The sequence below is a fragment of the Astatotilapia calliptera genome, chromosome 19, assembly GCF_900246225.1.
Source record: "Astatotilapia calliptera chromosome 19, fAstCal1.2, whole genome shotgun sequence".
Classification (NCBI taxonomy): domain Eukaryota; kingdom Metazoa; phylum Chordata; class Actinopteri; order Cichliformes; family Cichlidae; genus Astatotilapia; species Astatotilapia calliptera.
This window is the reverse complement of record NC_039320.1, coordinates 30,552,292-30,621,553: the sequence shown is the minus strand read 5'-3', so window position 1 is coordinate 30,621,553 and position 69,262 is coordinate 30,552,292. Positions and strand designations below refer to the sequence as shown.

At 40.4% G+C, this 69,262-nt stretch overlaps 1 protein-coding gene across 7 annotated transcripts; it reads right to left on the bottom strand.

The window, feature by feature from the left end:
• Positions 1-37,440: 37,440 nt before the first annotated feature.
• Positions 37,441-68,739, bottom strand: dicer1 (dicer 1, ribonuclease type III). 7 transcript variants are annotated; one of them, XM_026151933.1, is made up of 30 exons: positions 68,411-68,627; positions 68,205-68,338; positions 65,850-65,954; positions 65,502-65,703; positions 64,078-64,240; positions 63,833-63,963; positions 62,925-63,059; positions 62,660-62,820; positions 57,557-57,725; positions 55,579-56,051; positions 54,892-55,024; positions 54,165-54,407; positions 53,926-54,080; positions 53,298-53,430; positions 53,119-53,194; positions 52,898-53,037; positions 51,865-52,044; positions 51,542-51,755; positions 51,299-51,452; positions 51,005-51,187; positions 50,448-50,553; positions 49,685-49,860; positions 48,480-49,239; positions 48,009-48,161; positions 45,788-46,423; positions 44,623-44,881; positions 44,262-44,530; positions 43,060-43,222; positions 42,783-42,858; positions 37,441-41,913 (listed from the first exon to the last, which is right to left on the bottom strand). In XM_026151933.1, exons 4-30 carry the CDS (start codon positions 65,613-65,615, stop codon positions 41,748-41,750), a joined length of 5,721 nt encoding a protein of 1,906 aa, XP_026007718.1. In that variant the 5' UTR covers positions 65,616-65,703; positions 65,850-65,954; positions 68,205-68,338; positions 68,411-68,627; the 3' UTR covers positions 37,441-41,747. The 7 variants fall into 7 exon arrangements, with proteins under 7 accessions (XP_026007718.1, XP_026007719.1, XP_026007717.1 ...); XM_026151934.1 differs by having other exon boundaries at positions 68,205-68,335; XM_026151932.1 differs by having other exon boundaries at positions 68,431-68,627.
• Between the last annotated feature and the right edge of the window lie 523 nt (positions 68,740-69,262).

Genomic DNA, 69,262 nt, shown 5'->3' with positions numbered 1-69,262 from the left:
ATCAAATCCCTCCAAAAGCATATAATTTGTAGTGATTGCTCACACTTGCGGCCTACTTACATTCACAATGACAACCAAGCAGTGGCGTGACTCCAGAGAACACACTCTGTCTCTCTAGTGTTTCCTTATGTTGCCAGCTTATTTATTCTGCACAGTTTAAGTGGTGGCTGTGGAAAAGGCAGGAAACAAAGAGTCATTCTCAGAGCATGTATAAAGTTAATATAGAACTTTTTTCTCACTGTTCTGCTGCTTAGGGGAAAAATCTAGCCTGTTTTTAGTCTTTTTTCAGCTCACACAGCTCAAAGTTAGAGTAGAGAAACTGCAGAGCATTTACATCATCTTTTTAAATGACGAATAACATAAAAAGTGTAAGTGTGTTTCGGATGTACCGATGGATGACAAATTAAAGGAAAAACGTGAGCCCTCTCCCCAGACAAAGCAAAGTGGCTCTTTTACAGTCAAAAGTTTTTTTAATTCTAAAATATCTTTGCCATAATAGTTATTTGCGTTTCAAAAAAGATGAAAAACCTGTTCAGTCTATTCATTCAAAACATGCTATCTGTAACGAAAATGACTAAAATGACTCGAGAGACATCATCGTTAATAATTAAAGCTTCAGTATCATTACCCATGTTTTTATATCAGTGTTACAATTATTAAGATTAATTTTTAAGCAAAATTGATCATGTGTACAAGTAATGTACGAGGGCTCTGTTGTGCCCCAAATGATCAAATGCAAGTGTGCATTGTTGTTCTCTATGTTTAACATTTTGTTGTTTTGAATGGCTGTGAATTGTTACTTGTGTATTAAAATTTTGTGTAGCAGTACTCTGTTTAGATAAAAAAAAAAAAAAAAGCTTAAACATTTAGAGATTTTATTGAGCATCAGTAGTGCAAGATTGTGGTAGCCTTTACTACAACTGATGCTAAGAAACAGAAAGCTAAATTGGTCTCTCAGAGCTGGAGGGTTTGGGTTCCCCCACAAATCGTGGAGTGGCCATGTTTGTTTCTATGTCCTCTGTGAAAAAAACCACACATAGTAAGAACTTGCTTTTCTTTCCCACTATGAGTCCTGATGACCGCCCAGTGACCAAAAAAAGGTAACCTGATCTGTTTCTATTTGAACATCCCTCAGTGTAGCATGCAATTTTCGAGAGAAAGGGTTTGAACATGTGCACCAGCATGAGTCCAGTAGCTGTTATCTAAAAAGTCCGTGCAAGAGGTCACAACAGTCCCTGACCACATCTTCTGGGATACTTTTAAAGTGAAGACATCCAAAGTCACAGCCACAACAGCCCATAATGATCACAGCACATCAGGGCACAGTATCTGTGTGTGTAGCTGAGACGTCTGAATGAAAACCACTGATTTATGTTTCTTGCCACTGTATTTGTGTGATTTGGCAGCTTCAACTTTTCCCAGACTTGGAAAGTCAATTAATTCTCATTTGCAGCCTGGACAGAAGCTAGGGAATATTTAGATCAATCAGAATGATTTGTCTGGCATCGATATGTTGAAGGAAATGGAAAAGGTCTTCTTGCACAGATTAAACAATAGCATAATTGGTGAAATTTGGCTTTATTGTGCTAATATGAAACAGGTCCATTCTTTGAAGTCTGTTAAAGGACTTAAATAAATAACGAATGTATATTCGTTGTAAAAGAAAAAATGAGCATTTTCCCCCAAAACACACATGTTTTGAAGAAGTATTTATTTATTATTTATTTATTTAAGTATTTATTTATTTATTTTATTTATTAGAAGTATTTATTTCAAACTTTTTATGGGTGCATTATTTAACCGGCTTAGGTGACATCAGATTCATAGCCATCAGGTGACATGAACAGGTAACATCAGATTTATGGCCTGAATTATTCAGAAGGCATATAAAGGTACAACTTTGGTTGAAGTATGTAGTAGAAATATTCACAATATGTAATTCACTTCACAGACTGTATTGCTTTGACAACAGACAATCAAACAGGCTTCCTCATGATATCAGTTTTATTTCAGACAGATGAAGGACAGAAGCTGCTGACTCGATCTAACTTTTGTATTTTATAAGAGACTAAGCAGATCACTCAGCTCTCTGCCGTAACCATGTCTATTTACTCATCATTATGTTCAGTAGCCATTAAGCAGAGAACTTGTCATGCCGTCACAATAGTTTTTTCCTGTGTCTAATAATCTCATTTAAAGGCTTGTTTCTGTGCACTGATTAACGTATGATTAATTAAAGTACGTCTCCCCGAGCCCTGCCATGGCTGAATGTATGACTGCCTTATGAGGAGGGGGGTGGGGGCTAGAATGACTTCAGGGTTAGAGAAGTCAATGGCAGGCGAACTGCTTCAGCTCCCATTACATCATTCTCCCCACATGCTGAGCTGGGACTCAGTGATGTCACTCAGTTTATTCAGCTTCCAAGCCATTTGTTTTCCTATGAGTAGCTCTTTTGTTTATTTTCATAATTCTGAAGATCACTCTATGCCAGTTTTACATAGACTCTAAAACTCAATTAACCTAATGTGTCTTGCGTTCTGCGGGTGCTGCTGCAAGTCTCAGAAAAGTGCCCATTAAAACACATTTCTGACACTTTGTTTGCTTTGCAGAGCTCAATTATCAATGCACCAGCACCTTTTACAGGACCCTTGGCTGCAAGGTTTTAAGAGCTCCACGAGAGGTTAGATCTGTGATTTTTGTAGGACTTTCCAGAAGGAACCTTTGGGGGCGCTAAACACCTTTACTGCTGCCAATGTCTCCAATTACATAAAAAGCTAGAAAGAACCCAGAGATATAAGATATGTTCACAGAACAACAAGTTTGCTCTTGTTGGTACCAGTTAGCCGCTAGATGATCTATACTGAAATAGTGCAAGTTAAATATATGCCAAGTGCATGAAATGAAAGTATAGATATGGTATCATGACCTGCCTTCAGGGATACTCCAATAGCAGATGGATTGGACTCAAATTTTCTGGCTGTCTTGGCGGCTTAGGATGTCAAACTGATAAGACACTGTGACTGTATCCATACATACACAATAATACAACATAATCATGCAAAGAAGAGGGAAAAAAAGTGCACTTCCTCATACCGGGCCTTTACTTATTACCTCACCCCGAGGTAATTGTTAAACTCTGCAGGGATATATTTTGAGTGAAGGCATCAGCATCATGCTATAAATTCTACCTATGAGCTGTGGAGGGAAGAAAAGAGACTGAAAGTCCAAGTTCAGTGAAAGTGCAGGCTGAAGAAGGGCCCTGGAGCCAGTTCTGGGTTTCATCTGATTTGTGGTGGCAACAGTGGGCCACATGCCGGTCATCTCAGATGTGTTTTGGATTGAAAATAGGATTAATGTGCTAAGGTGTGATTAGACTGGTTAAACACAATTAATTGGAACAGACTCCAGTCGCCAGGGGAGCTGGGGTGGGGGTAGGAGTGTGAGGTGTATATGTGTTTGTCAATGGATGTCAGGGTGTTTCTGGATAGATTCCAGCTGAACCTACTGAACAAAGTGCGCTAACTGTCCAGGATTTTCCATGTCACTCCTTCTGTATGTGTATGCGCTTTGTGTAGGTGTGTGTCCACGAGCGCACAAGTGCCTTTTCCTTTTGCATTTTCTCATAGCCAACTTGTCTCAGCGCAGATTGAACACAGCTGAGAATGTTGGTCTAGGCCTGCAGTGCACCATCCTGGGGGAATAGGCAGGAACCGCAAGGCTGGACTTGGCTAGCTCTGCGACGGCTGAAAACTGCCATGCACCCAGGGCAGGGGTCCAGGTGGATCGGCTGGGGAGAGGGGAGTAATTTGGGGGTTATTTAAAATGATCTATTAAACCCCTGAACTTTAATCAGGGTTGCTACTATACTGACAGCCATGATTTACCTACAAATCAGTAGGACGGGGATGGGAGGGGATGGATAGGCTCAAAATGGGACCACTTCATCTGAATTATTTTCTAGGTCACTGGGGTTGGGGCATTAACATTGATGAGGCCCGAGGAAAGAGACCAATAGGTCTTAACAAATCTGCATTCCTTTCCAAATCCAACAGCTCAACATCATCCACGTCTGGCTGTTGACAAAGAAATTGCTTTATTATCCTTTTCCATCAACATATCCTTCTGGTATTAAAATGTCTTAGCTGGGAGAGGGCTCAGCATGGTGAATAGGAAACCTTGGTCTTGTCAGCGAAAGGCAGAATACCTCACACGGGGAGCAGACCTCACTTGTTTGAGTTATGTATAAATACAAGCCAGTTCTGACAGACACCTAAAGTCAAACTGGTTTACGGAGGCCCAGTGAAGCCAGAAAACAGAATCGAACTCTCACAGGTCATTACCACTGCCTGGTCTGTCACTGGGGTAATTGGAAAACCACGGGGGTGTGATGTAATCCACCGCTAGATTACAGACAAGTACACACATAAATATCCAATCATCACAGTACAAGGACTGAGACAAACCAATGAATGCATAATTGTGAGGATAGTGAACCTGTGGGCAACCCGTTTCATAAAAAGGTCTTGTCGGGTTAATATCTTCTCTGATCAAACGAACCTCAGCTTTGGAAGACGTCCACTTTACAGTCATGACCACCAAGAACCACCACGACCGCTGTTTACTGTTGAAATATTTGTTTTTTCCGTGACTTGCTTCCCAGGCAAACAATTTTTTAAAAACCCATGTAAACATTCAGTAATACTAAAATCCAGACTGTGTATGAAGCAGCCCATATGTTCTACCTACACTTGTTGAAATAGCTGCATATTCAAAATTTTTGTGTATTATTTCAGCCCTGCTTTTATCATCTCTTGAAGGTTTGTATAAACAAGATTTTACATTTAGCATCAACCATGTCTACCAACTACCTAACTGGTGTGCTAGAAGAGGAGCTTGAAGAAGCCTCATTTCTCTCAAAGAGTCCAAATGATGAAAAACAGTCTTTCCCAGTTCAATTCAATTTTATTTATATAGCACCAAAACACCACAACAGTCACCTCTAGGTGTTTTACATTGTAATGATAAAATTGTTTTTCTCATTTTATATGAAGAAAATAAAGAAAAGTCCCAAACTGACTTAGCTTCACTTCTTTATGCCTTTTTCCTTCCCTGTAATTTAAACCACCACTACTCTCCAAACTTCTTAGGCAGGATTTATGGTCCTACATTGGTGTCTGCTTACTAGGACTTTGGATACACAGAAAGAGATATGTATGCAGCAGCTATGGAGATGCACTTGTGCACAGTTTTTCAAAAATGGACTAGTCCTTCAGCGCTGCTATAAATAGTAGGGGTGCAACGATACACAAAATTCACAGTTCGGTTCGGTTCGATACTTTGGTGTAACGGTTCGATATTTTTTCGACACAAAAAAATGTTCATGCTTTTTTAATTTGTCATTTATTAAAATTATAAATATATATTTTAACTCAAAAGCACAGTTTTTAAATTTAATATTGCTGAAACAGCAAGTAATAAAAAAATAAATCTATCTGATCGAGAAATCACTCAGCTTTGGAAAAGAGAGTTTATTACAGAGAAATGTCTCTTTCCAAAATAAAAGCTATACTATACGCTTCTTCTGGGCTATATTCTCAGCAGCATATTAAACATATCAGGTCCCCATATGGAGAATCATGTGCTAACAGCTGTCTAAATGACTCGGGTAAAGTTTGCAGCATGCGTGCTTGTTGTTTTTGTCTGCTTCCACTTGTCTTTGCACTAGGATGATGTCAGAGTAAATGTGCAGTCATATTCATTTTGTTCCCACTAGTGCTGTCAGCGTTAATCTGAAATGACGTTAACACCACAACACGGCAAATCTCCGTTACTGAGCTACCGCGGATCGTTCCGTACGTGGGGCTGGACGGCGTCAACACGTTAACAAGCAAACTGCGCTAATGCAGTAGTTCCCACCCATGTAATTGAGCATTGCATGGCAGATCCGACATACTGTTTTACTTTTGTCCATGACGCGCTTACCTTCAGGGTCATACGTCACATGAAGACCAAAATAGTTCCAAAGGCCAGATCTGAATGAGGGTGGGGGAGGTTCAATTTGCCATGTTGCAACGAGCTTAGCTTCTGTCTTGCTAGCTTGCGCTGCGCTCAGTGGATCTGCGCTTGACAGTGCAGCCTAGGCGGAGTAGTCGAACGCAGATCCACTGAGCTCTCAACAGACAGCATCGTCAGAAGAAAAGTTGATAAAATAAATAAAAAATTTTGTATTGTTCGATACATATGCGTACCGAACCGAAAGCACTGTATCGAACGGTTCAATATCAATACGGGTATCGTTGCACCCCTAATAAATAGTTACCAAAGCGGTTTTACTACAAGCCTTAGTCACACACATTCATACAAGCTCTTTTTTCTATACATAAATGTCTAACACTCATATGGATGCCTCAGGGGCAACTCAGGAGTCAGTATCTTGCCCAAGGATACATCCATATGTAGACTGGAGGAGCCAGGGTTTAAACCACCAGCCTTCCAATTGGTATAGGACCTGCTCTACCTCCCAAGCTAATGGAAAAAGAATGATTCTTTTCTTTGTTCTGTGATCACAAAGAGTTGGTAGAGCAATTTACTAAAAGAAAAGAAAATCATATCTTCTATTAGCATGAACAGGAGCAACAGTAAAGTTCAATAATAAGAAGGAAAGAAAAAGAGAAAGAAGAAGAAGGATGGGGAAGAAAAACAAAGAAAAGCAGAAGCAAACAAACAAATGAGGAGCACAAACAGAGGATGTAGTGAAAAGCTTTTTAACAGTGAGTTTTGTGTATTATGACTAACCTAACGTCTTAGCTAGATACAGCTTTGAAAATATAAAATCAAAACAGTTACTTCAATCACATATGATTTTATCATTTTTATTACTTTTTTATTAACTTATAATTATTTTTAATTAATGTAGGATTTATATCTTACAATATAAAGCACCTTGGGGCAATTGCTGTGATTTAGTGCTATATAAATAAAAATGAATTAAATGATTTCCCTTTAGCCACCTGTTCTGGTTGTGAAATGTCGATTTGTATCCACTTTGATTAAGGGCACACATGCGACACACGTTTGTCCTTTTTGCCACTAATAATGTTATATCTTAGCTGTGTTGTGTTTCTGTCCAGTCTTGAAATGTTGAATTGAAAACAGCGAATTTATTAAACCATCTGTCAAATTTGTTTAAAAAAATTAATCAAATTTTAATTTTTGACTTTAAATTTAAATCATATTTGCTATATTTGGCATTTAAGAAAAAAAGCTAAACAATTTGTTGTGCAATTTATTTATGTTTTTCTTTAGGAAAATAATCACGCAAAAACTCTTTTTCAGATATGATACACTCGGCATCAAGGGGTTAAAGTTGTATATCTCTCACAAATGGACATCTATGACTGCCCCATTTTTAGGTGCCCTTTTTATTTGACACAATTCAATTGGATTCTACTACAAAACAAACATAGCATTACATAACCAAGTTCAATTCTTCAGCACTGCCGCTATAACAAGGTAAGTTGATGATGATGATGCTGTCTCATAAAACTATACAGAGTCAGGCAGCTGGATCTAATAATCAGCTGCAGAACCCCGTAAAACCTTTATAGGTCCCTGCACAAGGGTGAAGGGAAGACTTTGGAGTAAAAATCGGGATGAAGACAGGGAAGGCACCAATAAATCTTCAAGGATTAGGATTGAAAACAGGGATCATACGTCTACTGTCAGAAAGAGTCAGATGTGTCTTCTGTCATAGTTGCTGGGTGGTTGGACAGGGATTGTGCAAAATGTACAGGCTGCCCAGTCTGATATGTTCAGCCACATATGAATGTTGTAGAAAAGTACTTCTCTTGGGCTAAAAACACCCATCACAAAAAATGAGATGTAATGACAAAAAGACAAAACAGTAACCAGTACCTCAGTTCAAACAGCCTTTTTGTACTTGGAACAAGCTTTCACCGTGAAAGAGCCGTACTTTATGAGAGCGTTAGCTGAATTAACAAATTGCAATGCAAACGAAAAACATGTCTACAAGTAAAAACAATCTGATATGTCTGTCAAACTTCCAGTACACCCTACCACCCCTTCAATCTTATTGGAATTTTAGATCCGATTCGGTAACTTGAACTGAGGTGTTTTTCCCTATTAGATTTATAACGTCCTGCTGTTTCTGAGGGAGCCGAACACTAGCAAACTGCAAGGTTTTTGTAATGGCTGTGCCCTGACAGCAGAGTAATATCCACTGTCAGGAGAATTCAGGTGCAACAGGACTTAAAGGGAGGCTTCGCTGATGCCTGTCTGTAATTGGCCCAGGTCATGGCTGTCGTTTCACTGCAGATGACCCAGGTATTATATATTATTACAAAACAATGACTTCAAACCACTCATAAAATGAAGTATCAAGGGTATTTCTCCCAACCTTTACTTCTGCGGGCCTGGATTTTGTAAAAATCAAGATCCCCTCCCTCTTCTGTGTGTATACTTTTTTTCCCCACTGCCTGTCTTTTTTGAACATTAATTCCCAACAATGGTCATTTTCATGTGAGTGATAGCAGAGCAAGTCAAGACTCTCAGCATATGGCTGAGAGTCGGAGACCAGAGCTTTGAGATCGACTTAGCTTTAACTATTATTTCTGAGCAGAATCCAAAGATGACCTGACTAATGGATGTTCACTGGTATGGCCCATAATACAGCCCAAGGCTCTTTCTCTCCTTGCTCACTTAGATGACTATCAAAATAATATCCCAGACTTGGCATGTGGTATCCTGAGTTGCTGCACTGATGTCCTATGAGCCTGAAAGTGTTTGCTTTTTCATGGAGAGCATTAGCACTTGCCAACTGTTTGCTTATTCCAAGATAATCCACCTAAAAAAAAAACCCTGGTTGAAGAGAAAACGAACCTTACAAATCTTATGGAAGCTAATTCATAAAACATATGTTAACATGTCAAAATGTCTTAAAGACTGAGGAATCTTAATGAGGTATTTGGAAATGGCCATCAGGACCAAGTCAACTTTCATTTGATTAATGCTGTCTTTAAATGACCTTCTCCTACCATGGTCACAATCCAGCTGTGTATGAGTATGATATGTGGACTATTCCTGATAACTCTGCTTGTTGAAAAGCTTTGGTTAAGTGGATAGAAAAATCCCAGAGAAAGCTATCGTATATCTTTTGGAAACTGGACCTTTGTTTTTTTTATACAACACTTAATCCCTTTTTCCATTATGAGGCTAAGGCATACACTTAGTTTTCTTCCTTGAGCAATACATTTCTTTTTCTATACATTTCTATAGGAATGTCTGGGATTCATGACAAAAAAATTTAATGGATAACAACATTTAAAACAATATTTATTTAACAGTGCGTTTTCTCCTTTACAGGTCCAGGTGGAATTATCAACATAGCAAGGCGGGTGCAGGTAAGGCGAGCAAATTTGATGTCATGGGACAGCAGTTATAGCATAATGCATAATGAAGCAAAAATGGTGTCCAAATGCAAATTAATTAATTAATTATCCCCATTATGTTACCCATTCACCTAATGAGCAAATGATCCCCAGTTCACTCTCGAAAGGAGACAGAAATCAGGGGAGGCGTCCTGCAGAAAGAAACATGCCTGCATTCAATTTTTTAAAAATAATATTCAGAGTATTATCTTAGATTTTACAGAACTGTCATAGTTAAACTGCTTCCAGTAGGAAATCAGTTTATATATTTGCACTTTAACATAGTCCTCTATTTGGTTTTACATTAGATAAAAGATTGGATAAATACTGGAAATTCTAATAAATCACACTTTGTTTTTCATTCCATCATAAAATACTCTGTAAAGTAGCATATTTATCATGGAGTAGATTATATCATGTATTATGTTTCATGTTATGCCGCCATTAGAATCTTGCAGTTGGAATCCACTGTATTAGGTTCAAACTTCAGTTTAACAGAACGATTGTGAAGAAGAATCTTTATATTTTGTGTGTTTTATATGTATATGTAGTGGCCACTGGGATCAGAAAAAAACAGTTTATATACTAATTAATTTTGTTCATATGTATCCTTACAGAAATATCAGATTGCCAGCTGTTGATCTCTGCTGAGCTTAAAGAGGGAGGTCCGTCTTTAAGATGGTATTTGTCTGTTTGTAATTATCAGTTGGATCTAAAAATTTAAACTTAATTTAAACTCATACCAAAGCGATGCATTTATGAAATGCAGTAACTATACGAACATTTTGCAAATTGTTAACAAATAGGGCTGTTGCATTTTAGCAGAGCAAACAGAGCAGAAAGCCTTGCAAAGAACAGTTGCATTTGTGGTGTGTTATTCAACAAAGGTAAACACACACATCGCATCTGGCATTATGACATTCAGAATGCATAAGCTTTAGATAAACAGTCCTATACTGTAATGCATTCAGTGCTCGGCTGCCTTAATATTTCACTGCTCCTTTGAAGCTTTCCTGAGCTGTAAGGCCCTTATCTGCCCTAATGCATAGGTAATCACATGTGTCAGTTCTCACCACTTCCCCTACTGACAGGCCAATCGGCCAGCCACTCCAAACATGAAATACATCCTTTTTAAAAAATAACCCCCCTTTTGGCTTTTTTTCTCCTCCAAAGCCTGTGATGGACACACAGGGAGACTGTGTGACACTGATGGCTGGGTGAGGGCATCATTTCCATGAGTAAAATATCAAGCCCCTGTCAGACCTGTCAAGTGTTCCCCACACAATCATCCAAACACGCTCACACATAAACTCAAAGCATGCTAGGGAGCTTGTGCAGCACCCGTGTCAACAGATATTTTTTTTTATTCTTGGATTTTTCTTTTAAGTGCTAAATGGATGTGGCTCATTTGAGGAAAGAAAGCATTCATATTCGCATGTGTGACAGTTGAGGGGCTCATGGGATGCTCCTCTTTGCTCTGTGCCAGGCACTGTACTGTCAGGCTGGCCGGGGGCAAGAGTGGACAAAAAAGAAATGGAAGCACTTAGTACCGGGGCGAGTCTTTTTCACTGGGCACCACTTACAGGCACTCCATGAGTTAAAGAGGTTTGTAGAAGAAAACTCATCTGTCTCTTCTGTTTATGTTTCATTCATTCTGGCAGAATTTTTTGAATTATTTGGGGTTTTTTATATGCTCTACACTGTATGTCTTTGCGGTCTTTGCTGTATGTCTGTGCAGTATCTAGCGCAGTCAAAAAAGCATTTGCCCCGATCTTGGTTTCTCTGCTGTTTTTGCAGATTTTCCACAATAACATGCTTCAGATCATCAAAATTATAATAATAATAATAATAATAATAATAATAATGATGTTGAAAAATTAACCACTTTATTTTTCTTCAAAAGCTGAGTTCAGCCATTGTAAAGAAACATAAAAACCTTGGACTTCCTAGGAGTGACTGACCTACCAACATTACTCCAAGAGCCCATCAACAACTCATCCAAGGGGTCAAAAATGGTGGTGGTAGTGTGATGGTCCTGAGAAAATCTTGAATGAGAACGTCCAACATCAGTTTAGTATTATTTATATAGCACCAAATCAGTTGCCTCAAGGGGCTTTATAATGTAGGTTAAAGACCCTGCAGTAATACAAAGCAAAGCCGATGACCCCCTATGAGCAAGGACCTTTGGCATGCAGACTGGAGCAGAAAGACAACCATTTACCTTCCAGGTAGTAGGTTACCTGCTCTGTCACCTGAGCTACAGCCACCCCAATGGTGACAGTGGGAAGGAAAAATACTCCTAGGTTCAGGGAGGGGTGGCCATCTGCTGCAACCGGTTGGGGGCTTCATTCCCTTTATTTCCACGCAGTCGTGTTATGTAGTAGCAGGATAACGATCCAAAACATACCAACATGCACACCTCTGAATGTCCAAAAATGAATATTGTGGGGTGGCCTAATCAAAGTCTGGATTTAAATCTGATAACAATGATTTGGCATTATTGGCATCACACTTAAAAACCCTTCAAAGTGGATGAATTTAAAAAATTCTGCAAAGAAAAGTGGGCAAGGGTACCACAACCAGTTCTTTGGTTTAAGGGGCAATTACTTTTTTAAAATTGTTTGAATAACCCTTTTTCTTTAATAAAAGTATATTTTGATTTTTTTTTCAGGTTATCTATTGTCTAACATTATAATTAGTTTTCTGTTTCAACATCTTTGCACTTTGCAACAAATATTCCGGACATGTTGCTAATGTCAGTATTGTCTTTTGTCGATTATGTTATGCAAAGAAATAGCCAATGTGAACACAAAACTGATTCTGACTGATGAGCTATAACATTTAAGTGGGAGAAATATGCAAAACAACATGAAATAAGGAAGGGGACAATTTTACTTATTTTTGCATTTTATTTTTCAAGTTTTTGAAAAATCAGGAATTTAATAAGATAAGATAACCTTTATTAGTCCCACACGTGGGAAATTTGTTTTGTCACAGCAGGAAGTGGACAGTGCAAAAGTTATGAGGCAAAAATTAGAATACAATAAGAATAAATACAGTACACAACTGTACAGAATAGAATAAAATAAAATACTATGTACAGTAGAATAAAATAAAATAAATATACAATAAGATAAAAATAGAATACAAATACAAATACTATATACAACTGAGTAAAAATACAACGATGACAGAAAGGATTATTGCACTTAGTATTATTATTGTTATTGTTGTTGTTGTTGTTGTTGTTATTATCATTATTATTTGCATTGCAATTGTGTGCAAGTTTTGTTCTGGCACAGAGTAGAAAAGCACTATATAAGAAAGAGTTCATTTACCATTTAACATCTGGGTTTTAAGTACAGTCCACAAATTTTCAATAGGGTTTCAAGGAGTTTAATATTAGCCTGCTTTAGCCATTCCAAAACTAGTTGTGATGTGTGTTTGGTAACATTTAGTTGTGTTTAAGTTTCAACCATTTAGCTGCTGATTTGACATGAAAATCTGGAGATAGTCCTCTTTATTTATTATTCCATCCACTTTCCACTTTGAGCATTATTTTGCTGCCAGTGATATCGCTACGATATCACTGGCAGCAAAATAATGCTACCACCATTTTCACAGCAGCTATAACTATCTTGAATCTGAAAGCCTCACCTTTATTCATCCAAACATACCACCTGTCATTGCAGCCAAAGAGCTCCGTCTTTGTCTCATCTGACCATAGGCTTTTCTCTAGAAGGCATTTGGCTTGTTCTTATGGGCAGCTGCACACGGCATTCATGCCCATGAAGAGTATATGCAAAGTGGAAAAATGTACTTTAACCTGTTAGTAAGACATTTGGCTAATTCATAACATCAAATTAGAATAAAATTCTAACAACTGTCTAGTCTCCTGAAAACTTGACAGTAAGAACAGTGTTGAGTCAGAATACTAACCCAGAACACAGAATACACTGTGAGCAATATTGAGGCGTTTTCTTATTTCTCCCAAAACAGAGGCTTATGCTTCATTTGTCTGCTTCACGTAGGTTTGACTTGAATATTAATCCAGCAATTACAATGGAGAAACAGATATCTATTTTGTGCACCTCTGCTTTGTCCCTTTCCCTCCCTCGGCTCCTCTGTCCATCCATCCACTGCTACACCCCACCCTCCTACCGTGCTGTATGCTTATGGGAATCCACTGTAAAGAGTGTGATTAATTTAGATTATCAGTTGGTTGGGGCTCCTCAGCTGCCTACTTTTGATAAATTTGCCCTGCATCCTGAAGGCTAATAAGGAAAAGAAATGTGGATATTTCTCCTCCTTATTTGAGGATGATAGTTGCTGATGAGTTTGAGGGATAAGGAGAGGAGGATGTGGAAGAAATTGGGCTCTGGGGTTCTTTCTCCAGCCCAGCAGGAGGCAGCAAGGCAAAGCTCAAATAACAAATGAGTTTTGCTGAGGATTTGGCTAATCATCTCAGGCTGCCTCCCCAAGACAACTGGACTTATCAGAGAGAGGGAGAGAGAGGAAAACCCAGCACTTGAACTGTAGACCCTGGGCCCTAATTAACAACGACCACAAATGAAAAGCAGCTGTCTGTAATTACATAATTAAAGTGCCTTTGGGGGGAAGAAAAGCATAATTTCTGCAGCCATCGCCATAAATCTTGTGCTGTCCAAGTCCATACATTTAACATGAACTTTTCCCGAGCAGGTTAATGCATTACTCATATAAAAAACACACGATTCCTTTGTGTTTTGCTTGGACCTGCTTAATAACAAAGAGTATACCATCTCAGAGAACTCATTGAGCTTAAACAACTGACACCTCCACTTACCTCCATGTGTAAAACTTTCACTCCTTTTTTTTGTCTTTTCTCCAACACTAACTGGAGTGAAGCTATTACCTACTGTTCCAAAACTGACTGTTGCTGGGATAAAGCATGTTGAGGAAATCAATCTTGTGAGTTGCATGACTGACAGAGAGAGGAATTACAAGCCAGCTGCTACAAAGCAGGAAATTTAACTAAGGATTTCTTTTCTTTCATGTATTATTCTGTTAGTATGAGAATTTAATTTGACAATAGCCACCTTGGTAAATGGCCTGTATTTGTATAGCGCTCTATGAGCTTGAGCTTGAATGATACCCTGTGTGCGCTGGAGGGGGGGGGGGGGGGGGGCAATCCTACAAACACATTCTCATTTGAAATTAGCAATGAAAACCTCAAAGCGAACATTTGGTTTTACTTAGGATAATTCCCGTGAAACTCAAGTCAGACGGTAACTTTTACCCCCAAAACACCACAGCCACCAGCAGACGAGCAATTAAGCAATTACACCCATTTCACAAAGTAAGCCATAAACACCTCTAAGTGTATTATGAATAGACTCAGCACGTTCCGCTGGAACCTCACCGTGATCTTTTGTCAGACACTCTAGGGAATGATTAATAGTTTAATTTTTGAAAATTATTGAGACACACAAATAATTTGATAGAAAGAGGGGCTATTACCACATATTGTAATAGAGATGTTACAATGATGAAAGCTTTAATTTGTTTTTAGAGCACTTACAGGGGTTAGAAAAGCCACCTCGCTCCCCATCATCAATCATGTGTCACTTAACAGAAGTGTTATGTTATAGGGGAAATGCAAATATGCTGTCTTAAATGCATGCTGTCGAACAGCTGGCTTTTTCAGGCTCGCTGAATCTCTGCTTACAGTTTTCGCTATAAAGAAAATTACAAGTAGTCATCTGGCAGAGGATTTGTCCGTGCTGAATAAAGACCGGGATTGGCAGGAGGCACGACACTACTCTCAGGCAGTATGTAATTAAAACAGACAGATTTGTCCAGCTCTGCAAATCAGATACTTAAAGATTTCCAAATGCTAGGAAATATTGGAAATATTGATACTGAAGATTGGCCTATTCAAATTCATCAATGAATATGCTGTCTCTGTGTTAATGTTGAAAGTAAGCATATGCGGGATCACAGAAAACGAAACCAAATTCAAACCTTGCATGTGCAGCACAGTGCATGGCAGAAGTACTTCAACAGGATTACAACAGTGCTGCAGTTCAACGTCGAGGAGTGGCCTCAGCTGGGCAGCGTAGTCTCCTCTGCTCCCTCTGTTAGTCAGACCTCTGTCTGTTTTCTTTTCTACAAACTGATGTTTCATTGTTTGCTAGAAAAGTTCAAAAGGTATCACGAGGTATGAAGCTGAAACGGTTCCTGCGTTAAACATAAACACTGGCAGAGCCAAAATCTAAAGCAGATTTAGCAGTTTTATTTCTCATTGGTCTGTGGTGGTTCAAAAACTGCATGTATCCAACTGTACTGTAAATGAGGTTTCTGCGCCTGTTTTTCTAACTGGCCTTGTTGACACATCAGTGTGCTGCTACAGAAATGCAGACCTGATTGGGACCATGAGTGTTCCAGTGCATTTCAAGCGTCTTGACAGACTTCAGGGTTAAGATGTTCTGAATTAGATTTGAATTACAACCACTAAATGCCCCTGTCAAAGCTAATTACAGCTGACACTGGCCATGTGTGCTTGCTTCACCCACTCTTATAATGGAGGCACAGAGCTTAAACAAAGAAATATTACAAAGGAATCGCCCCAGAAATTGTCACAATGTAAAAGGGTAATAGGGAGGTATTTCTCAGCTCAAAATGCTAATCCACAGTCAGTCTCTGGCAGTGGCTTGGCAAATAAAAGGCCTGCAGAAAACTCCAGTGTAGGCAAGATTTTCTTTTTTTTAAGTTAGTGTTGAGAACAACAATGGCTTTTTTTGTTTGCATTTCATCAGTTTAAGTAACCACAAATCACATCGCTTCCACTATGAGAGGTTTGCGTAAAGATTTATACATAAGCCTCAGATGGAGGACTTTTCTCGATACAGCAAAGTGTCGTTCAGTGACTGCAGATGTTTAAGCTCAGTCTTCCTGACACAGTAATTGCCTGAGGAGGCAAGGTAACCTTAAACAACAGTCAGCATCGCTGAGAAAAATGAAAGGACGATGAAATAAATTAAAATTCTTGAGTGAAATGGTGAAAATAAACAGAATGCCTGAAATAGCACCATGAGTCCACAGAGAGGGACTCTGTCATTCCTCAAGGGCCTGGCCTATCAGAGCTAACTGCGTGTGCAGGCCAGCACTCCGTCATCCACACTTTCTCACTTAACTGACAGCTCAGGTGTAAAAGTTTTACATTTAGAGGACCAAAGCTCCCCTCCTCCACCCTCCTGCACCTCGAATCAGGACCATGCCAAATCAGAGCTGTCATTCGAACCAGCTACAATCAACGTGTTTGCACCCTAAAGGAAATTTAACTTGGTTCAGTTTCAGTTTGAGATCAACAGACTGTGTAGTGTGTGTGCGTACATGTATTAATATCTTTGTGTGGACCTAAAATTGGAATTTTACTATACTGGTGGGGACCAAAGTCCAGGTCCCCACAAGTTTGAAGGCATTTTTCAAAATGTGGTTTTAGTGTCAGGGTTACATTTGGGTTAAGGTTAGGTTTATGGTTAATGCTAGGCATTCATTTTTGATGGTTAGGGTTAGCATTATGTCAATGGGATGTCCCCACGAGGATAGCAAACCAGACGTGTGTGTGTGTGTGTGTGTGTGTGTGTGTGTGTGTGTGTGTGTGTGTGTGTGTGTGTGTGTGTGTGTGTGTGTGTGTAGAGAGAGAGAGAGAGAGAGAGAGAGATGTACTTTTAAAAACAATTAAGAGAAACACCCAAATGAATATGATTACAATAACAATGGATGATTTTGGTTTTAATGGAAGGGTTTTCATTTAACAGATTTTCTGATGTAGATTTTTTTGTACATTTTCTTTAGAGAGGAATTTATAATAACACTGTGTGGCCTTGAAAATGTTTGGCAATGTTATTTGTGAATATTAAGATGATATGACGCAGGCTTGGTTGTAGTAAACCCACACGCTGCGATCCTGAACTTAACTAAGACCCCAACACTTAAAATCTAGTGTCTCTAAATCTCCTTTACATTATATCAACAGTGTGAGTGCTGGCTGATCGGGACACATTTATGTTCATTATATTTTGTTTTTAGTGGAGAATAAAAAGTTAAATCACTTCCATCTCTGCCAACAGAAATTTCAGAACGTTTTTTGAAACAGAATTAATGCCTTTACGTCATTTCTGTACAAGCATGTTATTGTTTTCTCTCGAATATCGTTTTGGAGACCGGCAAGGTTTATTCATGTTTACAATGGCTCTCATGAGCTCTGATGTAATCCAACTCTAAAAAACAGGTCCACCAACACCTCGTTACTGGCTGAGGTAGCCCTGCTTTTGCCTTTGCCCTCTGAACCCCACAAGGTGCCCATTTCGTGACACCAGCAGGACCCCTTTTTTCCAGAGCCACCTCCTCACAGTTGAGCAGCCTGCCACAGAGCTGTGCAGCTACCTCCCTGTCTCTCTGTGCATAGGTGTGCATTACATACACAAAGTGCAAATTAGGTTACTGAACAATATTCACAGAGCTGGATCTGTGAGTCTCCAGCCAGAACTCATGCAGCATGTTTAAGGAAAACAGTTACAGAGCCATTATTATCAGGGGTGGGATTAGAGCGGGATTTGGCTGGCCATAAATATATCACAACTTCATTAAACATGGACAGCACTGGAGCGGGAAAATGAATGGATGGGGGATTTGAGACGGGTTGTGCAGGGGGCCTCTAAGATTGGTGTTTAAGATGGGGTGGTGGGTGGGGGTTTGGACAAGGCTTAGCTAATTCTCTTATTCTGGACTTGAAGGGGGGTTGATAAGAGCATTGCAAGGCATGAAAAGACTTTCCATCTGAAAGCACTTCATTAAAGGCCTTCCCGTGCTGCAGCTTTGCCCCGGCTGCTCTGGGAAGGCATTAAACAGCTGAGAGTGAAAGCTGAGTGGCTGGAGCCAATTCAGCCCAAAGGGGAACCTTGATTTGGGCCATTTATGCCTCATCACCGACTGCAAGGGTCTCAGCTTACACCACTGGAGGACACTCACCGTCTACTAAATTAGCTTTGATGCAGTCACAAACAGTTCAGAAAGAACAGTGTCAAAAGATATAAAGTATATAAAGTATATGAAACATAATATAGAAACATTCCTACTTTTATGATATTTATAGTCACATTTGTATATTAACAATTTAAAGTTATATCCATGAATTTTGGAGAAAATCACAGTATTTCGATTAACACATGGTTAATCCCTCTCTTAAACTACATGTAATTGGCTATAATTGTATTGATCTTGCTCACAATTTCAGCCCCGTAAATTGTTTGTCCTAATTCTGTAAAAGTGACACATACACACACCAGCACACAAGTATGTAAAAGTCACCCACTACAGTAGCCTTCATTGGGCTTCAGAGGTCACCCAATAATCAGCCTGAAAAAAGCCTTTATTCTTTTATTTATTTGATTGGAAATTTATTACAAATTTATATTATATTATATTTATTTTATTGTTTTCTTGTTAACTTATTGTTTTGTAATAACCCTATCTACCACTAACCAAGAATCCACCCCCAACCAGTTGTGGCAGACGGCTGCGCCGCACTGAGCCTGGTTCAGTTTGAGGTTTTTCCTTCCCACTGTCGCCAAAGTGTTTATTCATGGGGGGTCGTATGATTTGGGGCGTTTTCTCTGTTTTGTATCATTGTAGATTCTTTGCCTTACAACATAGTCTCACTCTCGCTATGTGACATACTGCCCCTTGCTGTGATGTGTCAACATGCTGGGAACACTCTTTCTGAGTAGAGCTTTAGAGAAGCATATTGTTCAATATCAAAGTGACACACAAGGTAAAATTCCAAAGAAAGCAAGCATACAGTACCACCAGGCTTTCACCTAGAGGACGCAATTTCTTGCCTCTTGGATGAGGACTGTTTCTAGACACAGTGTCGTCTGACTGTTTTGTTTTTTTTAAACTGTGAAATGGGTAACTGGTTAGGACTGCACTCCTGTCCTAGTTCTGCATTTTACTGATGCTTTTTATTAGGTAAAAGTGTTCATTACTGCTGTTTTAGTGGATAACTTTCTGTTTTAATTGTGTCAGAGCCCTGATGAAATGAAATATTGCATACTAAAACTATGCAAGGAACATACCACCCAGAATATCGCTAGAATGTGAATGGCTTCTGTCAAAGGTCTCACGCAAACACACTGCTGCAAATCAACTCAATGTTGAAGCTCTATGGGGCCAGTACAAGTATTTAGAAGAAGGAAAAACCCTCTTTAATAACACTGTAATATTATACTTGGGCTCCTTATTTTTTCTTTTCAAAAAGTGCATGTGTCATATTGGGCTCCCGCCTACAAATAGGAATTGAGGGTATTTCACCGCAATATTTCTATCTGGCTCATGAACAGTCAGTTCAAATGGAACCCAGGTTTCATCCTTCAGTCCCAAAATGGCATGGTTTTATAGAAGAAAAACACATGAGAGGAGTGTTTTAGATATCAGATTATCATCAAGAAGCAAAAGATGCCCTGGTATTTTGTTGAAGATTTTGGTATTAAATCTCTGCTTCAAAGTGACTAATTATGCTAAGTCCTGATTTCATGGTCACAGCTGTACCACATTACCAATCACAACACAGCTCGGCATATACTGTCACAGTTGCGCTGCATGGGGAGATGTTGAGGCGTATCTCTGTTTGTATTGATGTCACTGAAACACTCAGGAGAACCATCTGGATGCAAATTTCCATCAGTCACCACAGCCAACATCCAAAGACCAGGGGTTTATCTTAAGTTTTTATATTTGAAGTAAAAATTTGCTGATTGCTCATCACCTCATTTCATCCCTGTCTTTTCACGGTTCATTTCTTCACTCCGTCACTGCAGGCAACATGTGTTACTTGACAAACAAGCCACTGGAAGCATTACATGTATGCTGTCTATTTCATCCAGTGGCTGAAGGATTGCGAATGTGTGAATGTCCAAGAAAATACATCCAACTGAGCATGTCAGGAACAATTGTTTCCATGAATGATTTTTGTTTTATTAACAACAATTTAGCCAGTTGAGGAAAAATTGTTGAGGAAAAAATAAGATTAAAGCCATGCTGTCTCCTACTTACTGTAGTGTGTCATTACATTCCATAGTAATATCCTGCTGCACAACATGTCAGCAACAATGGGCCACAGCAAAGCAGTAAATATAGGACGTGTTAAAAAAAAGTGTTTGACACTAAGTAGTAGCATTGCTAGATACACAAATGTGTTTAGAAAATGTAATGATGCTAGTGGCTTCGAAATGTGGCATAGTCAACCCAGAGACCAGAACAAATCTCTGCCCATGGCATATTAGGGTAAGGGGAGGGTTGTAGTTATGGCAACTCACTGTAACTGCCAGTAATTACTCTGAGTCAATGATGAGAAAAACAAACAACCTTTGAAAAACGTAAGTACTCACTGTCGGGGTGACCATCACGTTCTTTATTTACATTTACATTTCATGAAGGCACATGACCTCTCGCATTTACACTTGTAAGAGTGATCCAAATTACTATCTGATTCATAGAGTCCATCTACAAGTTGCAAGCTTGGTGGATCGATCTCTGACACCTCCAGTCCTAATGCTGTATCATCAAGATACACAACTCTGAGTTGCTTACAGTACATTGTGTGTCAATGTTAGTTTGACAGTTGACTTCTGAATTCAGGTCATATTTATTTATATAGTGTTGGGAGTGGTTTCAGGATTCTTAAAGGCCTTACAATATTAGAGCAAAAACTCCAAAAATCAGATGGTTCCCTAAAAAATGAAGAAAAAATGAAAATTTCTCCTTTTAACAAGAAGAAATTTCAAGCAAAACCAGTGAAGAAGATAATGCCATGATACAACCTCAATTTTTTTAAAACAAGTTGGAAAATATATCATTTAAAAATAAAAAGGTCAATTATAAATTTGATGGAAGCAATAGATTTTATAAAATCAACATTTGGCAGTGGCAAAGATTATCTGCTTCCAGCAACTCCCATGCAGGATCTTAGAGGACTGCATGGCAGCAAATCGTGCGTGGGTAAAAACCTCTTTCCCCCCTCTGTCCGACTGAAAAGTGCACATGGACAGACACATTTCCAGGACTATAAATCCCACTTTAATGAGAGATGGACACGTCCTTGAGACAGAGAGAGCTGCAGTCTACAAATAAGCCAACAATAGCTGACTGCTGTCACAAGATGGCAGTAATGTAGAAGCTGGGTGCAAACAGGTGAGGAGTTTGTGACAGCAGTGTCCAAGATGAAAGGAGAGAGAGAATGATTTACTTCGGTACATTTTAATATATGTCTATTTTTAGTTTTGAAAAGGCAAGCACTGCTTGCCTTGCTTGTCCTGATGGATGCCCATTGAACTTTCATACTTCAGATTTTCAGAACATCTCTGAGTCATGCCACCAACAGAAATACTCGGATGATTGTTCAGAAGCTGGATATATTAGCGATAGGAAGTAGGGGCTAGTGGATTGATCCAAATATGAATACCAAAATGATATTGTATCAGATCGATACTAGCACAATAGGATCCATGCTTTAGTTTGTTTGTCTTTAAGTTCAACACACTGCTCCCACTCATCGGTGTTATAGTACTCATGTTTGTGCTTGTCTCACACAAGCACACTTTGCTCTACACATTCCTCCATGCCTAGGTGTCTTTAGTTGTCCCGCAGTCATGTGACTCAGTGGCACTGAGGAAGAGCGCGCAGCCTGCAGTGAGAAAGCATTGTGTAGGAATACTTTACAACTGCAAACAGTGATGCATGTTGGAAGAAAATTCTCTGCAGTGGCAACAACCTCTAACATATAAAAAGACATGACAGAGTATTAAAAAAAAAGAAAGCTTTGTCCCAGACCCACAGGCCAAAGCACACAGAGGTAAAGAACATCCAGAGAGCTCATATAGGAATGAAAGTGACGTTTGAGACAAAGGTCACCTCTTCAGCCTTACTTAACATTTATCAGACAGATTACCTGTGAACCGTGATTACATGTCTATTCAGGCAAAATAATATGATTAGCCACTGAATTAGGTTAAACAAATTGTTTTATTATTTTTCTTTACCTCTAAATTAACTAAGAAAAATGTCTGAAAGAGTAACCTTTTTGTGTTGACTGTCAAGTCTGTTTTATTTATATGGTATATTAAAACATCAGAAGCTGACCCAAAGTGCTTTAAAGACAGACACATTTATATTTACATTTGAAAATTAGTTTTAAAATACGTGAAACGCTGAAAGGTGTGTTTTCTTTCATTAACCTACGCTGACAAGTGCTAACATTTTTTATATTAAAGTGTGTTCAGAATTTGCACATTCATGATGATTCATCTCATAAATCATGACACGCTGCTCAAGTTGCCTTTACAAGTTAAAAGTATTGGTATCAGATGATCTACAGTACTTTTCTACAGTACCTGTTTTTAGGGTCCTAAAAACCCACAATAGTACCATCACCATGTGCAGCAAGGTAATGTGGCATGTGGCAGTAAGTACTATCGCATTCATATCATTTTGAGCTCAAGCAGCTTTGTGCATTCAATCACTTAACCCTGTAAGACCCAACCCATCAAAAAATAGCAGAAAAAATTCAGATTTTTTGGAATTTATTAACCTTTATTTAAAAAATCCACAAACTTTTTTTTTGCTATATCATGTTGTGTATGATATATTTTAATTATATATTTTTTGATGCAGTGGATGTTTCTGGCAACTTTTTGTTAACAACAATGTCAATTTTAGACAAAGAAATTGTCTGTAACATTTTGAAATTATGGCAAGTATTGTTCATGTTGATGAGAGAGGTCTCACAAACTCATGTATTAAATATGATACATAGGGCATTATAGGGTTACAGTAAAATCAAAGTTAACTTTCAGGTCTCAGCGCTTAGGCCATAACTGTACACACATTTCTCTTCTTTGGCTTCCTGTGTGTTGTTTTTTTCCTGATTGTCTATTCGCCTCTAGAGTTGAAGATGCATTTTACTGAGAAGCACGACAAACCCAATTAAAAGTCCTTATGAAACATGTAGCCACTCTTATTAAAGGATTGGTGCTTTGAGCTGTGGAACAAAAACCGAGACACACTCACGGAAGCAAAACTTCTTTTGATATTATTAATGATTTGTGACAAATAGAGATTTGACATCAGAAAGTCTAATGTCTGATTCAATGAAATGTCTTGTCGAACGAATACTCTTGTAGGAGGAGATCAAATTTGATTTTTCCCTCTTGTTTGAACGAGTGCACAATTAGCTGAAATGTAGTGCGAGCGAAATGCAGTGACAGGCTGTGATCTGAGAAAACGAAGCCAGAGCTACCACCAAAGCTGATATGGTTTTCATATATTATTATCTGCATAATAAGTTTTTTTCCAAGAAGAGTTGACTTTACAAATGATAACACACACCTCTGATGGTGTGAGTACCTCTTTCCATCAGCCAACCTAATATCATACTTTTACTCTGTGATTCACCCCCTCTAGTTCAGCTAGGCTCATATCATATTTAAAGTCACTCTGATTTAGTCCCCCCTGTTGATGGCATATTTCTCATTTATGTTAAATCAAAGAGATGTGGTGTCAGACCTAACCACTGCTCATTACCATCATCACAGGAATACAGGGAGCAATTTACCTGTGGAGATGTGGTAATGCTGAATGAAAATAGGCCAAGCAGGAGCTGAAATGATGTTTCTAATTATGTGGCAACTCTCCCACTGCTCCCATGCTGCTTCTCAAGCCTCCAGTGCCCAGACTTCATTTCAATATTTGCGTCTCATCAGACAAAGATAAAGGGGAACAGCATTTCAAGGTTAGAGGTCCTCCTCCAGCCTTCAAATACTGCTTTGGCAGAGAATGATGAGTATCCCCATGTAGCATCATGCACACAAACAAACAACAGCAATCGCAGTATTGCAGAAAGGTGACACTGTGTTAATTATCTGCCTAAGCAAGCACTGTCAGCTCCTTTTCCTATTTGCTAACACTGACTAAGGCTTCAATCAGCAGCTTGATTCTTATTCACTTCTGGTTTGCACAAGTTTTTATTATGACAGCCGTCTCAGCTCTTTAGGTGTGATGAGAAAAAGCAGCGAGCAAAGGAGAGTGACAGAATTAGCTGAAAGGTTCAGCTAATTCTCTCACTCTCCTTTGCTTGCTTACTGATGTCAGCGACATGCTTGAAAAAGTATAGGACAGGGATATGTTTACTACCTCTTCTCTTAGGAAACAAGCTTTATTTTTTTTTTACCAGCATTTCAGAACTTTCTGTCACGATTTGTAGAGCCAAATCGTGTGGAAAGAGTCAGGAGTGGACCCAAATGCAGGCAAAGGTGGATGATCACAAAAGGTGAGCCTTTACTGAACTGAGCTGAACAAAGCTACAAACAGAGAAAACTTACCAAAACCTAAACTGGGAAAACTAAGAATAAAGTAACGCGAACCTGAAACTACAACTAGCAAATCTGAAAACGCGAGGGGACTGTGGTAAGACAGGGGATGACAAGTAATCAGACATGACGAGACCAAGGAGAAGGAAAACTGACATAGGACACGGACTTTCAAAGTAAAACAGGAAACATAACACAGAGGACACAGGACTTGACAAGGGGATACAGAGCAACCATAGAACACAGAGACAGAAGCCAGAAGACTAGAAATGATAAATAATGACAAAAACAAAGTTCAATAATAATACAAAACTCAAAACACTGAGTCACTGACCCAGGACCGTGACACTTTCAGAAGGGGCCTCTGACAATTATGTTTAATTTTTTCAAAGTTGTATTTTCAGTTCCATTCACTTCAATTTTAATTATATAGAGGCAGGGCACAGTTATCTGTGTCGGCTGGTTGGGGAATGAGGGGGAAAAGAACAGAACTAAACAGAGGATGCATAACATACTGTGGGAGATAAAAGTTAAAGGCATATAAACACATCAGGTGAGAAACGAGCAGAGTGAGAAACCCTCAGTGAGAGGGCAAGTCCCTCAGCAGCTCAGGCCTATTGGTGCGTGGAAGCTGGAAAGTCCAAGTTCCCAGTCAGAGATGTTATGTGGAACACCCAATCAACTCAGATTTCCCAACTGGAAAGTCGAAACAGATCAACAAACCTTGAGATAGCAAACCAAGATGGTGGCACTGAACATATCTGGTGGTAAAACTGTAAACTTTTAATCTATACTGTCACTCTTGTGTACTTTTTTTTCTCATTAAGTAGCCATATTTTTTTTTAAACTGCGTGTTTTACACACACACTTGTGGATACACTGTAAGCTGAATGCAAATAGGGTCAGCTTTGTTGAAAACAGAGTTGAGGTGGAATCAGGGGTTATAGAGGGGGAATGAGCAGGGTTAATGGTGAGTTATTGCCTGTGCTGATAATGTACAGACTGCTGCTGTGTCACATCAGCGATTTATTTTAAAGTAAAATCAAAGGAAAACATGAATAAATATGCAAGAGGAAGGAAGAGGAGGGAGGGCTTGCCTGAACAGTTTTTTGGGGATTTTCACTGTAGCCTGCTGCAGTGCTGCAGAGTCTGTCACTCTGTACAGTTCTACTTCCAACCTCACCACGCTGTGGATATCGTCTACTCTGAAAGCTCCGTGGAAATCTGGGACAATTGAATATGAGACTGTTTGACCACAGACAACACCCCCGCACCCCTGCATTTTTTCTCAACTTAAAAGTACATCTGAACTTGTGGACTAAAATCTAAATAAGACTTCCTTATCTAAGGTTAGCATACTGGAACATCTCCTTTAATGAGGTTAATCAGTAACAATACTGGGTATAAAAAGAGCAGACACAGAGGCTGGCTCCAGACATTGTGGAGAGGTTCCTAACATTAAGGGAAACCGTTTAGCAGTAAAAGAAAATTGTTCTTAATTTGAAATTGTAAAAAATAAATGATCCGGCCTTCAAAGCACAATATTCTTTTTTTTTCAAATGAAATAAATAAAGCTGATTTTTTTTTTTTTACATTGAATGAACTGTCAGCTGACTGACTTTTGAATTTTTGTTTTTGTTTTTTTTCCTTTCTTGGACTGTTGAAGATATAATGTTCCTGGAAACCTCCTTCTGGAATGTGCATCAATGTAGATTGGACCTTCTACGCTAAGAAGTGTGTTGACTGGTTTATGCTGGTAATGATGTGAACCATGGGTCCGATTCCAAAAACAGCTGGAAGGTGTCTCAAATGTTAGGAAAAACACAATGCAATGATTTGCAGATCTCATAACCCCATATTTAATTCACAAGAGAACGTAGAAAACAGATTAAATATTTAAAGTGAGAAAATGCAGCTTAAGGAAAAAAACAGCATCAATGTTTCACACTTTGTATCCCCTGTTTAACAACAGTGTAGGAAGTGAGGACAGCAGCTGCTGCACTTCGGGGGAGTCTGATGGAGGATTTTAGTTTCTCAGCAGTCCTGGCTCTTTTTGGTTGTATTTTTTATTTCAATGCAGGCAGGGCAACCCATGTCCCTTGGGCTCAGAGATTTATCTAAATTATATTGTTGGAATAGTTAGATGATACTATGTACTGTAGATGATGAAATCTAGAAAGTCTTTGCAATTTTACTTCAAGGAGAAAACATTATCCTGAGCGCCTCCAAACAATAAGAGAACAAAAAAATGAGATGAATGCATACACCCTTCATGCTGCATGATTAAAATATTTGTTTTCATTGTCTACAAACTATTGCAAAAGCTAAGTTTCTGAAAACTGTAAACCGCAAAATAGCTTTTTAAAAGCTTCACTTACAGAGACCAAAAAATCTGTTTGGTTGTGGATGAAAAATGCAGAGAAAAAAGCTTTTTTTTTTTTATGACTCAAACTTTATTCGATTTTAATATACAACCCCCCCCCCCGCCCCCAAAGATAGCAGAATGGACATTCCCAGTAACAACAACAGAACAAATTGAGAATCAATGCATATTTCCATCCAAAAAAAAAAAATGATGCCAACATTTCACATAGACCAGATTACAGCTATCCTAATTAGTCCGACCTTAACTACTTTAGCCGGATACGTCACTGACCTGTATGTAAAAAGTAGTTAGCCCACTTATCATTATAGTCGTCCAGTCTATTTAGCAGTCTATATGATAATCTTTCGTAAGCTGCCACTTGTCCCAAAGAGGTATACCACTGAGAGAAGGTAGGAGTCGATGAGGCCTTCCACTCTTTCACCAGCAGCTTCCTCCCCAGCATAATCGCCGTTTGTACCCAATGAGCAAGAGAAGTGGATAAGTGACTCAAAGCTAAAGGGTCTCCTAATACATAAAGACTGTTCATAAATGGGACCCCTTGACCTACAACCTTCTCTACTACAGTGTGAATATGAATCCTATGAATCCAATAATCTTGGACTTTGGAGCACCCCCAAAGCAAATGTAAAAGTGTGCCACTTCCTTGCTGGCATTTCCAGCATGCATCGTCAGTCGCTAGACCCACCCTATGCAACCGTGAGGGTGTCCAGTATACTCTATTTAAAATCTTAAATTGAACCAATCTTGAACGCAATTCGCGTGACATTTTTTTCAGATTCCTGAGGATGCCATTCCATTCCTCCACTGTAAAGTTGAGATTTAAGTCCATTTCCCACGTTCTTTTGAGGGACAGTGTGTTAGGATCAGAAGCTAATAAAAGCATTTTGTAATAAGTTGATGCCTCTTGTCCATGCCCAAAGGTTTTTTTTATTTTCCCCAGAAAGTCGCAGCTTGAAGACTCTAGAGCGGCTCTTCTAGAGCGGCTCTTCCTCAACTTCCTCCGACCACAGGTACAACATGCCCAGGACCCACTACAGTTTGCATACAAGGCGGGTGTCGGAGTGGAGGATGCCATCCTGTACCTCCTACACAGAGCCCACTCACACCTGGATGGGGGAAAAGGCACGGTCAGGATACTGTTTCTTGACTTTTCCAGTGCCTTTAATACCATCCGGCCCTGTATGCTTCAGGAAAAACTGAACAGGATGGAGGTGGACCCCTGCCTGGTGGCTTGGATCTCCGACTACCTCACCGACAGACCACAGTACGTCAGGCTGAAGGACATCACGTCTGACACTGTGGTCAGCAGCACAGGAGCACCACAGGGAACTGTGCTGTCCCCTCTTCTCTTCACCCTGTACACCTCTGACTTCTGCTACAACTCTGAATTATGCCATATTCAGAAGTTTGCAGATGACACGGCCATCATGGGGTGTATCTGGGATGATCAGGAAGAGGAGTACAGAAGTCTGGTGAGGAACTTTGTCGCATGGAGTCACACAAATCACCTGCAACTCAACACCTCAAAGACTAAGGAACTGGTTGTGGACTTCGGGAGGTCCAGAGAAGGTCCACTGCCGGTTCAGATAGAGGGGGAGGAGGTGGAGGTGGTCAACAAGTACAAGTACCTCGGGCTGTGGGTGGACAATAAACTGGACTGGTCATGCAACACAGAGCACCTGTATAAAAAAGCCCAAAGCCGACTGTACTTCCTCAGGAGGCTGAGGTCTTTTAACATCTGCAGGAAGCTCCTGAGGATGTTTTACCAGTCGGTGGTTGCTGGAGTACTTTTCTATGCTGTGGTGTGCTGGGGGAGCAGCACAGCAAAGAAGGACTCATCCAGGCTGGAAAAACTGATCAGGAGGGCTGGCTCTGTGGTCGGCATGAAGCTGGACACTCTGGTGACAGTGGCAGAGAAAAGGACATTAAAGAAACTGCTGGACATTATGGACAATGCCAGGCATCCTCTGCACACGGCCATTAACAACCAGAAGAGTCTGTTCAGTGACAGGTTGCTTCTCCCCAAGACAAGAACTAACAGACTTAAAAACTCCTTTGTCCCACACGCCATCAGACTGTTTAACTCCTCTCTGGAGGGGAGAGGGAGGGGAAACAGGAGGACAAAGGAGGGGGGAACAACTAAGCTGTAGTGCCTCTTCACCTCACTGTACAATACCTTGTGCAATACTTTTTGTAAATAGTCAACAGTGCAATAGACTCAATACTTGAAATGTGCAATTCACTTGTATTTTTATTTTTTATTCCTATTTATTCTATTTATCCCCTTTGTATATTTTATTTATATTTGTCTCTGTATTTATATATGTGTGTGTGTGTGTGTGTGTGTGTGTGTGTGTGTGTGTGTGTGTGTGTGTGTGTGTGTGTGTGTATATATATATATATATATATATAACAATTCTGTAACTGTAACTTCGGTCGTTGCTGTGCTTTTTGGAAGTCGAATTTCCCAGAGGAACCCACCCGAGGGATTAATAAAGTTCTATCTTATCTTATCTTCTCTTATCTTAGCTTAAAGTGAACTTTGCGAATGAACCACATGTATTGGCCATCAAATGTCTTAGTTGCAGGTATTTCCAAAATTCCTGTCTAGGTAAATCAAATTCTTCTGCAAGTTTTCCATATGATTTAAATATACTGTTTTCATAAATATCCCCCAACACTGTTATACCTCTCTGAAACCAGAGCTTCCAAAAGAAGGGTAGTTTAGCAATAGAAAGTTTGGGATTATACCAAATACCAGCAGATTGGTTAAGATATGGATCAAATTTGAATAATTTGGACATTCTTTTCCATACTTCTTTCAAATGAGAAAGTACCGGATGTGATTGGATACGGGGGGACAAATTAGTTGATAAGCTATATAATGGTGTAAATGGCGAGCAAGCAGTACTTTCAATAGAAAACCAAGGAGGCGCTTTCTCAGGGGGTAAGAACCAATGTGCCAAATGCCGAAGAGAAAAAGCATAATGATATATAAGTAGATTAGGCATCCCTAACCCACCTCTGTCCACTGGTTTCTGCAGTTTTCTCAGATTCAATCTAGGCTTTTTATTATTCCATATAAATGCCTTACAGAGCTGGTCAAATTGTTTGGTGTATTTCAAAGGAACATGAATTGGTAGAGCCTGCAACAAATAATTGAACTTAGGTGTACATACCATTTTGATTACGTTTACCTTTCCCCACATTGAGAGATACATCGGAGCCCAACGATCAATATTAATTTTCAGAGCGCTGAGTAAAGGTTCAAAATTTATCTTTATCAGGTCTGACAAATGAGGCGGGAAGGTGATGCCTAAATACTTAATGCCCTCCTGAGGCCAGGAAAACATACCGGTTTGAAAAAGTGACCTAGGACAATAACTAGTTAACGGAAGGGCCTCTGATTTGGTCCAATTCACCTTATAACCAGAAATAGCTGAAAACGTATTTATTATTGCCTGCAAGGAGTTTAAAGACTTTTCTGGGTCTGATATAAAAAGCAAAATGTCATCGGCGTGCAACATCAGTTTATGACAGTCTCTCCCTATACTGACACCTGGAAAATTGGGCTCCCTACGAATAGCCACTGCCAGCGGCTCAAGGGCCAGAGCAAAAAGAAGTCGAGAGACGGGATCCCCCTGCCTGGTTCCTCTACCTGGTTCAAAAGAAGGGCCTATTATTCCATTTGTGAGTACTGATGCCTTGGGGTGTACATATATAAGCTGAATCCAATTAATAAAGCTTTTGGTAAAACCGAAACACTCCAAAGTGGCGAATAAATATCTCCACTCGACTCTGTCGAATGCCTTTTCGGCATCCAGCGAAATCGCAGCTATGGGAGAATGGCTGTCCTGAACCGCCCACACAATGTCAATTAACCTCCTAATATTATCAGCTGAAGAGCGTGAGCTTATGAAACCAACTTGATCTACATGTACAAGAGAGGTTATTACCCGGTTTAATCGATTAGCCAGAATTTTAGATAAAATCTTACTATCATAGGAGGTCAGACTTAGCTTTTACAGTCAGTGGGGTCCTTATCCTTCTTTAGGATAAGTGTAATGATGGCTTCAGATAGTGAAGGTGGGAGCCTACCCTCTTGAAAAAAGCTATTTATTTCTATTTTTTCATTCACTTTAAATTATATAGCACTAGATCGTAACAGCAGTAGCTTTGAGGCACTTATGTTTACTAAAACAGCTGTGCACATGTGTCTAAAAAACAAAGACGAATTTCCTTTGCTTATTTGTATGATTTAACCATTAAAATCGGTGGCAATCGGGGTACTCTGTTCTGTTTAGTTTATCTATTTCCATCTATTATTATTTCATCTCTGAAAGACAGAGAGAGGAGGACAGAGATTACTTTCTGTTTGACTTTGCAGGTTAGTTTTCTTTTACTGTCGTGGACTTGAGGCGAAGAGAGACATCAGACTAGAACAGTTCAAGCTTCGATAGCTTGTGGGACTCTGGAGGCAGATGACAGCTGATGAGAAGCAAGTGGAATGCTAAAGCAAAAGCTTGGTGAGAACATGCAGCAAGATTTTTTGTCATTCTTAAAACTACAGGGTGGGCCATTTATATGGATACACCGTAATAACATGGGAATGGTTGGTGATATTAAAGTCCTGTTTGTGGCACATTAGTATATGTGAGGGGGCAAACTCCTCAAGATGGGTGGTGACCATGGTGGCCATTTAGAAGTCGGCCATCTTGGATACAACTTTTGTTTTTTCAATAGGAAGAGGGTCATGTGACACATCAAATTTATTGGTAACGTCACAAGAAAAACAATGGTGTGCTTGGTTTCAACGTAACTTTATTCTTTCATGAGTTATTTACAAGTTTCTGATCACTTATAAAATGTGTTCAATGTGCTGCCCATTGTGTTGGATTGTCAATGCAACCCTCTTCTCCCACTCTTCACACACTGATAGCAACACCGCAGGAGAAATGCCAGCACAGGCATCCAGCATCCGTAGTTTCAGGTGCTGCATCACAGGTGACTCCTCCCATCCCATCATCTGTTTGATTCGTTGCCCTCCCTCAGGTCACCCACACCTACAGACTCACAAACAGCTACTTCCCCTGGGCCATTTAGACTGTAAACAACCACCATTCCACACCCCTCCAACCATCAATCTCAGCCATGCTCTGAGTATCCTTCAGGCCACTCACATGCAGACTGCTTACTCAGACCAGAGGCGGAGGCAGACATTTGATACACACGGGGCTTAGCCCTAAAGGGTAGTAGATTGAGACTGAGAAAGGTTTATATAATTATTTAGCCTTGTTGTGCAAACAAGCTGCAAAACTTAATAAATATAGAATTTGAAAAATAACAAACCTAAAAAGAAACACTAGGTACGAGATACATGAGGACCTATGATACGCTGATACTTTTGGTAAACAACCATGTGACTAACATGTGTGTCTCACCTGCTCTTGTTCATCTCTGTTCTGTCCTCGTTCTCCTCTCTCTCCCTCTCTGTTCCCCCCTCTCTCTCTCTGTGCTGACAATCATCAAATATACAGTTGAAACCAGATATTTACAGACTCTTCGGATAAAAACACTTTTTTAATTGTAACATCAAATTAGACTAAATGTTTATTTTTTAGATAAATATAAAAAACATATTTGTTAACTTTAAGAGTAAAGAGATAAACTGTCTGTATTTCTTAATTGCAAATGGCACCAAATTGTATTCAAACTTGAGCCACACTTATGGAGCTCCACAGTTCTGTTCCTGGTGTTTTGTTGACATCTCTTGATGTTCCAATGTCAAAGAAACAGCCTCTGTGTTTTGCCTTATATGCATCCACAGCTGTGCCACCAGTTTACTCACATGGACTCTACTAACCTATCAGAAGCTTCTTCAGCTCAGAATGGAATCTTCTGCAGTTTCTTATTAATTAACAATAAACTTAGAGCTTCTATTTTTATCACTTTCATCAAATTTAGGAGCACATATACACTGTCTCTCTGTATTCTGACATTTAACTAATTCAAAAGATATTTCAATATTTATTTATCCAAAACAAAACAAGTTTACTCTAAATTGATGTTGTGCAGTAAAAAAATGTTCTTGTGTTTTCCATAAAGTGTAAATATCTGGTTTCAGCTGTGAATATACTGCTGTGTATTGAAGTTCCTCTTGTTTTGCATAGAAATATACTGAACAACATACAAAGCATAATATATAAAATAACATCTACCAGAGTTTTTTCTTTGAAAGAAGCTCCTTATGTCCATTCTTGTATATCAGTGCATTACTGAAACCGATTTATTTAGCCGTGGAGGGAAACAACTGAAAATATGAAATAAACACACGTGTAAGCTAAGACTCTCTAAAGAAACAGCATTGTTGTTGTTCGGCTTTTCATTTGTTGATTCACTTGAAGAGCAAGTAACGTAACATGGGTCAAGTGATCACTTTGATATCTTTCATGATTCACCGTCATATTTACATTATTTGTACAGTACGAATGATTTGCTTTGGTACCTGGTCGAACTTCAGTTCTCCTCTGTCTGCCTGGCTGCGTTTCTCCAACAGCTCACTCGCAGGCAGCAGCTGCCCCGCCCCCTCGCTCAGTCACTTAGTGTCTGAGCTCGGATCATACCAATATTAGGGGGGATTTACGCACAGTCGTAAATTCCCACAGTGTGCACTATGTGCTTCGAATATTGTGTGTAGTTTTTGTTTTATACAGTTGTCAGCCAGGCATCTAACTATGAAAAAATTACACTCCAAAAGACCCCGGGCTTCTGAAAAAACAACCCGGGCTTAAGCCCCATAAGCCACCCCCCCCGCTCCGCCCCTGACTCAGACCAAGTCCTTTGCACTAGATTTAAGCACTTTGCAACTTGTCCTTTTAATGTGCTCCTTTCTCTTGTTTTGTATTTATTCTTGTTATTTATTCCTGTTGTCATACCATTTGTATTTGTTGCACAGTTGGTGAGTAGCACCAACAATTTCATTGTACAATAACAAAAAGGGCTATTCTATCCTAAATTACATTTTCATGCAAATATGGAAAAATCAATATTTCTACAGGCTTTTTCATAGATTGTAGCCTGAACTGTGCTTCACAGGTTGACAAGCTTTTTTCTCTGAGCTGCTCCTTTGGGGGATTTCCTTTACAAACTCACATTTTGACAGGTTTATAAGAATGTGTTAGCCTTTAAGATTTTATAAATTCCAGATAGGAATGAACATCTCAACATGGGAAGAACAACAACAACAAAAAAAGACAAATTGAAGTTTGAAGTTTCACTGACACATTGGTCTGACTGAAAAATTACCTGCCTCTAAGCCGGTTTAGTCCAGTGAAATGTGACCCTGATGGTGAACCTGCTTTGAGTATTCCTGTTTGGTTCCCAGGGGGTGAATTAACTGCTGTGGTATGTTGTCAGGCACCTGAGATGGAGCCAGTATAGTGGGTGCTGTTGATGAGTTTCAGACCCGAGTGGCTGTACCTCCATACAGAGCTGAATTCAGCAGCTTAGACCCATCCAAGCTCAAATCAGAGGACAGACTTAAAAGTGATAAATGGCCTACGCATTTAGAAGACCTTAAAAAACCAACTTAAATACATTCACAGTTGTTTCATTTCTGTACATTATCTCAAAGGAACGTTTATGTTAAATCAGTGTTTGATTATTGCCTGATGGTTTGTAAACCATCTATGAACATTATCTTTATAAATCCGTGGTTAAGATTATGCATACCATCTACAATCAATATTGGATTATAAGGGTTTAACTGCTGTTTATACTTGTTCCAATATTGAACGGTTATCCTTTCTGAACTTAGTAGATGCAGTTTGAAACAGTGTAGGTGTGATGCAATGCAGATCCCACAAGAAAGTTCTCCAGAGTCTAGAAAGTGATACCTGAACTGTTTGAAGGAGAAAAAGAACAGTAAATACACCATTGAATGTATAAATGTAAAAATAAATCCTACAATACTTTCTGGAATGATCATCATAGGTTTATTTTAAACAGAATATGATTAGTGACACGTTTAACCCCCTGGTTCTCAAACTGGGGATTATAACAAAGATGTTCAGTGGCTGAGTGGTTACTTAGAAGTATTGGCAAAATTAACTTCAGTCTCAGAACCTTTATCAGAATATAAAGACAGCATATATAAGATACCTCACATGTGGGAAAAAAACAGTAACTCTGAATGAACAATGGGCTGTGTCATGACCATTTGCATATTAAAGATCAAGGAACTGACCTCACAGCCCATTGTTCATTCAGTGGTGCTAGTTTCAGTCATTGTGCAATGAACTGTTTATAAGGTTGGGGAAACCTGGAGTCAGCTGAGACTAAAGAAGTCACTTGGATGAGTGAAACATTTCTCTCACTAAAACCTAAACCAACTAAAACCTGCGTCCAGATGAACAGAATCAACTTTTTGGCAACTTTGTAGAATATTATATTGCTTTGCAAGTGGGCTGTGGGAGAGCAGCAAGGCTAAATGCTAACTGCTAGCAAGGTTTGGACAAGTTTTTGAAAGGACTGCTTCACCATGATGGTTCATGAAGAAAGCCAGAAAGGCTCTCTACACATTTATAAATTCATTACAAACAAAAAGAAAAGAGGAGTGTGACACTGACCAATATATCTAACTATTCAAATCCAGGGTCTAGTTTGGCTATAGTAGCCGTAACTACCATTAACAGAACATTGGTATTTGGTGGTGATAGTGTAACTGATTGCCCATTAATTATAGCTTGACCTATCAACATACTCAACCTGATTCTGTGCAGGGTTCCACCTGATAGAAAAAAAAATGAACTCCACAGAATAACCATACCATTATTTTTATTGTAGATATAACAGGCTACAATTATAAAAACATGGGGGGGAATTAAAGGTATTTGTGACCCATAAGGTGCAGACCGCAAACCACTGCAGCACGGTATTACAGTATGACTGAGTTCTATTCCAAAGTCCCTTAAATATATTTGCTGCAGGTTGTGATGGCCCATAATTCCTCATACTGATAACAGTTCACTCGATCTGTGTAGCTCCATTCTGCTGGTGTTCTGCTGCATGGTGAACAGGATGTTCGATGTTGGCTTCATGAGACCAATATCTTGCTGCCAAGAGTTCTCTCTTTACCCCACTTTTCACCGTTTAACATTTAACAAAGCAATGTTGGTTTTCTTACACTCCATATTTGATCCTTGAAGGAAAAACCCACCTTAAAAAAACACCAATAATGCTGGATACGGTGACATTTGCTTTACAAATTTACAACCAATCAGCCAAATGCATGTGGCCGACCTGACATAGAGATCTAGTGGCTGCCCAACATAAAAACATTTGAAACTCTGATGTCACGGTGGATGTAAAAAAAAAAAAAAAAAAAAAAAAAAAAGAATTTTCTGACAGTCATTCACAGAAAATGTAAACACTTTGGAAACTTGATTGTAATGAAGCATTGTAGAAAACCTTACCCATTTTCCAAGATTGTCATACCATTCATCACAGTACCCACTGATATCCACTGTAAGGTCTTAAACAAATACACGAGCACACCGTAGTGAGTCCACGTCCACGTCCACCTTCAGCACCATAAACGTTAAAGCACTTCTACCACCACAATATGCTGTTTGTTTATCTTCCCTGTTTGTTAAACTGCACACACCTCGCCGAGACTTAAAATTCACTGACTCTGTAATCAGGCGTCAGATCCATTAGTCTAAGCTCGCACTAAAGCAGAGCCATTAGGAACACATGTTGGAAACTGACATGTGGACCCTGCATCAACATTTCCATATCAGTAATAGCACCTGACATTTCAAAATAAAATAAAGTATTATTGAGACAATGTATTGTTTTAAGATCAGGAACGCTTGATGTAATTAAGAAATGACAATCATAGTTTGTCAAATCCACAGTACACAATGGTGAAGTATTACAAAGCCAGTATCAGTTAATATATCAGTACTGAAAGTTTGCTGTTTTGGTTAGGCTCTACTCTACCTTGAAAAGGACAATTTGTTGTTTCCACAGACTTTATGTAATCACATCAATTAAATGGAAAATTACAGAGTGAGCTGTGGACACAAAGCTGCATGGGCTAGATACTTTGACCTACTGGAGGAGACCCACTTTAGAGTCTCCATAGTAACTCTTGGAGTTTGCACAAAGGACCAAGAAGTGCAGTGTTTGCTCGTTTATAACAGCTGCAGAAAGAAGACTGCTGCTGATGCTGAAGGTGTTCTGATAAATCCCAACTTGAAGACCAAACAGTGTTACTACAGTAATCTATATAGTTTGACTTCAAAGTGTCACTTTTTTCATGATTGGTGTCAAAACATTCTAATTACATCCACGGCGAAAACGAGCAGTAATTTTACAGGCAAAGAATTCACAGAAGATCACAGACAATCAAATGTAAACAGTTTATGGTCCAATTCGTTTGAATGACAGACCACTTTCAGCCTACACTTGAAGAGCAGACGTGCTCATGTGAGCTGCTTCTCACAGGTATGAGTAGATTTTTCCTTTAGGTTCTCAAAAGGTTGGAAGTTTGATTACATGTGCCAGCCTCATTTCTCCTCCTGTGGTGGGCTAGTTTGCATTCTGTGACAAAGCAGGATTCAATTCAAAGTGTCAGTTTAACTTTACAATTCATTTCCAAACACATTTAAGGCAGGATATCCGACACATGACATCCAGACATTTTAGCCCCAATTACAGAGATTCTTCTTACAGTGTATTTGTCAGGTGAGAGCCTGCAGGCACGGTTTTATCTTTCCTCTCCAATCGTCTCATTCTCTCATTTTAAACATAGATTTGTGTAACACCAGCAACTGAGACAGCAGCAAACCACAAGTTAGTCCTTAATAACATGGCATCATATATACACACACTGCTTTTTCCTCCATTGTTCAGTCCCTTTCACACTTTGACATGAGGTAAGGTATGGCGCCCAAGTGCAATGCTCAATTGTGCTACATGTACAAAAAGAAAAAGAAAAAAAAACAAAAAGAAAAAAACTTTGCCAGTAGAAGAAAACATCGTCCACTCCAAATAATCCAGGGCTACCTTAATTTCAGCACTCCCACACACGTCTTCATCTCCATCTGAAAAGGATCCTTGTTTTCCATCGGTCACACATAATACAGTGGGCGTGGCACCGCGAGCGATTTCACATTTGTTTTCTTTTTTTAAAATAATCCCTCTTCTGTCCCTCCCAGAGTCTCACTGATGATTAGTGTGTTCAGCTCTGTGTGTTTACTACAGAGTGAGGAGTGGCAGGGTGAAACTGATAGCCCACAGTGTCTCTAATGGGGGAATGAGAAATCACAGCCTGGTTTTCATAGTTCCACTCTGCCTGCTTGAGAAATAATAACAGATTGCACTCTGACAGTGATAAGCTGGAAAAAGGTGGACTGAAGTGTTGCAAAGTTTCACATTTACTCTTCACGTAGTATTCTGTTGGACCAAAGGAAGTGAATGGGAATCTGGGAAAAAGAAAGAATCAGGTTGCTGCAACAAACGGGTCAACAGAAATTTGGAATTTGTGGCCATATTCAAAACTACCGTACTGCAGCAGCTATCAGTCTGAACTTCGTTTGGGTGTTTGTAACACAGAATACTTCTGCCCTCTGTTGTTGATCGAACCCTTTCGGGCACCCAGTCAGAGCCAGTTCCTGTCCTGAGTTCTCAGGTTTATGTTTTCTCTAGTAACACTTAGCATGGGTCAGAGTTAGAAAATGTCTGCAGTGGGTCTTCAGTCAGCCAAGGACACTGGAGCCAATCAGTGACATGATTTATTTAGGAATAATCTTCAGTTTAATTACGGAGTTTAGATCAAAAGCAAGAACATATACATTCATGTTGATTTGTGTATTCAGTGTGTCGCTGAAGATGCTGTGAACAACGCTACTCAGGAGGCTACTCCACTGACTCCACTAACCCTGCCAGTAAAACAAAACAAAACTCCAGGCCAAAAATCCAATCCTGCAGCTAAATGCTTTCACCAGGCATTTTCCTTTTCAGTGTTCCCCAAGTCAGTTTCCACAGACCCACTCTAAACAATGACCCACCTTGGCCAAGCATCATAGCTAACATTGTCCGTAGCCCATACATGGCAAGTCATCTGGATTTGGAGACGACTACAGGTAATGACCGAGCCGTCCGAGTACGGGCAAACGCTGGTTTGGAAAATGCACCCGTGCAGGATCTGGCATGTGGTTTTTGAAAACGGCGTCAAGGCAGGCACATATTTGCATACAGAGTGGAGGACTGAGAGCCAATCACGAGTGGTACTCTACACCCACGGAGATGCATTCTAATGACGGACTGAAGTGGGCTGTCCACTTTGGATCAGAACACTGAATAGCCTTGTTAACATCAGATACGAGCAGGGCCTGCGATCTAGTCCGTGCACACGCTGGTTTCCTCCCACAGAAGGCACTAAGATCTGAGTCACATCTTTGATTCAAGACAAGCGACGCAAATCATTATGATGGAACTGGAGATTGGCTTATTGTATACTGAAGATCTGATGTAGACGGCGCTGTCAGAGTGCACTGAACTGAACTGCAGTCTTGTGCAGAAATGAACACTGAGAGGACGGTCCTTTGAGGTAGAAGACCTGTGTGGAGGATTTTGTGACCGATTAGATTTCAGATCGCTATACTAACAGTTCAGGTGTCACACAGGTAAAAGTCTTTTCCAACCCTTATTTATGAAGACAGAACTGAAGAGTTAAGTCAAGTATTTTCACCGCCTATTTTTTGGAGCAAATTTAAGAGTGCAATCCGATTACCTCTACAAGCACGTATCCTCGTGTGATCAATCAATCGTCTGTTTTACCCCTGAATTCGAAAGGAAACTCTAAATTGTTTGAAATGAATAGATGATGAAACTAATTTATGTGCAGAGAAAACAATTCCTATCCCCGCCCTCTAAAAATCATCAAGTGCCTCAAGTATGAGAGGGGAGAAGAGTCGACCACACAGCTTTCCTTTACAGCTCTATAGCAAACAAACAGGACCACCAAACTAAACAGTTAAAAAAAAAAAAAGGAGGTCAAATAAAGAGGTATTATAGTTACAGTGCAAAAAAGATGAGAAGTTCAAGCTTAATACAAAAAAAAATTAGCACCAAACAAAAAAGAAAAACAAAGACAAGAAAATGCATGCAATTAACTGAGGTATTCAAGTGAAAAGGGCTTATTTATGAGGGCGAGGGGGGAGACATTTAGCAAGAAGCAAAAACCACAGACGAGGCTGGTATTCTTACCCTCGGGAACTGACTTCATTCTCATAGTGTCACATCTACTATAGCTTTGGTAGGTAAGGGATGTGAGGAACACTGTTGAAATGAATTGGTCTTGTTCACAAAGACGGTCTGAAAAGATTCCGTGTCACACACGAGTATCCAACTCATAGAAAATTCTGCAGCATATTGAACGGGTGAGTTTCTCTTTTTTCCTCGTATCAAAACTGGATGATTTCCTGTGGAAAGACATCTATTGCGCAAGACTGACCAAGTCGACTCCATCCACTCTTAGCATCGCTAAAACCAAATCGCAGAGATAATGCCTTAAACATCTCACCTGGCTGTCGCACTACATATAGCCGTAGACTTGAAACATTTATAGAAGCCATCCAGTTGTCTCGGTTTATACATAAGCTACAAGAACATGCAACCTCAAGTGCGGTTAGAAACTAGTTTAAATTACAGTAACTGGGAATGTTGTAATTCCTATCCGTTTTGCAGGATGACGGTGAGCCTTAGCATCTAAGGCCGATAATATCATTTATGCATTTCATATATATTTATATACTTTGCTACGTATATGATTTTGGTGTCAATCTGACCACACCATTTTAAAAATAACAGATCCTAATGGAATAAGTGCAAAACTGATCAAGAATACATTTCAAGACAGATTAGACAGAAATGCCACCAGGTGTTCGCTCCAGTGGTATCTGTTAGCCACGTCTGCCGTTAGCATTTTACAAACCGCTTTAAAACTGACTGGCACTAGTGCACAGGCTGAGGGGTTTAGCGTTTTTTTTTCTTTTTTCTTCCTACATACACCTCTGATTGAACTATGTACAATCTAATACTACACAATAAGCATAAGCCTCATCTCACTGACACAAGGTTAAAAACAGATGACAACAAAAAGAACAGTGGGGAATTGACACTGTGACCTGACCTTTTTTTTTTTTATATATAAACACCTTGCTATACGTTAATAAAGCACTCATGATTACACAAAGCAGAAAGGAAAAGTAAAGATTGTGTTTGCGCAAAAAAAAAGAAAGGTAGAATATCTAATGTGAAATAGGCTGTGATATCAGTCTTCTTCAATTGTTGTGTCTGCACACAGTGTTCCCTGGGTGCCGTTGTTGTGCCATCACAGGCTAAAGATACAGGGCTAGTATCGTGCTGTGTTCGGAAGCCGACGTTGCTCTGTCGGCTTCGGTAACTTAGGTGCTAATGTTGACAGCTCAGTAAGAGAGCTCAATTGTTTTGGACCTGAGGTTGATTGGCTTTGAGGCTGCGCAGAGCTCGTCGCGCCGCTGCCGACTTGGCAATCCGGTAGCTGCGGCCAACACCTTTAAACTTGCCCTTTCCGACGACCTCCACCGTCACGCGGACTTTCCCATCATACGTTCTTTCTGCGGGGCTGCAAAGACAGGAGCGGGAACAACTGTTATTCTGAGTAATATACCAGCATTCTTTGAGTTGAATATCACACGTCCAATAAGAAATGATTCAAAAAGGTAGGGAAAAAAGGTGATTATATAGAGGCTTAACCCTTTAAAACATGAACCATGAAATAACTCCCAGAAATCTTTAATTGTTTTGATAACAGTGTTTGTTGAACCTTTACACAAAATATATCAAATTTGAATCTGCATATATGAGTATTAATTTGTATCACATTTGCTACATTAGCCACATTTTGCAATTCAGCCATTAAACATTTATCATGCAATTTACATCATTTTTTTTAAGGAAAAAGAAAAGTCACGCTGATGATGTAGAAGTCTCAAAAACACACAAAAACCCTTGTAATCAAATATGATACGCTTCCAGAGATGGAGTTTTGCATAAGTAAGAAGATGTCAGAGACCAGTGTTAGTCCAGTATGATTAGTATACCTTTTATATTTTGATCATTATGCTAATTACACACTGTCCAAAAGTTTAATACCACTAAATTCAGCTGCCCTGAGTTAATAGCATCCACCAAATCCTTTCTTCTGTTTCTTTAATAGTTGATCCCATCTTAAAGAAAATATAATTATTTTGTTATCTATAAATTTGTACATGTAAAGCTGTTATTTACATATATTCCTGAACAGAAAAAACTACTTTTAGTGGTGGAATATTTTGCTCGATTAATGTGTGATGATATTTAAAAATCCTTTTGAAAGACACAAAATAATTTCCTTGTTTTTAAAATCACAGCTGGCCTAATAAATTTAAAGCACTGCACTTTTGCCCCTGTATGTACAGTCAGTGTAGCGAAGCTGTGCTCTTCATGTCCTACCTGAACTTTGCAGTTTCTGGTTCCATCTCGAGCAGCTCTCTCACAGGAGAGCGTGGCACATTGGCAGAGAATTTCTCTGTAATTGGTGAGGGGATGAAGATTGGTGAGGTAGAAAGAGATGGTATCATGACGATTCAATTGACACAACCACAGAAGTGGCAAATTATCATGAATGTTTGCAGTCATTCAAGCTCTCTGCATGCGCTGCCCATCAATCACGGAGGATAAACAAGAAACACAGAAATAAATAGAGAAACATGCTTCCACTCTTTCTCACCTATAAGTGGCCTCATCATTGGATAATACACTTGCCACACAGTCTCCAATGACATCCTGCTGTCCATGTAAATTGCTCCAGCTAGCGACTCAAAGATATCTCCCATGGCCTTAGGGACTTCAATGTCCTCCTCCTTCTCTTCGTCTTCTTCGGAGCGTCGCAGCTGGAGACAAAAACAACAAAGCTGTGCGTCAGCTGACACACTGACAGCTGTAACACCCCCAACCAGTTACAGCTGCCCCTCCCTGAGCCCCTTTCTGTCAGAGGTTCCTTCCTGTTAAAAGGGAGTTTTTCCCTTCTCAATGTCTATCTGCACTCTGACAGGTTGCACTGATGGCAACACAATAACCAGATCCCAGTTAATTACATATGGAGTCCAGTACTGTTCCCAGTCTGAGGCTTCTTATATAGTGCTTTTCTACTCTTAGCACTCAAAGACTTTTACACAACTCATTCACCCATTTGCACAAGCACTTTCTTCTATGCTCTCTAACATTCACATGCATTTATTTCCGATGGATGCACCGGAGAGCAACATGGGGTTAGCATCTTGCCCAAGCAGACAGGGATCGAACCATAACCCTTCCAATTAAGTAGGTGACCTGCTCTACCACCTGAGCTGCAGCCACCCCGTGTTAACTCTATGCTATCAGCCTAATCTTCTTCTGTGTAATGGGGACATTGTGAGTGACTTTCCTGTAAAGCTGCAGAATTTAAGCCTCTGTCTGTTTAGCGTTACCAACTCACATTAAGTCATCTCTCCATTGCTTTTACAGCTTTTTCTGTCTGATTTGACCCCCAAATATGTTATTTTATTGTTCAGCTTAGGGCGCTCTGCAGAAACATTGAGAAAGGATTAAGCCAATGGCTATGGTAGGAAAGAGTGTGCGAGTTATTGCTTAATTTCTTTCTCTCACTTTTTTATTTTTATAAATGCGTTCTTGTTTATATGCCTGCTGTCCCCTAAGGCATAAAAGTCCTTAAGCACAACGAAAGGAGATTTTGGTGCCAAGCTAGCCTTTTGCAGACGAATGAAACCCAAACGTTGGAATATGAAAACAGCTTAATAAAAGCTGGCAGCCTCGTTATTCGCGGCGAGCGGTTCTTGAACTTATTTCAGAGGGCAAAGCTACAACAACAAAGATTAGGCTTGTTCCTGCAGAAGCGATAATAACCACATTCTTCAGAGAAGCAGGACTCACCTCAGAGTCCATGCCTTGCATTTCATTCTTCTCCAGCTGAAACTGCACAAAGTCATCAATGACGTGGAAAAGCTCTGGCGAGATGGCCTTGAAGTACTTGTGATAATCGTATTTAACAGCCAGAGAGGCAAAGATGGTGTTGTTGACGAGCGCTGAGCGCAGGTCGGTCAGTACTCCAGGAGAGTGCTGCCGTGGGTCTTCGTAAAGGTGCTTTGTTATGAGGTAGTCTAGAATTGCATCGCCAAGAAACTCCAGCCGCTGGTAACAATCTAAGAAAAAGTGAAAGAAGCACAGATTTGTCAACTGGAGATGCACAACTAAGAATGAAGGACAAAGTCAGTAAAGCATAAGGTTTACTGACCTGTAATGGTGTTATAATGGTAGGAAGCGTGAGTGAAGGCTTGCAGGAGATAAGCCTTGTTCTTAAAAGTGTAGTTGATCTTTTTTTCAAAGTTCTCAAAGCCAGATATGAGGTGGTTGAGAGTTCGTTCTGCATCTGGATGGTCCAGCATGCAGCGGGGTGGGATCTTGAGCCAGCCGTAACACAGGTCTGCGACTTGAGTATGAGTGTGAACCTGTGCCGCTGCTCCAGTCGGTGGACCTCTCTCCAATGGTAAAACCTGTTGTCGTTTTATTAAAAAATAATAATAATAATAATAGGAGAGAGAGAGAGTTTTGCCTTGCATTCTTTAAAACGTTACTTTCAAACAGTGCCATGTCTGTAAAGCTTGGGTCCTTCCAGATTTGAGCTGATGCAAGTACTCGGTCCATAATTCTCAATATTTTATGCATCACAAAAATTAACATCATTAACATCACTGCAATGTTTTCCTGAACAATGCATGTCGCCACTCAAACTCCATAAACTCCATGTTAGGACGCAGGGGGAGGAGCTTGCTTAACTTTGCGATCGCCTAACTGGCATGTTCAGTAACTGACATGTATCTGAATTATTTATAATTAATATAAAAATATTATCAAATATAATTAACTATTTATTTGAACTGAGTCAGGAACATATAAGACCAAAAGTGAAGCGTGTTGCAAAGCTGAGGCCAACAGCAAAACAATGAACAGTAATAAAAAGTTTGTTCTGAAAGCTGGTAAAGTACATCCAAATCAGTATTATAATTCATGTATTAAGTTCAGGCCCAGGTTTAGTTTTTTCTATAGTTATTAAATAACACAGTAACAAAGTATTTGCCACTTTCCACTGTTACAAAAGTGAAATCTAAATTTGAAGAAGCCACTTTCATCTGTGGTTTTCACTTTGGACTACTCAGGTTCTCTGCAAATGCTAAACAAGCCTGAAAGAACAAACAGGCAAAGGAAAAAGTGCATTCTCCAAAATCGGGGAACTCTTTTATAGATGTTATAATAAAAAACTTAGGGAGAAGCAGTGGCAGGAAATATTCCACATCATGTTTATGCTCATCAAAAGGACATGTGGTTTTATTAGGATTCTCAATTGATTCATTTTTGTGCGTGTTCATTTGTTTCTGCATTGCGATGCATTCAGAGCTCACCTTGAGGCCCAGTGAACACAGGAACATTTGTGCAGCTCTCTCTCCACAGCTGGTCAGGTAGCAACCTAGCAGAGCCTCGACACAGTCAGCGATGCTCTTGTCTGCGATGCACTGCTCTGTATGCAGGTCGTAGGATATGGACTGCTTACCGAGCTCAGTGCCACAGTTCTCTTCCGATGGATTCCAAAAGCCTACCACAAAGTCATCCTCCTCACCGGCCTTGCTGGGGTCCAGGTAGCACATTGCATCCCACGAGCTGTAGTCAAACTCCTCAGGTGAGGGCCCACTGGGCACCTGCTCTGTGGGGTAATGAGCTGCGGTTGGATGGGAGGGCTTCTTGGGGGTCTTCCAATCATACGGAGATTCCATAGCTGGTGAGGAGCCTGAAGCTGGAGTAAGATTGGGAGGGAAGCCACTCAACGAGATCTTCTTCCCAAATGCTCCAGATCCCAGCAACATGTTGTCAATGAAGCGGATGTGCTCCTTGTAATACTCAAGATCATCCTCCATGTTCACTTCATCTTTTGGCTCATCTTTCAGCATCAACTCGCCATCTTCATCTACATCCTCGCCCTCGTCATCATCCTCATCATATTCGTGTCCAGATCGCCCATTAGCCAAAAGCTCCTCTTTGGCCTGCATGAGGAAAAAAAAAAAGTCAATATAGTCCAAAAATCAATAGTTCATATTTCTATAGTATAATCACTGAAGTCTCTTCAGCACAAATTACTTTCTCCTGGGAGTAATTAAGTAATGTACTGCATTAGGTTTAACAAAATTGTTCTGTGTCATGTATGTAATACGTTACCTTTTTAAAAATAATAACTCCAACACTGATCACACAACAAAGAGAAGAAACGCCTCCAACGCACACAAACATTTGAGCACACAGCTCATTAGCATGAATGTAATCTCATTGATATGCTGTGGAGCCAATGAGAATTGATAAGGAATCAAATCGATAACCAATAACAATAACGTAATCAGGTCTGCTGAAGCAGGTTTCCAGAGGCAAAATTAATCAAAATGCAACTTTAAGTATGTGAGCTGTCATTCATAGCCTACAGTTTAATGTGTGTTTAGTGAAGTATGCATATATAGACTACACATTGACATTAACAGACGATATGTCCTAAGCATTATCAAAAAACATAACTAAACTCTTAATAAAAGTCTAATTGTGCACAGCGACTGTGTCTTGCTCCATTTTGTGAGTGTTTCTGTAAAAACACAGAGGAGACTGCTATCTGAACTAAATTAGAAAATGAGCCTGTCTCAGTGTTTTACTGCTTTTTATTGTTAAGCATTAGTTTTATTGCAATTTATTTCTGTTTTACATTTTCCTGCAGTTATTTCTGGGACAGTATATCATTCAACACAAACACAGTATCGCAGGCCTGTTTTCAGCACTCTGGATATTTCCTGCATTCACACAGCATTAGTCCATCTCGTTTGTTATGCCACTTTTAAGCACTGTTGATGCACATAATGTGCCTAATTAAAATCATGTGGGGCACCAGGTTACTTTCAGTTCAGCATAAAGTTGAATTTGTCTTTGGCCTGTTCTCTTAGCAACAGACTTTCATAGATTATTGGTACAATCTGGAGCAAAGGCTATACAGCATTGTGTAATTTCCCACATCCATATGTGGATAACGAAAAGGGATGCCAGGGATGAAAAGTATATAGAAAGCTAGCACCACACGAACCATGAACAAACTGTCAGGTGAACATCTAATTTTATGGTATGTATCATCATCATCACTTCAAAAATAGATCTCCTTAAAATGTTCAACGACTGGATGTTTGGGCATATGGTTTGATTCACTGAAGGTTATTATCTAAAAGGAAAAGATTTTAGTCTTTTCTGTTTTAGGTTGTTCCTTTTTAGCTCACATCTGACCATTAACTGTGTTTTATTTCAAGCCGTTTTTCCCAAGTGGTGTATAAAAGAGTGTGTCGAAGGATTTTGGTTTTTAACCTTCATTATGAAAAACATTATCTGAGCTCCAGGAGTTCAAATGAGAGTTCAGACCTGTTCGACATGCAAGCACACAATCTCACCACGAGTTGCAAAACACGGAGAAAGTCTGCCCTCTACTGGCCCGTCATCGTCATTACATGAAACAACCTTTGGAAACTCCTCAGCGAACACACCGATCGACTACCACACAACAAAGAGAAAAAAACAGAGCGTATAAAGCTGCAGTAATCCACTGACCTCCTCTGAATTCATTCTGTCGGTGCTGCTCTTGTCCTGGTTGACCACATATCCAGGAGGCAGCCAGTTAACTGGAGGGTCGAAGATGGACACCACCATTCTGCTAGGAAGCCCTTTCTTCTTTCCCAGACGGTACAGGTTACAGTTGCTCACCTGGACATCAGGCAGAGTGTGAGTAACACAATGAAGTCATCTTGTCTTAATGGACACTGTGACATCAGCCAAGCCAGGACACAGTGCAAAGATGAGTTCTTAAACAGGTTTGCAGCTGTTCCCAAATGACACTAATCAACAGACCAAATGCTAATGCATCCAAGTCATTTTGTGTTATTTGCCTTGTTGTAGACAGCGATGAAAGTGTGTACATCTTCAGCCGGGCTGCATTCCATTATATACTGTTACTGTGTACACACATGCACGGCCTGTACCTTACTACTGCCACACGGTTCAGAGAAATAACATGCGTCTCACCTTCTTGCTGCGCATGTAGCTGAGACGTCCTTCGTGAGCATCAGGGTAGGTACAGAACAGGTATGTAGTGATGGCATGCTTCAGGAAAGAGTCACCGAGCATCTCCAGCCGCTCCAGGTTGAAGCCATCGCTGGCATTAGACAAGGTCAGGGCCTGCAGGATGAGACCGGGGTTGGGCCCCAAGCTCTTGGGTGAGTTTGCTGCGTGGGATCCATGCTGGGGACGAGCACAGACATCAGAAGGTGCTGTGAGAGTGTTGGGACTCGTGGCTGCTCGGCTGCAGACTGAGGTAGCTTTTTTTGTGTGGTCTGAAGTCCTCCCCGATGTACATTCATCACTAGGCTGTGGAGGACTGGAGTTGGGCTTCTTCAAGGTGTGAGGGGGCTGCACAAGAACTGAGGTAGTGCTTTGTACTGATTTGGAGCTCTGCAGCCCAGCAAAGCTGAGCTGGGAGCATTGGCAATTGTCACATTGGGGAAGGTGCTCATTTTGGTTGCCATCGTCACAGCTAGCAAAGAAGGCAGTGCCATTAGTTAGGTTCCTGGTGCAGGGGGCTTCTTCAGAATCTAAAGCTTTGAAGTCCTCCTGCTCAGACATGGAAGAGTGCTCACCACTGGGAAGCATTAGGGAACTGGGATCAGGGCTTATAGTCTCTTGGTGCTTACAGTGACTGGCACCTTCCTCGCTGCAGGACTCAGGGCAGGATATGAAGGTTTTGCTGTCAATAGACCTTTTCCAGCCGAAGTCCAGGTTTGGATATCTGCCACATACAGAGCATCTACATGTTAGCGTGTGCACACACACACAAGTTGTTCACAAACAACAAATCCTAAAAGAGAAGATTCGGTTTTCTTAACTAAGATCAGACATTAACACTAACTCATCAAGTCCCAATGGGACACTTTGGTCTGGCCATTCTTGTGGATGTTACTTTGACATGTGCCACCCACATCAGCATTCTAACAACTTTATCATGCAATCAACTCGTTTTACTGTGCAATAGGAAAAAATGTGCAATTTTGAGGACACCAACATTTATATAGTCCTTTCCTAGTCTAATAAGTCAAAAGGCTTTACAATCTAACCAACAGTCACCCATTTTCTACACTTGCACTCCAATGAACAGTTTTAATTGTGTTTGTGTATGAATCTTTTGGAAAGTGTGACGCAGAAATCTGTTATTCTATTGTGTATGTAACAGCAACCTGAAGTCAGGGGGGAGGGTCTGGACTCCCACTCCGGCCTCACTAGCTGTCTGAGCTCTGAGCTCCTCAGCAGTCAACAGGCAGTGTAGGCGGTAAAGAATGCTGGGCAGACACACTGCTTTTCTCCACAGGGAGGCTGGAATAGGGTGGATGGCACACAGTTCTGGGACCAGGATCTGACAAACACAAAGCACATGAGACTGGGATTGTCGGAATAAACAGCAACTCACAACAAGACTTCGTCTCTGGCACTCACTGGTCTAATAATTCCTGAAAGCTAACAGATCACCATCAACCCTGTCCACACACATGATCATGCCATATTAAATAATGCATCTTTGAGAATAGTATTCTTTGATATAATAGGTTATAGAAATCAGTAATAATAATAATCATCATCATCATCATCAATCCATCCTCTTTTCCAGTTCAAATTCACAGTAGGGCTGGAGCCAGAGAGACGAGCGTTTACCCCACAGCCAATTCAGAACCAGTATCTGGACTGTGGGAGGAACCCCGAGCACCCGGACACAGACACAGGGAGAACATGCCCACTCTACACAGAAAGACTCCAGCTGACCAGTGGATGGAAACAGGACCACTGTACTAACCAGCAGTAAAGTGATATCTAGAAACGTTCTTTAAAAACACACAAAAATGAAATATGAGCATGTCCCATGTTCCTTTACACACAAAATTATACTAGGTTTCCTACACTGATGGATATCTCCTCACCCTACAATCTAACAGAGGCAGCGAGTACCTGTTTGTTCTGTAAACTCTCCCACTTGGCCTTCCTCTTCTCTGCACTGCTGAGTGGCAGGGCTTTGCCCTTCTGGTTTAGGTGTCGAGGGGTTAACAGGTTCAGTCTGCGATGGGACAAGAGAGTTGGAAAGCCTGGTCACCATAGTGAACATTTAAATTTATATATATATATACGCATAGTATCAAACAAGCACCCCCCCAGGTTTGCCTTTTTCCTCCTGACCTTTATTCCACACTTCTGTGGATTACATATTGACAGTTCTCATAAAAGCTAGCATGTAAGCATATTCACACTTGGAAATTGCATTAATCTGTTTATTGCCTTTCATGAAATAACCAGTACAGACTCCACTCTTGGCTATAACATTATTATTCAGGAAGGGAGGTACTTCCTAAAAATAAAAATTGCTCCAATTCCTAACAACACAATATTTATGCAAAGCCAAGTGGAATCGCATATCTGCTTCTGTGCTTTTCTGTGTTTTCTCACATGCCTGAGAAAACTGTCCTTGTCCACATAATTATGAACCTGGCTCCAGATTTGGTGCCACTGACCTGGAGGAGGTGTGGTCTACATCCAGGAGCGGCTGGTTAAGGTTTGACAAGTCCAGGTTGTACTTTGTTTTGTAGTACTCAGCGAAAGTCTCATACTCTGGCGAAGGAAACTTGCTGAGTGGTGTCAGGTCTGCGTACACATCAGCGACATAGAAGCGATGAGGCTGGTCGAAGTTGCGATACCTGGAAAGTAGCAGCGAGGCGATTATCACGTCGTTTGGCTCAGCGTATACTTCATACAGCTGACACGTTCACACAAAATCAATCCAGTACAGACACGTGCCGCTCCACTACCTTGGAATGATGACAGCATCCTGGTAGTCCTCCAGCTTAAAGGTGAAGGGGTTCTGCTTTGTGTACTGAGTAGTAGGAATGCCAGTGCGGGCCTCAGACTTCTCAATGCCTTCCATAAACTTAAAATCCATATCTAGTGTGTTGGAGTCTCCAACTGAAGAAGCCAAAGGAGAGAAGGAAAGATGGTTAACAAACATTTTAACACAGGTGGAAATGAATTTACAAACTGAACTGAGCACTCACCAACATTCAGAGGTAGAACACAGTAAGCAGAGTCAGCCATTGTGGGCATGAACTCCAGTGCAGGTTTCTCCAGGCGGAGAATATGGGAGAAAATGTACTGGTGGAGACGAGTGATGAGGTCGAGCTGGGCAGTGGTGAGCGTGAAGCCAGACTTCTGCAACTCGATGGAGATGGTCACCTCACCAGAGCGAGTGTACACCGGGAAATGGGGAATCTGGATCAAAGCAAAGCTGCTCGTTTTCACATGTATAACACGTCTACAGAATAAATGCTGAAGAATATTGTGAAGCACTGAGGTACTCAAATGTGCCGAAGCAACGTACTCGAGGTATGGGTTTGGCAGTCAGTATGCCGAAGCACCTGGTGGTGTCCTCTGGCGGGTAGAGCTTTCTTCTACGGAAATTGAGCTCATCAGGGAGGGGAGTGGTGAGCACCATCCCAATCACATACAGGTAGTAGCTCTGCTCCGGTACTGCATAACAGTCACACAGACACTCCGGTATCTGGAGATGGCAGAAACGGGACACACGATTTTTGCACAGTACTGTATGCTCATTGAGTCAGCCCTCATGTTTCTCTATCCGGGTTTGCCTTTACTGCACTGGCAGTGCGTTTGGGATGAAAACTCATTCAACATTAACCAGTAACATGTTTTCCATATGGTAGTGCACTGCGGATCAAAATATGACTGTACTTTTCTTGCATTCGTAATTCCTTCAATCATAATTCCAACCACACTGGATGAAGTGCACCGTTCACCTGCTGATTATTTTTTCTAGGCCTGCTACTTGTGTTGACCTCCACTTGTCCAGTTTCCTTCCTTTTTTAAAGGTCACCATGTCATATTTTGGCAAGTTTACAGTTTGCTAAACTAAAGCAAATAGTGTGCTTTAGCAACAGGCTGCTAGTAAAGCATTTAAAGATACAATGTAAAAATGAGTCTTTGCTAATGTAAAAGTCAGTGTTAAATGGCTTAACTTGGCTCTGAAAATGTCAGGCACTGAAACTGGACTGATAAGTACGAAAGCAGCCAGCATCTAAGGTGTTTCACAGTTTTTCTTTAAAGAAGTCTGGAGTACTACTGCTAAAGCCTACTTTAGAGGAAGCAGAATACAAAGAAATGAGGGGAGCACAGTGCTGTATATGCCAACACATTTACTTACTGGTGCGATATAGCAAGGTTCTGCCAATCCAGAGAGTCAGTGATGAGTTTGGATACAGCCAGTTGACCCCCCCCCCCCATCCCCCCATATCACCTCAGATTTTTGCAGCTGAATTACTTCAAAAACAGTCTGTAAACTGGTTCAGCCGTGCCCTCCCTGCATCAAATGCCTGCCTGTAATGAGCATGACGTACAGCTTTGGGGTAGCACTGCCTTCTCTTCGTAGAACCAGGCCGGCCTGGGACACTGGTCTCCTCCTCATCGTGAAGATCAAGCTCCTCCTCGTATTTTACCGTCTCCTTTCCCACGGGCATCAGGTGATCATCCAGTTCACCTTAGAAGGAAGAGGCAAAAGATGAAGCAATGAAGACAAAAATAACAAGATTAGTCTGCAAGATTGTTATTGTGGTTTTACCTATTTTGTGGAGTTTCTCACAGCATACTAGTGCAACTGCCTTCTCTGCCACTCTTGCACAATTCATCACTGGACCCTGTAGGTGCAAGTCAAAATATCAATCATCCTTTAGAAATATAAAAGGAGCACGTCAAAATGTTTACACTGGCAATTTTGAAAACTATAACAGCCTTCCTTACCTTGACAGGAACTCGCAGAGGGGAGTTTATAGGCAAGTAGAGAGTGGACTGGAAACATCCATCCCCCATCTCCACGGTTTTACATTTTGGTGCTAGGTGTGTGAATGGGTCGCTGGGCAGCCGAGCACAATACCTGAACACCAGGGCAGAAAGACCTTTTCAAATATTTATGGCAATATTTTGATAGATACAGAGCTCTGCTGGTTCTTTCTCACATCTCAAAGTGCTTTACTGTTTTTTGCCACTTGTACCCAGGAATCATGAATGAAACACACACACACCTCGAGGAAACTCACACTGGCACAGAGACAACATGCAAACACTTCATCTCTTTATTACAAACTTAGTGCTGATGCGATGGCGATTGGACTGTGTGTCTGACACTTTCACTGGATTGGGAACCCTGTACTGTCTTCAGCTATACTGACATGTAAAATGATGAGTGAGAGAAAAAGAAGCAGCAGTATCATGTATATGTTGGCTCCATGCAAGCAGAAACCGTGGGCAGCAGTTCACATGGATTTAAAGTGACAAACAAAAAGAGGCTGTTTGGAGCAACCGGCAGTCTCGATCAATAACAAAGTATTTGAGCTGGAAAGAAAAACATTCTGAAAATCAGAAACCACACCTGTTAATGTGACCGATGGCCGTGTTGATGGTGACTCGAGGACCTCCATCCTCAGACCGCAGGACATAGGGTGGTAGAATGTTGTCATCATCCATCACCTGTTCCACTTCAAACTCACTCACCTCCACTGACTTGGAGCACTTATTCCTTAAGATCTGTTTGAGAGAAAATTAGGTCATTTGGCCCCTAAGCCAACAGACTAAGCATCTCAGTCTTGTCAGATAAAGAGAAAACATTACTTTTTCTATGGCCTTGTAGGTACTGAGATCCTCTTCAAAGGCTTTGGTCCTCCCAGTGTCAGCCAGCATGATGTAGTTGGAGACAGGTGCCCGAGCTCGGCCTTTGGACTGGACGTAGGACCTGTACTCTGTAGGCAAGTCAAACCGCACCACCAAGTTACACTTTGGAATATCTACGCCTTCCTCGACGATGCTGGTGGCAATCAGAAGGTTAGTTTCATGAGCCCGGAATTTGCGAAGAACCTGTCAGAGAAGGAAAAGGGGTCCTGAGTTCAGGAAGTGATAACAACAAAACAACCAAGAATTTAGCACGGTATCCACACATCTCTCCATCGTTCATTTTCAAAATCCAAGTTTTCTTTTATATTCAGCACAATTTCTTCCTGTAGTTATCTTATCAGATTCAGTGGCAGCGTCTGAACCCGGTGACCAGGTGCACAACATTTGCGAAAAGCACCTGACCGAGAAAAGTCTAGAAAGAGAAAGTGTTGTTGCCATGGTGCTCACTGTGCACACAACCACAAGTGCTAGCTCACAGGATTAGAGAAAACCATTAAATAACTCCAAACACATTTTTAAGACCTGTTCCAAGGTCCTCACAGGTCAGTGGGGTCAGAATGACTCTTTAGAAATAGTTACACTTGACTTTTCACAGAGTGCCACACCACTCAGAAGCTAATATGGAGAGAGTGTGATGGCTGACATCCCCAAGTTATCTCTCACTTACCTCCTCTTGCTTCCTGAACTCCACCTCCATTTGTTTGTTGCGTGCCTGGTTCTTGCCAATGCTGTGGCCAGTGATGAAGTTGCTACTTATATAAGCAAGCTCTGGGTCCTGCTTCCCTGCCTCCTTGATAAGACTGGAGAACAGAAAGAGTGTCAGTGATAACTCACCAAGGACAAAAACATGCAGCCAGTCAAACAACAGACGCCATCTTTCCAAACTTTTATGATTTATCACCAACTACCTGCTGCACTGACGATTTAGAGGGCGCGTTCATTCTCACCACATGCCTCTATCACTCAGCCACCAAAGTAAGAACAGAAAGGGTATTTTGGTACCTTAAGATGTAAACTCAATGGCTCTAAACACCGGGGATTTTTTTAAAATCCCAAAGCTACGATCATTAAGCTAGCCAGTGTATCTTATTTTGCCTCACTGTTACTGCTTTAAAAATACTTCTTCTTTTTTTAAACACCTCGAAAAATTGTAAAAACGCAGACGAATTTTATATGATATCATCCATTTAGGTCCACTAATTACAGACTATGACAGGCAGATTAACCACGAGTCAGTGCTCTCTCCTGCTGGTATTACTCCAGTTTCCTTCTGATGTCTGCAGCACTGACTGACTGACACACACGAAATAACACCAGTCTCTAAGCTGAAGCAATTATTCCTTGAAGTCCTTACCGATTGAGGACAACAGCTGTATAACGCCTCTCCACAAAGATGATTCCACACAGGATATTTGTGAATGGAGAGGGAAAGTTAGCTTCAGGCCTCTCTTTGGCTTCCACCTCTTCATCCTCATCTTCATCCTCAGAGTCGCTCCAGGACACATAGTTGTCCTGGTTGCGGTTGTTGTACCACTCCACACTTTCAAACTGCTGCCGCTCAAACGGCTTGTATTCGTGCAGGATCTCAAGCAGCCGTAGGACCTTTGGCGTGACAAACTTGAGGTCCAGGCAGGCGGGGGAGAAATGCTCCTCACAGAGAGCGTGCACTTTGCGCAGAATAGTGTCCGTGAAGAGTAGAAATTTGCGGCTGAGTTCCTCCTGCTCGTGTTTGATGTACTTCTGTAGCTCGCGCACCATGATGCCTGCTGCCTTATCTGCACACCAGGGCCCCAGCACCTGCAGTACGGCCCGGCAGTCATTGAGGACCTGGACGGGAAGGGCACAGTATAAACAACAAGTTCACAGAGTAGGCTGTTCTACAGCTCACCTTTCTACTTGTAATTTTAGAATCTTTTCTGGGGACATTTTTCCATCATCATGGCTGGATAGCCACCAGTAAAAATCTCCCAAATAAGCATGGCAAATTACAAAATCTTCTCAGGTATACCCAGTATACCACATTATGACTGTTTCAGCAACCTCCCTTATATTGATAATAAAATTATTATTCCTTATCCAGGGATGATGACCATTATTCTCTCACTGATGAATTCAAAAATACTGGCAGTTGTACCCTTCAGCCTTCTAGTATGGTATCAATTTTGGCATGGTGACGACAATACCACAACATTTTATGGCTGAGAGGTAAAAAGTGCGGCGAAGAATCCACTAATGGTGCTGAAATCATAATAGCTGCTGACTGCATCGGCCCGATGAGTACCGGTAGTTACATTTCTCGGGAGGCGCACATCCACCTATGTCTTAGATTTAGTGCTGAAGCATAATTCAGGCATTACATCGATGGTTAACGCTCAGGGATCAGAAAATGCATAAAGCAACAGCCTGATGAGTCCAACACATGGGTGTACAGTAAGGTTGGGCATGGACGTATATATCGACTATCACCGACAGGCTGAGGCTTTCACCCATCGTTTTTACAAGAGCAATTTATTTATTTATTTATTTGCCCATGAGTAAGTTTTCTAATAATGTTGGTTGAAGCTAAGAGAAGCAGTCAACGAAAAAAATAATGACACTATTTTAACAGCATCCTCTTCTAGCTGCAAACAAATGCAGCAATTCATTTACTCAAACTCATAACAGTAAAAAAGATCAGAAAAAAATTAAAAACATTTTATTTAAATTAAGAAAAAAACCCACAATGGTGAGGAGGGAAACAAAGAGAAACTGCCTTCTTTTTTCCACTATAACCGTGTTTACAGGCCGTTCCAGTGTTTGTCTGACTTACACACTCGACCAAACAACAAATACAAAATTAAACCAAAAGTAAGTTAAAAATAAATTTAAAAAAAGTTAAAAAAAAAAAAAAAAAAAAAAAAACGCCAACGTAATGTACAGTCTTCTGTGCAAGTTGGCGCATCTCAATTAAATAAATAAATGAATATTCCAAAAACTATATTAATCCTGAAAGAAAGAAGAAAAGAAGGTAAAATATTCCCTGCAAACAAAACAAATTCTGAATGCGCAAATCAGTCTGTGTACGATTACATTGGTCACCCATCAAAAACTGACCTGCGTGACTATCGCCGGTTATTGGACTGATGGTTGTTGGTTGGAAAATTTTGACATATCGCCCAACCTTCGTGTACAAATATACAAAACCTGCAAAAACGATGCTGGTCTTTTCTGCGGTTAGTGAGAGGCACAGAAACCACCTCCAGAGTATGATGAAGTAAATAACCGTAGGATAAATAAAACTGAGATGAAGAAACACTAAATTTTAAAAGGCAGAAAACCTTTGGAACTCTGACCTGTTTGGAGATGAATGTGGGATCACGGTCCTCCTTGACCACAGATATGTTGCAGTCATTCAGGAAGTGAAGAGCTTCATTGAGTTCAGCCTGCAAACGGGAGGAGAGGCCACTCTTGTCCACGTAGGAACCGCAGTCCAACACCACTTCTCTTGGCTGAGAGGCGTATCTAAAACAAGACCCTGTATTGTGAGCATTTCACTGCCACCATTACTGGTTTTCAGTCTAGTTTCACATGTGTCACATACAATGGTGTGAAAAAGTGTTTGCCCTCTTCCTGATTTCCTATATTTTGGTACGTTTGTCACATTTAAATGTTTCACATCATCAAACAATTTTAAATATTAAAACAAACACAAGTAAACACAAAATTTAGTTTCTAAATTAAGCTGTTTACCATTAAAGGAGAAAAAAAATCCAAACTTGTGTGTGAAAAACTGAATGCCCCCTAAACCTAATAACTGGTTGGGCCACCGTTAGGAGCAACAAATGCAATCAAGCATTTGCCATTGGAGGAATTTTGACCCACTCATGTTTGCAGAATTGTTGTAATTTAGCCATATTGGAGGGTTTTTGAGCATGAACCACTTTTTTAAGGCAATGCGTCCCAAACGGATTCATGTCAAGACTTTGACCTGGCCACTCCAAAGTCTACATTTTGTTCTTCTTAAGCCATTCGGAGGTGGACTTGCTGGAGTGCTTTGGATCATTGTCCTGCTGCAGAACCCAAGTGCTTGAGGTCACAAACAGATGATTGGACATTCTCCTTCAAGGTGTTTTGGTAGACAGCAGGTTCCACTTACCAAGTCTTCCAGGTCGTGAGGCAGCAAAACACCCGTTCCTATTTAGCGCTTTTCTACTCTGAGCACACGTGTACATTCACACCAGCAGTTTTTTCTGTGCTGTTCCTAACTGCTTTCTGTCTAAGTGGTTTTTAAGCATCTCACTGAGCATTTGTCAACAAGCAATCTGTATGAACCATTTCAGTCTGCTTTTAGACCAAATCACTCCACAGAAACAGCTTTAGTCAAAGTGGTCAATGATCTGCTCGTAAATGCAGACAATGATCGCACTTCAGTTTTATTACTGCTGGATCCAAGTGCTGCGTTTGACACTGTGGATCACTGCATTTTATTGGATAGGCTTGAACATTTTATTGGAATTACAGGAAATGTTTTATCATGGCTGAGATCTTACCTGCTTGGGAGGTCTCAGACTGTTAGTTTCAAAAATGATCTCTCTGAGACCTGTGCAGTGAGGCATGGGGTCCCTCAGGGGTCCGTACTTGGACCATTGCTGTTTTCTATGTACCTGCTGCCTCTTGGTGTTCTTTTACATTCTTTTAATGTAACCTTTCATTGTTACGCTGATGACCTGCAGCTTTATGTTCCTTTAACCATTGGAAATTGTGCTGAAGTCTCTAAACTAGAATGCTGTTTATCTGCAATTAAGGGCTGGTTATTGGATAATTTCTTGCTCCTAAATACTGATAAGACAGAGTTGATGGTCATTGGGCCACACAAATTTCAGCACTTGTCCCAAAATTTCATCTTGAAAATTGATGACAGTGTCATAAATTGCAGGAACAAGGTAAAAACTTGGGCGTGTGGTTCGACATGGTGCTCTCCTTCGAATCTCATGTAAAAGAGATAACAAAGACCGCCTTTTATCATTTGAGGAACATTGCCAGAATCAGACAAGTTTTGTCAAGCGACACTGCGGAGGTTCTTGTCCATGCATTTGTGTCTTCCCGCATTGATTATTGCAATGCTCTTCTTTCTGGCCTACCAAAGAAAAGTTTTAGAGGTCTACAGATGGTGCAAAATGCAGCTGCTCGCATTTTAACAAGAACTGGAAATTTGAGTACATTACCCCGGTTCTGAGATCTCTGCATTGGCTACCTTGTCAGGTTCGAGCAGATTTTAAGGTCCTGCTGCTCACCTACAAGGCTTTAAACGGATTGGCACCTTCATACCTCTCCGACCTTTTAGACCTTTATGTTCCATCTCGTGCTCTACGATCTCAGGACTCTGGCCTTCTAAAAGTTCCTAGAGCCAGAAAAAAGACAATTGGAGAGCTTTTTCTTTTCGTGCCCCGTTTCTGTGGAACAACCTCCCTCAAGATATTCAGCAGGCATGCTCTGTGGAGGTTTTTAAAACTAAGTTGAAGACACATTTGTTCACCTTATCCTACATGTCTTAATTATATGGCTTTTAGTTTTTAAATTTTTATTGTTTTTAACTTGTATTGTGTCTCTTACCTGTATTGCTATGTATCACTTTTATTTCATTTATCCCTTTAGTTGTACAGCACTTTATTTGAAAGCGCTTTATAAATAAAGTTATTACTATTATTACTATTATTATTATTAACAACAACATTCACACGCATTCCGATGCATCCATCGGAGGGCAAACATGGGGTTAGTATCTTGCCCAAGGATATTTGGCATGCAGACTGAAATCGAACCACCTACCACCCGGATAGTAGGTGACCTGCTCTACCACCTGAGCTACAGCCACCCCACAAAGCTACAGGGGTTCAGATATTGACTCAGGTGGTGACTCCAGGGTGTCTGGAGTCATGAACACTGACCTTAACTGAGCCAAATGAGGCCTGCAGTCCTTTGGTTGTTGCTGTGGGGTCTTTTGTGACCTCTTGGATGAGTCTTTGCTGCATTCTTGTAATTTTAGTCGGTTCACCACTGTTCCATGTTTTCATTACTTGTGATGGGGTCCCACAGCTTTAGAAATGGCTTTTACAACCTTTTCCAGACAGAGATCTCAATTACTTTGTTTCTCATTTGTTCTGATGAAATATTGGATCACGGCATGATGTCTGGCTTTTGAGGATCTTTTAGTCTACTCCACTTTGTCAGGCAGGTCTAATTTAAGTGATTTGTTGATTGAGAACAGGTGTGGCAGTAATTAGGCCTGACTGTGGCTAGAGAAATTGAACTCTGCTTTCCAAAGATGTGATACACCACAGTTAATTTACATTATAATGAAGGAGTGGGGGTTTGAATTTTTCCCCCCTTAATAAACATCTTCATTTAGAAACTGCATTTTGTGTTTACTTGTGTTATCTTTGTGTCTACTATTTAAATATCGGGAAGGGCGCAAACACTTTCTCACACTATTATAAATAGGGATGGGAATTGATAAGAAATTAGCGATTCCAAATCCATTGTCGATATCGCTTATCGATTAGATTCCTTATCGATTCCCATTGGCTTCACAGAGTCAGCATCATCTCTACGCAGCATATCAATGACAATATATTCATGCAAATTTATTACATGCTGTGTGGTCAAATTTTCCATCTTTGTTGTGATCAGTGTTGGAGTCATTATTGAAAAAGTAAAAAAGGTATTACACAGAACACTTAAAAGTAATGCAGTACATTACTTAATTACACCCTAATGAGTACATATGTGATTTTTCTCTTAGTATTTCAGTTTAGACACAAAACAAAGATGAAAACCAGCACAAAGACACTTCAAAGTGATGGTCACAGTGATTCTACTGTGGAAACACGAACTGGTAGAAACGGAGGCTGCAGCCTGACTGCTCATTAGTTTGTTACCTGTTGAAGTTCAGCAGCAGCTGGCTTCACCAAAATAAAAATAAAAATAAAAGTAACATCTATATTCAGGTTATAGACCACTCCACTATTTTCCTCCTCTCACATGTGAACTGAAATCAGCTGATTGTAGTGAGAGCTCAAGAACCGATAGGCACTAACAATTCCAAGCAACTGGACAACTGGGAACCAGTTCTTGTAGAGAACCCGATTCCCATCCCTAATTAGAACCCTAGCCCTATTTTTTGTTTTAAAAACAAAACACAAACAAACAACAAAAAACAGACACACAGTAGCAGCAGTAGGGGTGGGTTTTTATAATCAATTCATCGATTAAAATAGATTCTGTCTTGGATAATGTGAAAATCGATTCATTAAAATCCTGAATCGATTTTTTAATATAAATTTATTTTGCCCGAAACGGCAGAATCTCAGGTGAAACCTCACAAATTTTCAACAACCACCAAACAGCTAAAACGGTAAATGAGAGCAGGAACACGACTTCTGCACAAAGACGTAAACACAAAGCGCGGACCCGCGGATCAGAATCAGTGAGATGTCGCCTTTCTCACCCGACGGCACGGACACGGTCGGGGCTGAAAGCCGACAGCTCGCTGATTCTGATGTTTCGGCGGGTCCGCGCTTTGTTTTCACGCCCTTTTACGCTGATTCTAAAGCTGTAAGTTTTATCTCTCTCCAAACAATATTGACTGAACCAGCAGCAAAAGAAGATCCAAACTATGCTTCACATAAACATCGTCATGAATTCCTTCTTACTTTTGCTGTTTTGCTTCCACCACGATAAAATCACACTTCATGCACAGCTCTCTCTCTGTACTTCAAGAACAGTTTCCCGTCTAAAAATCTGTTTTCTGCATTATTCGCTTGCTTGTTACTCACAAGTCTACTGTTGTTTACAGGCTGTCGGCCGCTGCTTTTTTTCCCCTTTTACTTACTTCCGAAAAGAAAACCTAATTTCTGCCGTTCAATACTGAACAAATTTAAACTTTTTAAAATTATGCAACATGCAATACGCTTAGCTGTGTCTCTAATAAAACCGCTGTAATGTCAGAGGTAACGTTCATATGTTGATTAATGGTTTTCTTTCGTTTTTGATGTACTGCAGAATATTTTTATAAAATCCAGGCCAGGAAAATCACCTTCATGTTTTTCTGTGTTTTATCTTCAGCTACTTTGACACAAAGACATCTGCTGTGATGCTCACACCTTTGATAAAGTCTTGCGTGTGTCAGCTTCCTTTTAATAGATACAAAAATATGTAAATGTACTGATCTGAATTATAATATTTCTGACTCAAAATTTCCCAGATTCAAATCGAATTGAATCGGTATCGAATCGATTCTAGAAATCAGTGACAAAACCCAGTCCTACACAGCAGTATAAACCTGCAAGTGGCTAGTCGAAGCAAATTTTTGCTGAACCTCATGCTCACCCCAGCGCCTGCTATGTGAGCGCCTTAAGCCGAGGAAAGTGTCAAATGCACGCAGTTATAAGGCTTACCTGTCCAGGACCACAAGATCAGTAGCAGTCTCAGCATTGCTCTTAAGGATTCTTTCCAGATTCTGAATCTTCTGCTCCAGTTCTGATGGGTCACACTTTCCATTCAGAATGGAAGCCGTGAGACCAAGGATACGAGGAGTGCAGGAGCAGCCCTCAAACAGCTGCACACACAGAGGACAACCAGGTCACCCACAATGATTTTGCATGATTCTCTGCCACTATTACAATAAACGTAATCCCATTTCCTTAAAGACTACAATCTCACCTTCATTATCTGACAGTAAGGGTGGTCTGTGATGGCCAGGTGGCAGTCATCAAACACCACCAAGTTGATTTTCGACAATGGTAAGATTTTATTCCTCAGAACATGAAGGAATATGTGGCAAGTCATGACCAGCACCTTACAGAAAGTGACAAGGACAATGGAATAGATTATTACCAACAGTGAGTACAGGATATCTAACTATCAGATATACATCTCTATTTTTCTCTCTCTCCTGCTCTCCTTCCTTGGATGTGTATTTGGTGCCATGTATGTAATGTAAATTGTCCACAGCCAAATCTGAACAGTCACCAAACAAAACAAAAACATCTGCAATCACCCTCGCACTCACGATCTAATGACACAATTATCACCCTGTCCCAAGAAGACCCCAGTGAAATCACAGACAAAGTACACTGGAGGATTTAGAGTCCCCCTGAAGCATGAAGGGAAACAGAGTGCTGGGCTTACCATGCCCAATAAGTCAGTGTTTAAAGGTATGAAAAAAGAAATGCAAGTACAGATATTATTTTTATTATGACAAAGTAATGGTGTTTCTGAGAAAAACACTGGCATCAGACAATATTTGCTTAACTGGATGCTGTTGGCTTATTATGTGAATGTGATGACATTCAGGAACAACAATGACCAAAGTTTAACTTCCATCTGTGTTTAAATGGGACCCAGTCTCATATTGTGTACATTCAAAGTGAGTACACTGAAAGAAGCTAAAACAATTAGTTTGTATAAATATGTTAAAAGGGTGAAAAAAAGATGAACAATCTGACATATTATTGTATCCAACCAGTATTGCCCTTCATACAGTTTGTTTTACTCTCCAAGTCTGTGTGTAAAGGAAGACAAACTTGTAAGAGCATCCCAGCATGCAACTAGCATCAGCTTAAGCACACCTGATTTTCTATTATCTGTCGACTCCACCGTTGGTCAGTCCATGCTAAGGTCTCCTCCAGATCTGTATACTCTCCCACACTGAGGTCAGAGTGAGTCCTGACTGCAGCTGCTTGCTGAACTACAGAAGCAGCTGTGGAGCACAGAGCAGAGATACAGAATGACACACAGACAAAAATCAAGCACAATGTCACACCAGCTGAATCCGAATAAACAACAAGTTCACAGACATTTCTGGCACAGGTACCTGTGTTCACTAGAAAAACAGTCCTCTTTGCATTTTCTTGGTAAGGTCCACGTATTTGGTGGGAGAGCTCTTTTGTTAGAAGTACTGCAATGAAGGTCTTCCCTGAGCCAGTATTCAAGCAGACGATGGTATTGCGTTCAAGAGCTGCTTCAAGAAGTTCAACCTGTGGAGGCAGTTTCACATTTAGAGACAGCAAGCCCATAGCAGAACTAGGGACACAGTGACAAAGCACAGTGCTTTTTAAAACTACTGGGGATCACTGATCACTAAGGCTGGGCAGTTCATCAAAAATGATTCAAAACCAACATCCAGAACACTCTGATTAGTGTGATCTAGCACTATTTATAACTTAAATTCTGTTAATACTTCTACCACTAAAATATACTAAGGTGTGTGATGGAATAATTGAACGTTCACATGTCATAGTCCTGAACCTTTTTTTCCTCTGCTTTTTGAGCCATAAGCAATCAGCAAGTATTACTCAGGAAAAGGACTCCAGCATTATGAGTTAGACTGATAACCAGTACATGGAACTGGTATACATATGTGGACACCCCCCCCCGCCCCCCAAAAGAAAACAAAAAAAACACCTTGGTATAAAAACAGGGTGAAAGACGTCTACTACAAAAGTAGTAGATGTCTTTTAAAATTAGAGTACTGGATTACTTATGACAATTACAGGTCAATATACACATCTCAAAATCCTGAGGAATGACTACACAAGCAAACTACGATATTGTACGCTTTCTTTATCATTAATGTCCCTATATAAGTGTGTTACTTTTTTGTTTTTTTTATTGTTTTAGGGTTTTTTTTTTAAAATAAGCCATCAAACTGCAAAGACTTACAGATAAAAAAAAAAGTCTATATGGCAAAATATGGCACATTCAAATGACAATTCTGAGTCCTCACTTTCCCTTGTTAATTACAAAACAAAGGTGTTAGTTTCATTGCTTTCCATTGACAGGTTTGTGCAATTAAGTGGCCGTTCGGTAACTTGTCCTAGTCCTGTGGCTGTCCCTCTGCTAAGGTCACTGAATGCCTGCTTTGCCGCTTATGCTACTTGTTCAGTTTTTTTGCTACTGGTAGAAAGATGTATGATACTTGGAGCACACTTTCATAGGATTGTGCTTTGTACAACATCAGTGATGTCTGCCTCCATATCTTCAGAAGAGCTGAGCTTTGCTCCTGACAGCAAATGTGGTCGTTTGCCTTCCATGCTCATCCTGTGCTCCGGACATTGCTCAGAAGACCACAGAGTAAAGACTAAAGATAGAGTTGACTGCACTAGAGCCATAGGAGCCCTTCTTTTTTTTTTTTTATTATTTCGTCTAATCAGTTAAAACAAACATAATAATAAGACACACAGGAAATCAGCAGTAATAAATGATCACTCAAATGCTCATGAATTGTAGCCTTCTTGCCTGATATTTTCTAGGTGTATAAATGTTATCATGAATAGCCTCCTGCTGCCATGGAAGACCAAAGAAAGGCCCCATGGGTGAGGTGGCAGGAGTAACAAGCTGTAGGCCAGCCATGCTTCAAACTGGTGGAGGTGAGGGGGCTAAGGCTCCTCCAGTCGTCCACTTTATCTCATTTCGTCATCCTCTTCTTTTCAACAGTTCACTGGCAGTGGACATGAAAAGATTTTGTTAGGGTGCTGCAAATGACAGACATAACATTAGGGTGTTTTAAGGTATAAACAAGTTAAATTTAAGACTTAAGAATGGCTAAGTATATGTTGGAAAATGCAAAAATAAATAAATACTTACTGATAACAGAGACACATGGGCTAGGCAGACAAATGTTAATCTGGGCTTCATGATAAAATATATCTTCAGCTCCTAATGCTTCCCCACATTTGGCTCAAAACAGACCTGAGAAATCAGAACATTGTTATGATCATGTATTTCAAACATAGCTCAGTCAATAAGATTCAAGTAATCTATAAATGAGAATCATTTATTCTGATCCATCAATCAACTACTTTTCAACACATCTTAAACCTGAAATCGTCACCAGACCACCTGACGCTTGCCTGAAGGCTGTTCAGCCCTGGCAGCTATAACCATTCCCAGCAGTCAGCTTGGTGCAGCAAGCATTTCTTGCTGTAAATGAAGCAGTTCACATTTGCTTGCAATTTAAAAGATTACAACCTGACACAACAGGCCTGAAGTGAGGTCTTTCACATACACAAATCTAGTAAGTGTTTGAAATTAAAGCAGACCACACTGGTAACGCAAATACTGGAAGCCTTAACATTTCATATACAAGATGTCAACATGCAGGTAGAAAAAAAAAAGGTTAAGTAAGTAAGAAAGAAAGAAAGAAAGAAAGAAAGAAAGAAAGAAAAGAAAGAAAGAAAGAAAGAAAGAAAGAAAGAAAGAAAGAAAGAAAGAAAGAAAGAAAGAAAGAAAGAAAAGCTCAAATTCTGTAGCATTTATAAACCAAGTGTGGACCTCTGTGTGGCTTATCATGGGACAAAGTCCACCTCAAAAATGGCCACACAGATGTAAACACACAGGTGCATGGTGCTAACTGTTTGGATCACAAAATTGAGGAAGCTAATGTGTTAACCTGCTTACATCTACACAAAAATGAAAAATTTATAATAAAAATGTAAACAATATATCACTGGGTACCTGGAAACCGTATTGACTTTTTTTTACGTTCTGAAACCGACTGCAACTTGTGATGACTAAATGGTTGCCCAGAGTTTGAGTGTGGCACACTCACAACCACTCCTGATCGCAAGGCGATTGCACAGGTTGCCTGATAAGAGGCATTTTTTCTAAAGTAGACTGACAGCAGTCACTCGCAGAGAGAGATTGTTGAAGCAAATAATTGCTAAGTTATCAAAGGGGACAGACTGCCAACATGTTGTCATCAGTCTGAATGAGTCTTTGTCAATGACCAACGCCAGTGTCACAAATGATTTAGCAGACTGACTTTATCTTGTGGGAAGTTTTAGCAGCAGTTTAGGCGTGCTTGACAATCTCATTTTGCAGCCAAAAAACAGAATATAGTAAAAAATATAATTTGCCGTTGAAAAGGTGGTGTTAAATCACAAAACATCTTTTTCTTCTGATTATCCACTTCAGGGTTGCGGTGGACTGAAGCCTATCCCAGCTGCCTTAGGGCAAGAGGTGGCTGAACATGTCACCAATCACAGCTATGGGCAATTTAGAATCACCAGTTAACCCAACCCCACTAACTGCAAGTTTTTGGATGGTGGGAGGAGAGCCAACGCAGACTCTGCACAGTAAGGCCAGATGGTGAATTTGAACCAGGACTCTTGTTGTGAGCCACAGTGCTAACCGCCATGCTGTCCCAGTTTCATCATTAGTTGATCAAATTGAAGTCCACTTCCCAGGTTCTATATTACGTTAAATTGTTACATTAAATCCAAGGCCGAACTCTGGCATTTCTCCACTTGTCAGCAAGTGGCAAAGAGCACAATGTGTGTTGGATGGCTAGTTAGCAGCTAAATGTCACATTTCCACCGAACACCTTCAGACAACCAGTCGAGCTGATGCACACGAACTCGACATTAAATTAGTTTGAGTAAACATTTGAATACTGGTGATTTAAAAACATGTACTAGAAGAAAACGAGAACTTTAAAGTCCCTGGCCTGAGAACTGCTATAAAAGTACAACGATAGCTACTGCTAAGTGTGCCATATTACAAAAAATAACTTATTTACGTAATGCTGCCTTACACTATGATGTAAAGAACCAAACGTCTCTAAGAACCCGTTAGCATTGTACAAAGCGTTGCCGATTGAGCAGAGACTTGTACAATTGCAATGAAAACCTTTTCACAGCGGCCAAAACAGTAAGTGAACGTAGCATGCCTAGCACACGATAAATGAAAGACTGGGCCTGTGTATTGCGGCGGTAAATGGCCTGGCTGTGTGTTTTTCCTCGCATTGTCCCTGAGCTACAGGCGAATCTGACCCATGGCTTCACTTGAAATTTACAGCGTTAAATGTAGTGCAACATCTGTACGGTTACTGCGGCCACCATGCACCATCATCATGTCAGCCAGCTAGCTAACAGCTAGCGAGGCCAAACACCACAGCAGTATTTTACAAAGAAGAAACAAGCAACTCGACTATAAACTCACCACTGGATGCTTTTCTGATTATCACCTCGATTAGCTTAAACTCATTCGTTGAATATTTTAAGTGCCATTTACTCTCGTCCCGATTTGGTAGCTACTCGTCCACGGGGGACCACTTCCTTTTACCTGGGCCTCTGCTACGACAAAACATTCACGTAAGCTACGCAACCGCTAGTCAAAGAGTGGCGCACCAGTCTACTAACACGAACCAGAATAGCAGTCCCCGTACCGAGCACGAAGTGTGGAGGTCCCCCTCCGACCATCTCAGACAGGAAACCACTAACGGATTTAACTAGACCAAAGCAACACTGAACACCTGTGACACTGAACCTGACGCTGCCCAGTTTACAGGTTATTAATATTTCATTCTGCTGTTGGATTAATCGTTACTACTATTTAGACTATAAATAAATTGTTCTCCCACTAGGAGCTCAGTCTGAGTGGAGTCTTTTTTTCTCCTCCTCTTACCTCATGTAGTGTATTTTCGTTGTTTTTTTTCCTATCAGCCTACCTTCTGACATGTCTGCCCAATGTGATGTTTGTGTAAAGTTGGTCAGAAGGTTCCTTTGTGAGTGCGCATGCGCCATTAGCGTGCTGCCTGCTGTAACCCCTAATTTCCCTCGGGATGAATAAAGTATTCTGATTCTGATTCTGAAATAGGTCTGTGTGAAATGTAAGTGAAAACAGGATGCAATGACAGCATTCAGACAAGCAGAAGCCTGGCTACTGGTTTCTTTTAACAAAACCCTGACAGCAAACGTCACCAAATGCTGTGTTCTCGATTCTTACCTGATATAGCATCAAACTGTTGCTTTCACATCTTAACAAATGTTTTCAGTGGGTGAAAAGTACCATAACTTCTCTGCTTCTGAGCCATACCAATGGATGTTAAATAAAAGTAACATTAAAAAAATCTATCATTGAGGATTTGCTGTTTGTTTGTTTGTTCTGGGTTTTTTGTGAAAACAGTGATAGTAATATCAAAATTAAGAAAAGCAATGGGAAGGGACATATAGGATTTTGGAGCGTGATGTCACGAGAGGGGGCGTGACCAGGTTTTT

What these genes read in the sequence shown, in the direction of transcription:
- dicer1 (XM_026151936.1), bottom strand. Translation starts at nt 65,615, where the DNA reads ATGGCTGGCCTACAGCTTGTTACTCCTGCCACCTCACCCATGGGGCCT. An exon ending in CCATTATAACACCATTACAG is followed by an intron (nt 44,531 to 44,622) that starts GTCAGTAAACCT and finishes ACTTTTTCTTAG; the next exon opens with ATTGTTACCAGCGGCTGGAG. An exon ending in AATGATGAGGCCACTTATAG is followed by an intron (nt 42,859 to 43,059) that starts GTGAGAAAGAGT and finishes CACCAATTACAG; the next exon opens with AGAAATTCTCTGCCAATGTG.